The sequence below is a fragment of the Triticum urartu genome, chromosome 2 (assembly GCF_003073215.2).
Source record: "Triticum urartu cultivar G1812 chromosome 2, Tu2.1, whole genome shotgun sequence".
Classification (NCBI taxonomy): domain Eukaryota; kingdom Viridiplantae; phylum Streptophyta; class Magnoliopsida; order Poales; family Poaceae; genus Triticum; species Triticum urartu.
In genome coordinates, this window is record NC_053023.1 from 579,009,316 (window position 1) to 579,081,404 (window position 72,089).

At 45.6% G+C, this 72,089-nt stretch overlaps 3 protein-coding genes across 3 annotated transcripts; 1 reads left to right on the forward strand and 2 right to left on the reverse strand.

The window, feature by feature from the left end:
* Positions 1-17,664: 17,664 nt before the first annotated feature.
* On the reverse strand, positions 17,665-38,741 carry LOC125537352. The gene is made up of 11 exons (XM_048700660.1): positions 37,898-38,741; positions 37,331-37,408; positions 37,161-37,285; positions 36,759-37,058; positions 35,583-36,411; positions 35,117-35,405; positions 34,214-34,386; positions 18,731-18,850; positions 18,553-18,643; positions 18,026-18,263; positions 17,665-17,921 (listed from the first exon to the last, which is right to left on the reverse strand). The coding sequence occupies exons 1-11, from the start codon at positions 38,739-38,741 to the stop codon at positions 17,706-17,708; spliced, it is 3,303 nt and encodes a 1,100-aa protein (XP_048556617.1). The 3' UTR covers positions 17,665-17,705.
* A 3,756-nt stretch (positions 38,742-42,497) lies between these two features.
* On the forward strand, positions 42,498-46,122 carry LOC125538902 (2,3-dimethylmalate lyase-like). Its single transcript, XM_048702224.1, has 8 exons — positions 42,498-42,891; positions 43,334-43,545; positions 44,069-44,350; positions 44,447-44,569; positions 44,961-45,111; positions 45,183-45,394; positions 45,585-45,621; positions 45,754-46,122. Exons 1-8 carry the CDS (start codon positions 42,570-42,572, stop codon positions 45,882-45,884), a joined length of 1,470 nt encoding a protein of 489 aa, XP_048558181.1. The 5' UTR covers positions 42,498-42,569; the 3' UTR covers positions 45,885-46,122.
* A 5,010-nt stretch (positions 46,123-51,132) lies between these two features.
* LOC125538903 (polyadenylate-binding protein 2-like) lies at positions 51,133-56,215 on the reverse strand. The gene is made up of 9 exons (XM_048702225.1): positions 55,694-56,215; positions 54,706-54,824; positions 53,955-54,611; positions 53,799-53,876; positions 53,631-53,720; positions 53,049-53,183; positions 52,278-52,457; positions 51,786-51,995; positions 51,133-51,629 (listed from the first exon to the last, which is right to left on the reverse strand). The coding sequence occupies exons 1-9, from the start codon at positions 55,974-55,976 to the stop codon at positions 51,384-51,386; spliced, it is 1,998 nt and encodes a 665-aa protein (XP_048558182.1). The 5' UTR covers positions 55,977-56,215; the 3' UTR covers positions 51,133-51,383.
* Between the last annotated feature and the right edge of the window lie 15,874 nt (positions 56,216-72,089).

Here is a 72,089-nt window from a genome sequence, read left to right on the forward strand (position 1 = left end):
CTAGCACAAAGATCGTGTAGTTCGTATGCTAAAGCTTTTCTAATGTCAAGTATCATTTAACTTAAGCCTTGCAAGCAATGCAACTAATGAGTTAGTTGCGAGATGATGTATTACAGAACGAGTAAAGAGACTTGCCGGTAACGAGATTGAACTAGGTATTGGATACCGACGATCGAATCTCGGGCAAGTAACATACCGATGACAAAGGGAACAAGGTATGTTGTTATGCGGTCTGACCGATAAAGATCTTCGTAGAATATGTAGGAGCCAATATGAGCATCCAGGTTCCGCTATTGGTTATTGACCGGAGACGTGTCTCGGTCATGTCTACATTGTTCTCGAACCCGTAGGGTCCGCACGCTTAAGGTTTCGATGACAGTTATATTATGAGTTTACACGTTTTGATGTACCGAAGGTTGTTCGGAGTCCCAGATGTGATCACAGACATGACGAGGAGTCTCTAAATGGTCAAGACATAAAGATTGATATATTGGACAGCTATATTCGGACACCAGAAGTGTTCTGGGTGATTCGGAGAAAACCGGAAAGCCAGAGGGTTACCGGAACCCCCCGGGAGAAGTAATGGGCCATGTGGGCCTTAGTGGACAGAGAGAGGGGCAGCCAAAGGTGGGCCGCGCGCCTCCTCCCCCTGGTCCGAATTGGACTAGGAGAGGGGGGGCGGCGCCCCCCTTTCCTTCTCCCTGCCCCCTCCTAGTAGGAGTCACTCCTTGGCGCGCCATAGGGGCCGCCCGGCCTCCTCCTCTCTTGAACCTTTATATACGGAGGCAGGGGCACCCCAGAAACCACAAGTTGATCCACGTGATCATATTCTTAGCCGTGTGCGGCGCCCCCTGCCACCATAGTCCTCGATAATATTGTAGCGGTGCTTAGGCGAAGCCCTGCGACAGTAGTACATCAAGATCGTCACCACGCCGTCGTGCTGACGGAACTCTTCCCCGACACTTTGCTGGATCGGAGTCGGGGATCGTCATCAGAGCTGAACGTGTGCTAAAACTCGGAGGTGCCGTAGTTTCGGTGCTTGATCGGTCGGGCCGTGAAGACGTACGACTACATCAACCGCGTTGTGCTAACGCTTCCGCTGTCGGTCTACAAGGGTACGTAGATCACACTCTCCCCTCTCGTTGCTATGCATCACCATGATCTTGCGTGTGCGTAGGAAAATTTTGAAATTACTACGTTCCCCAACAGTGGCATCCGAGCCTAGGTTTTATGTTGATGTTATATGCACGAGTAGAACACAAGTGAGTTGTGGGCGATATAAGTCATACTGCTTACCAGCATGTCATACTTTGGTTCGGCGGTATTGTTGGACGAAGCGGCCCGGACCGACATTACGCGTACGCTTACGCGAGACCGGTTCTCCCGACGTGCTTTGCACATAGGTGGCTTGCGGGTGACAGTTTCTCCAAACTTTAGTTGAACCGAGTGTGGCTACGCCCGGTCCTTGCGAAGGTTAAAACAGCACCAACTTGACAAACTATCGTTGTGGTTTTGATGCGTAGGTAAGATTGGTTCTTGCTTAAGCCCGTAGCAGCCACGTAAAACTTGCAACAACAAAGTAGAGGACGTCTAACTTGTTTTTGCAGGGCATGTTGTGATGTGATATGGTCAAGACATGATGCTGATTTTATTGTATGAGATGATCATGTTTTGTACCGAGTTATCAGCAACTGGCAGGAGCCATATGGTTGTCGCTTTATTGTATGCAATGCAATCACGCTGTAATGCTTTACTTTATCACTAAACGGTAGCGATAGTCGTGGAAGCATAAGATTGGCGAGACGACAACGATGCTACGATGGAGATCAAGGTGTCGCGCCGGTGACGATGGTGATCATGACGGTGCTTCGGAGATGGAGATCACAGGCACAAGATGATGATGGCCATATCATATCACTTATATTGATTGCATGTGATGTTTATCTTTTATGCATCTTATCTTGCTTTGATTGACGGTAGCATTATAAGATGATCTCTCACTAAAATTATCAAGAAGTGTTCTCCCTGAGTATGCACCGTTGCGAAAGTTCTTCGTGCTGAGACACCACGTGATGATCGGGTGTGATAGGCTCTACGTTCAAATACAACGGGTGCAAAACAGTTGCACACGCGGAATACTCAGGTTATACTTGACGAGCCAAGCATATACAGATATGGCCTCGGAACACGGAGACCGAAAGGTCGAGCGTGAATCATATAGTAGATATGATCAACATAGTGATGTTCACCATTGAAACTACTCCATCTCACGTGATGATCGGACATGGTTTAGTTGATTTGGATCACGTGATCACTTAGGATTAGAGGGATGTCTATCTAAGTGGGAGTTTAAGTAATATGATTAATTGAACTTAAATTTATCATGAACTTAGTACCTGATAGTATCTTGCTTGTTTATGTTTGATTGTAGATAGATGGCCCGTGCTGTTGTTCCGTTGAATTTTAATGCGTTCCTTGAGAAAGCAAAGTTGAAAGATGATGGTAGCAATTACACGGACTGGGTCCGTAACTTGAGGATTATCCTCATTGCTGCACAGAAGAATTACGTCCTGGAAGCACCGCTGGGTGCCAGGCCTGCTGCTGGAGCAACACCAGATGTTATGAACGTCTGGCAGAGCAAAGCTGATGACTACTCGATAGTTCAGTGTGCCATGCTTTACGGCTTAGAATCGGGACATCAACGACGTTTTGAACGTCATGGAGCATATGAGATGTTCCAGGAGTTGAAGTTAATATTTCAAGCAAATGCCCGGATTGAGAGATATGAAGTCTCCAATAAGTTCTATAGCTGCAAGATGGAGGAGAACAGTTCTGTCAGTGAGCATATACTCAAAATGTCTGGGTATAATAATCACTTGATTCAGATGGGAGTTAATCTTCCAGATGATTGCGTCATTGACAGAATTCTCCAATCACTGCCACCAAGCTACAAGAGCTTCGTGATGAACTATAATATGCAAGGGATGAACAAGACTATTCCCGAGCTCTTCGCAATGCTGAAAGCTGCGGAGGTAGAAATCAAGAAGGAGCATCAAGTGTTGATGGTCAACAAGACCACTAGTTTCAAGAAAAAGGGCAAAGGGAAGAAGAAGGGGAACTTCAAGAAAAACGCAAGTTGCTGCTCAAGAGAAGAAACCCAAGTCTGGACCTAAGCCTGAAACTGAGTGCTTCTACTGCAAGCAGACTGGTCACTGGAAGCGGAACTGCCCCAAGTATTTGGCGGATAAGAAGGATGGAAAGGTGAACAAAGGTATATGTGATATACATGTTATTGATGTGTACCTTACTAATGCTCGCAGTAGCACCTGGGTATTTGATACTGGTTCTGTTGCTAATATTTGCAACGAAACGGGACTTACGGATTAAGCGAAGATTGGCTAAGGACGAGGTGACGATGCGCGTGGGAAACGGTTCCAAAGTCGATGTGATCGCGGTCGGCACGCTACTCTACATCTACCTTCGGGATAGTATTAGAACCTAAATAATTGTTATTTGGTGCCAAGCGTTGAGCATGAACATTTAATCTGGATCTTGTTTATGAGACGGTTATTCATTTAAATCAGAGAATAATGGTTTTTCTATTTATATGAGTAATATCTTTTATGGTCATGCACCCTTGAAGAGTGGTCTATTCTTATTGAATCTCGATAGTAGTGATACACATATTCATTAATGTTGAAGCCAAAAGAATGCAGAGTTATAATGAGGTGCAACTTATTTGTGGCATTGCCGTTTAGGTCATATCGGTGTAAAGCGCATGAAGAAACTCCAATACTGATGGACTTTTGGAACCACTTGATTATGATCCCTTGTACTTGGCGAACCGTGCCTCATGGGCAAGATGACTAAAACACGTTCCTCCGGTAAATGGAGAGAGCAACAGATTTTGAAATCATACATATCAGAATGTGTGTCCAATGAATATTTGAGGCTCGTGGCGGATATCGTTATTTTTCTCACCTTCACAGATGACTTTAAGCAGATATGGGTATATCTACTTAATGAAACACAAGTCTGAAACATTTGACATTTGAAAAGTTCAAAGAATTTCAAAGTGAAGTTGAAAATCATTGTAACAAGAAAATAAAGTTTCTACGATCTGATCGTACGTGGAGGAGAATATTTGAGTTACGAGTTTGGTGTACATTTGAAACAATGCGGAATAGTTTCGCAACTCACGCCACCCGGAACACCACAGCGTAATGGTGTGTCCGAACATCGTAATCGTACTTTACTTGATATGGTGCGATCTATGATGCCTCTTACTGATTTACCGCTATCATTTTGGGGTTATGCTTTAGAGACGGCTGCATTCACGTTAAATAGGGCACCATCGAAATCCGTTGAGACGACGCCTTATGAACTATGGTTTGGCAAGAAACCAAAGTTGTCGTATCTTAAAGTTTGGGGCTGCGATGCTTATGTGAAAAAGCTTCAACCTGAAAAGCTCGAACCCAAATCGGAGAAATGTTTCTTCATAGGATATCCAAACGAAACTATTGGATACACCTTCTATCACAAATCCGAAGGCAAGACTTTTGTTGCTAAATTCGGAAACTTTCTGGAGAAGGAGTTTCTCTCGAAAGATGTGAGTGGGAGGAAAGTAGAACTTGTTGGGGAACGTAGCATAAATTCAAAAATTTCCTACGTGTCACCAGATCAATCTATGGAGAGACTAGCAACGAGGGGAAGGAGAGTGCATCTACATACCTTTGTAGATCGCTAAGCGGAAGTGTTCAAGAGAACGGGGTTGATGGAGTCGTACTCGTCGTGATTCAAATCACCGATGATCAAGTGCCGAACGCACGGCACCTCCGCGTTCAACACACGTACAGCCCGGTGGCGTCTCCCATGCCTTGATCCAGAAAGGAGAGAGGGAGAGGTTGATGGAGATCCAACAGCACGACGGCGTGCTGGAAGTAGCGGGATTCCAACAGGGCTTCGCTAAGCGCTGCGGGAGGAGGTAGATGTGTCACGGGAGGGAGAGGGAGGCGCCAGGCCTTAGATTGGTTTGCTCCTCCTTTTCCCCACTATATATAGGGCCAAGGGAGAGGGGGAGGCGCAGCCCTTGCCCCTTCCTCCAAGGAAGGGTGCGGCCAAGGGTGGGAAGGAGTCCATCCTCCCCAAGGCACCTCGGAGGTGCCTTCCCCCTTTAGGACTCTCCCCTTTTTCCTATCTCTTGGCGCATGGGCCTCTTGGGGCTGGTGCCCTTGGCCCATATAGGCCAAGGCACCCCCTACAGCCCATGTGGCCCCCCGGGGCAGGTGGCCCCACCCGGTGGACCCCGGGACCCTTCCGGTGGTCCCGGTACAATACCGGTGACCCTGAAACTTGTCCCGATGGCCGAAATAGCACTTCCTATATATAATTCTTTACCTCCGGACCATTCCGGAACTCCTCGTGACGTCCGGGATCTCATCCGGGACTCCGCACAACATTCGGTAACCACATACAAGCTTCCTTTATAACCCTAGCGTCATCGAACCTTAAGTGTGTAGACCCTACGGGTTCGGGAGACATGCAGACATGACCGAGACGTTCTCCGGTCAATAACCAACAGCGGGATCTGATACCCATGTTGGCTCCCACATGTTCCACGATGATCTCATCGGATGAACCACGATGTCAAGGACTTAATCAATCCCGTATACAATTCCCTTTGTCTATCGGTATGTTACTTGCCCGAGATTCGATCGTCGGTATCCAATACCTAGTTCAATCTCGTTACCGGCAAGTCTCTTTACTCGTTCCGTAACACATCATCCCGTGATCAACTCCTTGATCACATTGTGCACATTATGATGATGTCCTACCGAGTGGGCCCAGAGATACCTCTCCGTTTACACGGAGTGACAAATCCCAGTCTCGATTCGTGCCAACCCAACAGACACTTTCAGAGATACCTGTAGTGCACCTTTATAGTCACCCAGTTACGTTGTGACGTTTGGTACACCCAAAGCATTCCTACGGTATCCGGGAGTTGCACAATCTCATGGTCTAAGGAAATGATACTTGACATTAGAAAAGCTTTAGCATACGAACTACACGATCTTTGTGCTAGGCTTAGGATTGGGTCTTGTCCATCACATCATTCTCCTAATGACGTGATCCCGTTATCAATGACATCCAATGTCCATGGTCAGGAAACCGTAACCATCTATTGATCAACGAGCTAGTCAACTAGAGGCTTACTAGGGACATGGTGTTGTCTATGTATCCACACATGTATCTGAGTTTCCTATCAATACAATTATAGCATGGATAATAAACGATTATCATGAACAAGGAAATATAATAATAACTAATTTATTATTGCCTCTAGGGCATATTTCCAACAGTCTCCCACTTGCACTAGGGTCAATAATCTAGTTCACATTGCCATGTGATTAACACTCACAGGTCACATCGCCATGTGACTAACACCCAAAGAGTTTACTAGTGTCACTAAACTAGTTCACATCATCATGTGATTAAGACTCAATGAGTTCTGGGTTTGATCATGTTTTGCTTGTGAGAGAGGTTTTAGTCAACGGGTCTGCAACATTCAGATCCGTATGTACTTCGCAAATTTCTATGTCATCTTGTAGATGCAACTACTACGCTACATTTGGAGCTATTCCAAATAACTGTTCTACTTGGAGCTACTCTAAATTGTTGCTCCATTATACATATCCGGCATCTCTACTCAGAGCTATCCGGATAGGTGTTAAGCTTGCATCGACGTAACTCTTTACGTCGAACTCTTTATCACCTCCACAATCGAGAAAATTCCTTAGTCCACTAGTTACTAAGGATAACTTTGACCGCTGTCTTGTGATCCATTCTTGGATCACTCTTGTACCCCTTGACTGACTCATGGCAAGGCACACTTCAGGTGCGGTACACAGCATAGCATACTGTAGAGCCTACGTCTTAAGCATAGGGGACGACCTTTGTCCTTTCTCTCTATTCTACCGTGGTCGAGCTTTAAGTATTAACTTCATACCTTACAACTCAGGCAAGAACTCCTTCTTTGACTGATCCATCTTGAACACCTTCAAGATCACGTCAAGGTATGTGCTCATTTGAAAGTACCATTAAGCATTTTGATCTATCCTTATAGATCTTGATGCTCAATGCTCAAGTAGCTTCATCCAGGCTTTCCATTGAAAAACACTTTCCAAACAACCCTACATGCTTTCCAGAAATTCTACATCATTTCTGATCAACAATATGTCAACAACATATACTCATCAGAAATTCTATAGTGCTCCCACTCATTTCTTTGGAAATACAAGTTTCTCATAAACTTTGTATACACCCAAAATCTTTGATCATCTCATCAAAGCATACATTCCAACTCCGAGATGCTTACTCCAGTCTTTAGAAGGATAGCTAGAGCTTTGCATACTTATTAGCATCTTTCAGGATTGAAAAAACCTTCTGGTTGTATCACATACAACCTTTCCTCAAGAAAATCGTCGAGGAAACAATGTTTTGACATCCTATCTACAAGATTTCATAAATAATGCAATAATCGCTAATATAATTCCAACAGACTCTTAGCATCGCTACGAGTGAGAAAGTCAACTCCTTGAACTTGTCGAAAAACATCTTAACGACAAGTCGAGCTTTCTTAATGGTGACATTTACCATCATTGTCCGTCTTCCTTAAAAATCCATATGTACCTAACAGCCTTACGACCATCAAGTAGTTCTTCCAAAGTCTACACTTTGTTTTCATACATGGATCCTCTCTCGGATTTTATGGCCTTGAGCCATTTATCGGAATCCAGGCCCACCATCGCTTCTCCATAGCTCGTAGGTTCATTGTTGTCTAGCAACATGACTTCCAAGACAGGATTACGTACCACTCTGAAGTAGTACACATCCTTGTCATCCTACGAGGTTTGGTAGTGACTTGATCTGAAGTTTCATGATCACTATCATAAGCTTCCACTTCAATTGGTGTAGGTGCCACAGGAACAACTCTTTGTGCCCTGCTATACACTGGTTGAAGTGACGGTTCAATAACCTCATCAAGTCTCCACCATCCTCCCACTCAATTCCTTCGAGAGAAACTTTTCCTCGAGAAAGGACCCGATTCTAGAAACAATCCCTTATTGCTTTCGGATCTGAGACAGGAGGTATACCCAACTGTTTTGGGTGTCCTATGAAGATGCATTTATCCGCTTTGGGTTCGAGCTTATCAGCCTGAAACTTTTTCACATAAGCGTCGTAGCCCCAAACTTTTAAGAAATGACAGCTTAGGTTTCTCTAAACCATACGATGTCATCTCATCGGAATTACGTGGTGCCCTATTTAAAGTGAATGTGGTTGTCTCTAATGCCTAACCCATAAATTATTGTGGTAATTCGATAAGAGACATCATGGTATGCATCATATCCAATAGGGTGCAGTTATGATGTTCGGACACACCATCACACTATGGTGTTCTAGGCTGTATCAGTTGTGAAACAATTTCCACAATGTCTTAATTCTGTGCCAAACTCGTAATTCAGATATTCATCTCTATGATCATATCATAGACATTTTATCCTCTTGTCACGATGATCTTTCAACTTCACCCTGAAATTACTTGAACCTTTCAATAATTCAGACTCGTGATTCATCAAGTAAATATACTCAACATTTACTCAAATCATCTGTGAAGTAAGAACATAACGATATCCACTACATGCCTCAGCACTCATTGGACTGCACACATCAAAATGTATTACTTCCAACAAGTTGCTTTCCAGTTCCATTTTACTGAAACCGAGGCTTTCAGTCATCTTGCCCATGTGGTATGATTTGCATGTCTCAAGTGATTCAAAATCAAGTGAGTCCAAATGGTCCATTCGCATGGAGTTTCTTCATGCATATCTACCAACAAACATGGTTCGCATGTCTCAATCCTTTCAAAAATGAGTGAGTCCAAAGATCCATCAACATGGAGCTTCTTCATGCGTTTTATACCGATATGACTTACGTGGCAGTGCCACAAGTAGGTGGTACTATCATTACTATCTTTTGGCATGAACATGTGTATCACTACGATCGAGATTTAATAAACCATTCATTTTAGGTGTAAGACCATTGAAGGTATTATTCAAATGAACAGAGTAACTATTATTCCCTTTAAATGAATAACCGTATTGCGATAGACATAATCCAATCATGTCTATGCTCAACGCAAACACCAATCTCGATGGTCGAGGGAGCGTGCGATGCTTGATCATATCAACATTGAAAACACTTCCAACACATATCGTCAGCTCACCTTTAGCTAGTCTCCGTTTATTCCGTAGCTTTTATTTCGAGTTACTAACACTTAGCAACCGAACCGGTATCTAATACCCTGGTGCTACTAGGAGTACTAGTAAAGTACACATCAACACAATGTATATCTAATATACTTCTATCGACCTTGCCAGCCTTCTAATCTACCAAGTATCTAGGGTAATTCTGCTCCAGTGGCTGTTCCCCTTATTACAGAAGCACTCAGTCTCGGGTTTGGGTTCAACCTTGGGTTTCTTCACTAGAGCAGCAGCTGAATTGCCGTTTCATGAAGTGTCCCTTTTGCCCTTGCCCTCCTTGAAACTAGTGGTTTCACAAACCATCAACAATTGATGCTCCTTCTTGATTTCTACTTTTGTGGTGTCAAACATCGCGAATATCTCAAGGATCATCATATATGTCCCTGATATATTATAGTTCATCACGAAGCTCTAGCAGCTTGGTGGTAATGACTTCGGAGAAACATCACTATCTCATCTGGAAGATCAACTCCCACTCGATTCAAATGATTGTTGTACTCAGACAATCTGAGCACAAGCTCAACAATTGAGCTATTCTCCTTAGTTTGCAGGCTAAGAAAATCGTCGGAGGTCTTATACCTCTTGACGTGGGCACGAGCCTGAAATCCCAATTTCAGCCCTCAAAACATCTCATATGTTTCGCGACGTTTCAAAACCGTCTTCGGTGCCTCAACTCTAAACCGTACAACTGAACTATCATGTAGTTATCAAAACGTGTATGTCAGATGTTCGCAACATCCACAGACAACGTTCGAGGTTCAGCACACTGAGCGGTGCATTAAGGACATAAGCCTTCTAAGAAGCAATGAGGACAATCCTCAGTTTACGGACCTAGTCCGCATAATTGCTACTATCAACTTTCAACTAATTTTTCTCTAGGAACATATCTAAAACGTAGAACTGAAGCGTGAGCTACGACATAATTTGCAAAATCCTTTTGACTATGTTCAGGATAAACAAGTTCATCTTATGAACTCCCACTCAGATAGACATCCCTCTAGTCATCTAAGTGATTACATGATCCGAGTCAACTAGGCCGTGTCCGATCATCACGTGAGACGGACTAGTCAACGTCGGTGAACATCTTCATGTTGATCGTATCTTCTATACGACTCATGCTCGACCTTTCGGTCTTCTGTGTTCCGAGGCCATGTCTGTACATGCTAGGCTCGTCAAGTTAACCCTAAGTGTTTTGCATGTGTAAAACTGTCTTACACCCGTTGTATGTGAACGTAAGGATCTATCACACCCGATCATCACGGCGTGCTTCGAAACGACGAACTTTAGCAACGGTGCACAGTTAGGGGAGAACACTTCTTGAAATTGTTATGAGGGATCATCTTATTTACTACCGTCGTTCTAAGCAGATAAGATGTATAAACATGATAAACATCACATGCAATCAAATAATAGTGACATGATATGGCCAATATCATATAGCTCCTTTGATCTCCATCTTGGGGCTCCATGATCATCTATTACAAGAACATGATCAATCTCATACATCACATATATCATTCATCACATCCTTTTGGCCATATCACATCACATAGCATACCCTGCAAAAACAAGTTAGACGTCCTCTAATTGTTGTTTGCATGTTTTACGTGGCTGCTATGGGTTTCTAGCAAGAACGTTTCTTACCTACGCAAAACCACAACGTGATATGCCAATTGCTATTTACCCTTCATAAGGACCCTTTTCATCGAATCCGATCCGACTAAAGTAGGAGAGACAGACACCCGCTAGCCACCTTATGCAACTAGTGCATGTCAGTCGGTGGAACCTGTCTCACGTAAGAGTACGTGTAAGGTCGGTCCGGTCCGCTTCATCCCACGATGCCGCCGAATCAAGATAAGACTAGTAACGGCAAGCATATTGAACAAAATCAACGCCCACCAACTACTTTGTGTTCTACTCGTGCATAGAAACTACGCATAGACCTAGCTCATGATGCCACTGTTGGGGAACGTAGCATAAATTCAAAATTTTCCTACGTCTCACCAAGATCTATCTATGGAGTCATCTAGCAACGAGGGAGGAGTGGATCTACATACCCTTGTAGATCGCGCGCGGAAGCGTTCAAGAGAACGGGGTTGATGGAGTCGTACTCGTCGTGATCCAAATCACCAATGATCCTAGCGCCGAACGGACGGCACCTCCGCGTTCAACACACGTACGGAGCGGAGACGTCTCCCACGCCTTGATCCAGCAAGGAGGAGGGAGAGGTTGATGGAGATCCAATAGCACGACGGCGTGGTGGAAGTAGCGGGATTTCAACAGGGCTTCGCTAAGCGCTGCGGGAGGAGGGAGATGTGTCACGGGAGGGAGAGGGAGGCGCCAGGCCTTAGGTATGGTTGCTCCTCCTTTTCCCCACTATATATAGGGCCAAGGGAGAGGGGGGAGGCGCAGCCCTTGCCCCTTCCTCCAAGGAAGGGTGCGGCCAAGGGGGGGAGGAGTCCATCCTCCCCAAGGCACCTCGGAGGTGCCTTCCCCTTTTAGGACTCTCCCCTTTTTTTCTTCTCTTGGCGCATGGGCCTCTTGGGGCTGGTGCCCTTGGCCCATGTAGGCCAAGGCGCACCCCCTACAGCCCATGTGGCCCCCCGGGGCAGGTGGCCCCACCCGGTGGACCCCCGGGACCCTTCCGGTGGTCTCGGTACAATACCGGTGACCCCGAAACTTGTCCCGATGGCCGAAATAGCACTTCCTATATATAATTCATTACCTCCGGACCATTCCGGAACTCCTCGTGACGTCTGAGATCTCATACGGGACTCTGAACAACTTTTGGGTTACCGCATACTAATATCTCTATAACCCTAGCGTCATCGAACCTTAAGTGTGTAGACCCTACGGGTTCGGGAGACATGCAGACATGACCGAGACGATCTCCGGTCAATAACCAACAGCGGGATCTGGATACCCATGTTGGCTCCCACATGTTCCACGATGATCTTATCGGATGAACCACGATGTCAAGGACTTAATCAATCTCGTATACAATTCCCTTTGTCTAGCGGTACGATACTTGCCCGAGATTCGATCGTCGGTATCCCGATACCTTGTTCAATCTCGTTACCGACAAGTCTCTTTACTCGTTCTGTAACACATCATCCCGTGATCAACTCCTTGATCACATTGTGCACATTATGATGATGTCCTACCGAGTGGGCCCAGAGATACCTCTCCGTTTACATGGAGTGACAAATCCCAGTCTCGATTCGTGCCAACCCAAAAGACACTTTCAGAGATACCTGTAGTGCACCTTTATAGTCACCCAGTTACGTTGTGACGTTTGGTACACCCAAAGCATTCCTACGGTATCCGGGAGTTGCACAATCTCATGGTCTAAGGAAATGATACTTGACATTAGAAAAGCTTTAGCATACGAACTACACGATCTTTATGCTAGGCTTAGGATTGGGTCTTGTCCATCACATCATTCTCCCAATGATGTGATCCCGTTATCAATGACATCCAATGTCCATGGTCAGGAAACCGTAACCATCTATTGATCAACGAGCTAGTCAACTAGAGTCTTACTAGGGACATGGTGTTGTCTATGTATCCACACATGTATCTGAGTTTCCTATCAATACAATTATAACATGGATAATAAACGATTATCATGAACAAGGAAATATAATAATAATAATCAATTTATTATTGCCTCTAGGGCATATTTCCAACAGTTTTTAGTAGTGTCAGCAAATGTGATGTGACTCTTCTCAGATGGACGTAAGGTTGAGTCCATGAGAAGACTTTGATCACCAGTCATATGATTAGTGCATCCATTATCAATAATCCATTCTGAAGCAGCTGGTGTCATACCCTACAGAACAGTTAGGGGGATAGGCTTCACGAAGAGTATTGTGAAGCATAAGCATTTGACGAGCAAGTGAATTATGAAAGCTCAGACCCAGGTTAGAACTGATAGGATGCATGTTAAGCGACTCAGTAATGAAATACATAATAAGATCATTTGGGCATTTTATCTTGTGCCCCACAAGATGTTTTAGGTCCCCAGCAATAGCTTCAGACGCATTTGATTTTCGGCTGGAGACCTTTCCCTGCAAAAGAGAGTTAAGCTTTCTTAGCCACCCACATCTTCAGGGGTGGTTTCGAAGCAATGAGTGTAAGTGCAGCATCTGAGAATTTTGGCTTTGGAGCCCTAGCAAATAGTCTTGCAGGAGGTGAATAATACTCATAAGAATAAGCAGAGTAGTTCTTGGTCTTATGAACATGGCGGTTTGATGAAACACGCTCATATTCATAGGCCTGAGTATGGTTTCCCTGCAAAACATTTGTGTTAGTGCGACTCTGGTGAGTCCTCTGTCTGTATGAAGCCTTTGGACCATATGAAGCCCGTGGTCTGGGGTTTGTCTTCTTCCCTTGTGGTGTCATGACGACATTCACAGGAAGATTCTCCAGACACCTTTTGGGCACCTAGACTTTCTTCATAGTCAGCCCATTCCTGCAGTTAGTACCAATATACCTGGCAAACACTTCACCATTCTGATTCTTAAACAGTTTATAGTTTGCATCAAAGGATTCATCAATGATAATAGGGTTAGCACAAGTGAAGCCAGATAGGGTGGATGGATCTACTGAAGGTTCCTTTGCAGCAACCCATGTGGTTTTGGGGTATTGCTCAGGCTTCCAGTAAGAGCCGTCGGCATTCATTTTCCTTTCGAACCCAACACCCTCTTTCCTAGGGTTTCGGTTCAGAATATGCCTTTTGAGGACATCACATAGTGTCTGATGCCCTTTGAGACTTTTGTACATCCCTGTTTCAAGCAATGTCTTCAACCTAGCATTTTCATCAGCAATAGAAGTGGCATCCTCAACAGAGGGGTTAGTTACCACATCAACAGTTGAAGATGTTGCAACAGTAGCAGCAGTAGAACATTCAGCAACAGAAGTAGCGTTATCATGCTCAAGGCATTTTAGACATGGTGGTTCAAATCCTTCCTGAGCGGGACTGATCTGTTGAGCACAAAGTGACTCGTTTTCCTTTTGAAGATCTTCATGAATTTCTCTCAATTTTACAAGTTCTTGCTTCCTTTGAAGATAATCATAGGAAAGTTTTTCATGAGTTGTTGAGAGCATTTCATGACGACTTTCAAGTTCCTCATACTTAACATGAAGAATTTTGATGTCTTCAATTAAGGACTGAGATTGAGTCATTTCCGCGTCCAACAGGTCATCGCTTTTGTCTAACAATTTTTGAATGTGTTCCATAGCTTTCTGTTGTTTAGTTGCAATTTTAGCAAGTGTTTTGTAGCTGGGTTTGGAATCACAATCAGAGTCATCTTCACTGGATGTTTGATAGTGAGCATTGCGTGAGTTTACCTTGGCACCACGTGCCATGAAGCAGTAGGTGGTAGAGGATGGCTCGGGTTCGGGAGACATTGTTTTAAGTGACTCCTTGAAGTTGAGGAACCAGGGATCCTGATGTGTCCCATGACCTTCATAAACATCAGAGATCCGATCCCATATAAGCTTTGCATTGCAGAGATGCATGATGCGCCTGAACTCATCTCTGGACAGAAAGGAGCATATAATGTCCTTCGCCTTGACATCCAGCAGAGTGAACTTCTGAATGTCGTCGGCATCCGCCATCTTGCATAAGTCGGTGAGGCCAATCTCCATGACCGTCCAAAGCTCACTGTCCATTGCAAGGAGTCGCTTCCTCATCATATTCTTCCATTTGGGATAATCAGTGCCATCGAAGATAGGGCACGCAACGGAGACTTTGATTATCCCTGCAACCGACATAGCTAAAACTCCAGGTGGTTAAACCGAATCACACAGAACAAGGGAGTACCTTGCTCTGATACCAATTGAAAGTGCTAGTTATCGACTAGAGGGGGGGTGAATAGGCGATTTTTATGAAAGTCTTCAAAACATGGAAGTTTCGAAGACAAACGATAGAAATGAACCTATTAACATGCAGCGGAAGGTAGACTACACTAGACAAGCCATAGTCAAGTATTCAATGAAGTGAAAGCACAAAGACTAATAGCAGCTAGGCAGTATGGATCAGGATGGAAGATAGTATGAAGCCAATCAGAACAAACAGTCACACAGTGAAGACAAACATATAATGCAAGTAGGCAATGACTTCACAAGGACCAATTGTAAGTAAAGAGAAGGAAAGGATAGAACCAGTTGCTTGGTGAAGACAAGGGATTTGTTGGACCAGTTGCTGTGACAACTGTACATCTGGTTAGGAAGGCTGAGATTTAACTCAGAAGACCGTGTCATCACCTTATTCCCCTTGAGCTAAGGACACATAGTCCTCGCCCAATCACTCAGGTAAGTCTTCAAGGTATACTTCCAAACCTTCACAGACTTTGTTCACCGGCGATCCACAATGACTCTTGGATGCTCAGAACGCGACGCCTAACCGGCTGGAGGATTCACAGTCCTCAAGTGTAACAAGTCTTTAGATCACACAGACAGGAAGACTTCAGTGATGCCTAACACTCCTTGGCTCTGGGTGTTTAGGGCTTTGTCCTCGCAAGGATTTCTCTCTCAAAGGCTTCGGAGGTGGGTTGCTCTCAAACGACAAAAGCCGTGCACTAACTCTGAGCAGCCACTAATTTATGGTGTAGGGGCGGGCTATTTATAGCCACTAGGCAACCTGACCTGATTTATCCGAAATGACCCTGAGTCACTAAGGAACTGACACATGTTCCAACGGTCAGTTTTCAAACACACGCGGCAGCTTGACTTGGGCTACAAGTAAAGCGGACTTATCCAGCTTTGGATAAGATTTACTCTCATTGTCTTCGCTCGAAGACTTAGGATTTGGTTGAGCATCACTTTAGTCATTCTGACTATGTTCACTTGGACCCCACTGAACAGTACGGTGGTTCCTATGACTCAACAAAGAAGAAGATGAAACTACGAAACAACTATGTCTTCGCGCCCCAAAGTCTTCATGCGATGTCTTCTCATGTCATAGTCTTCAGTGTGAATATCTTCACATATCACCATTGTCTTCAATGTCTTCACACATTTTTAGGGGGTCATCTCCGGTAGGTAAACCGAATCAATGAGGGACTACTACATGTGTTATCCTGCAATTCTCACAAACACATTAGTCCCTCAACCAGGTTTGTCATCAATACTCCAAAACCAACTAGGGGTGGCACTAAATGCACTTACAGGCATGCTGTTTTTTCTGCGGGCAGCGACCTCAAAGTTTGTGACATCGACGGTTGGGGGCGCACCCCTCCTCGTCATTCTCCATCGCAAGCCCTCCACTCTTCCCTGTGCGGTGCAGACCAACACCCGTCCGGCGAGGAGAAGGCAAGGTGTCACCGACAGGAGCACACCACGTAGCACCACTGCATTCCACCGCCGGCCGCCGCGAGGGCGCCTCTGCTGGTCGCTCTTGCGACCACTTCCAGGTGGCCATACACATGCACTCCTTTTGTCCAAGTGGTGTCCATGGGATCCAGGTGGCTATACACATGCACGTCCGACGTGCGATGGTGTCCACTTTTTGTTAAGGGGTCCAAAATAAAGCGTCCCAGTCCATTTCGGGTTGAGAGTAATAAAACAAGTCGAGATGTAAAAGGCTTGTTTTTAAGTGTTAGGTTTGTGTTGCGTCGAGTCATGGTTATAAGTTGGTTAGGCTGCAGCTCAAGGACAAGCTGCATGTCCAGGTGAGGTGTAGTGTTAGAGTACGTAATGGACCTAATGGGCCTGGACTGGCAGTATAGCCCGTTAGTCCTAGGGTTAATTAGAGATAAGGGTCGTTTGCTTAGGGGTCAAGTAAGTCTTGCTTGGGATTCAAGTAAACCTCTATATAAAGAAAGGAGATGTATCAATCTAATCAAGCAAGATAAGAATGAAATCTATTCCATCTTGCCCGGCCGTGGGCAAAAGGCCCCCGGCCGGCCCTCTCACGTCCTCCTTCTAGCAGCACCATAACAGAGGACAAATGGGGTTTGCCCTTAGAGATGCCCTGCACACTCCCAGAGATATCTCCTGGTGCATTATCATAGGAGGGTACCTATCAGCCAGTCTGAATTAGGCATTTAGCTTAAATGACATGGCATTAAATAAAGAAAAGACACTCCTGACATCGTATCATGATACCGTAACGTATTATCAAAGAAAACATTAATTTGATTTAGCTCATCCATTCACCATCTAGGAATTTACATCTAAGTAAATGGGATCATATGGCCCGATAAAACGTTTCATGGCACAAGTCACAGTAAGTACGGCTAACAAAGCTGTACTTTACTCTGATACAGAGGCATCGTCCTTCCTAGCTGCGGGATGAAGATCGAATTTGTTGCTGCTATTACCTTTTACAGGCGAAGAATCCTCCAAAAGCTTCTCGGGACAAGAAGGTTCAGCAGGAGATCAGCTTGCCACTGCTTGTTTCATGCCTTGGCCTGCAGTCTCTAGGTCGATTCCAGTACTACTCTGTGTCTCGATTGTTGCTGCTGTAGACATAGAATTACTTGGTCCAGCAATTTGTAAGGTCGAAGATGCATCTTTTGGTGCAGCATAGACAACGTTATGCGTACCACTTGCCTCCGAGGTTGGGGTAAGTAATGCTTGCGCCAGGTCTTTAAGCTGAATCCAAGAAATTCAAACTATAAGTTCTTCATACAGTACTGCTGTATTAGTAGGTTCACAAGGCAAACCGCTAGGTAACATGAAGGAACTGACTTATTTAACTTGTTCTCTAGTGCAGTGAATATATTATTAAGCACATCTATCTCATTGTTCAGCGACAACTCTTCTGAGCCAACTTCAGCAGCAGGTGCATTCTCACCTTTAACAGCCAACAAATCTTCAAGAGCCTTTCTCAGCTTCCGCACACGTGACTTGTACAATGACAGAACCTTTACAGCATATGGGAGCGCGTCTCCAATCTTCGATGCCGACGTGAAAGCCAGGAATATGTGGAAGTTTCTAGGGCTAAACTAAGGAAATTAACAAAGAACAACCAAAATCTATAGCAGCATTATCTAACTGAATTCTTCTTCAGCAATAAAAGTTCATCTACACAAATACACTAGCATGTGCTTTATCCAAATAAAGATAACTTATTGAAATCAACTGACTAAAATGTACCCCTAAAACCTGAAGACACGCCTAGAAGGCGCAGCCACTCTAGCACTTGGGGGTTGCTAATATGATGCTTCAAACTATACTACTATAACACACACAGTAGATACTGTTATTACCACAGGTAGGATACAGTACGACAATCCGACAATGGTCAGGCTCAACCAAATGCTCCAAGATGGCTAAAGCTTTGAACCGAGCACGGAGTGAGTAGTCTATGTCTTCTGCGATTAAAATATGGGCCGTGAGTATCAAGACCATCCAGCGATTAAATGCAGGAGTAACTAAGATAAATGAAAGTATGAAACTACCTCTTTCCATGGAAACTTTAGCAAGAGCACAATATGTATCAACTTTAGCCATAGGCATCCAAGGACAATTTTCACTTATTGCCCTCACAATATGTAACATTTTCCAGGCCAGATCCAAATCTGAACAAAATCAGAATCATGTTTGCCCTGAGTTTTTCTTTAGTAAGTGGTTACACTGGTATTTACTGTGACATGAAGAATTGCACATGGAACAAGGTCATTAGTTATCATAGTGTTATGTAGGAGCAACAGTACATGAGGCAGGACCACTCTTAGGTGCAGACAACACCAGCGACAGGGAGGACCACCCTGAATATTAAGACTCCTTTCATTTCTAAAGTTCGAGGGTTGTATTTCCTTATTTGAGGGTGTCCTCTTCAATATAACGAGAAGACAACTACATGCATATAAATTATAAAATATGTAAATGATCAAACTAAAAATATGATAAGTTGTTCATCAATGTTTCCTCATTCATCAATACGTTGGTGCATTTAAAAAAATACAAGAATTCGAGCAAAATGTAAGACCACAATTTTAAACATTTTTCTTTGGAATTCAATCAACAACCAATTAGTCACATTCTTGCACAATATTTATATCACACTTGCACAAAAGCTAGTTCATTCAAATGCATTGGATAGATAGCCAAATGCAGAATTGAATGAAGCCAATGGTTTCATGCCTGGGAGGTCGACCATGGAAGCGATTTTCTTGGTACGACAACTTATGGAGAGATACAAGGAGCAAAAGGACCTGCATATGGTGTTCATTGACTTGGAAAAGGCCTACGATAAGATACCGCGAAATGTCATGTAGTGGGCCTTGGAGAAACACAAAGTCCCAACAAAGTACATTACCCTCATCAAGGACATGTATGATAATGTTGTGACAAGTGTTCGAACAAGTGATAGTGACACTGATGACTTCCCGATTAAAATAGGACTGCACCAAGGGTCAGCTTTGAGCCCTTATCTTTTTGCTTTGGTGATGGATGAGGTCACAAGGGATATACAATGACTTATCCATGGTGTATGTTCTTTGCGGATGATGTGGTTCTAGTTGATGATAATCGGATGGGGGTTAATAGAAAGTTAGAGCTATGGAGACAAATGTAATGTCCTCGATGCGGCTATAACTCCCACGTGTCGAAGCACGACTTAGACGCATAACCGCATTGAAAGCAATGTCGCAAGTGAGGTAATCTTCACACAACCCATGTAATACATAAGGGAAAGAGATACATAGTTGGCTTACAATCGCCACTTCACACAATACATGAATTAAAGCATTACATCAACCAGATACAATCAAGGTCCGACTACGGAACCAAAATAAAAGAAGACTACCCCAAATGCTACACAGATCCCCGATCGACCCCAACTGGGCTCCACTACTGAACAACTAGAACGAATCAACACAAAGGACAAGATCTTCATCGGGCTCCTCTTTGAGATTGGTTGCGTCGCCTGCACAGTTTCATCGGCACCTGCAAACTGGTTTTGGAAGTATCTGTGAGTCACAAGGACTCAGCAATCTCACACCCTCGCGATCAAGACTATTTAAGCTTATAGGAAGGGTAAAAGGTATGAGGTGGAGTTGCAGCAAGCGACTAGCATGTATGGTGGCTAATATACGCAAAAGAGAGCGAGAAGAGAAGGCAAAAGCACGGTCAAGAAACTATGATCAAGAAGTGATCCTAGAATAACCTACGTCAAGCATAACTCCAACACCGTGTTCACTTCCCGGACTCCGCCGGAAAGAGACCATCACGGTTACACACGCGGTTGATGTATTTTAATTAAGGTCAACTTCAGGTTTTCTACAACCGGACATTAAAAAATTCCCATCTGCCCATAACCGCGGGCACGGCTTTCGAAAGTTCAAATCCCTGCAGGGGTGTCCCAACTTAGCCCATCACAAGCTCTCATGGTCAACGAAGCATATTCCTTCTAGCGGGAAGACCCGATCAGACTCGGAATCCCGGTTACAAGACATCCTCGACAATGGTAGACCAAGTCCAGCAACACCGCCTGAATGTGCCGACAAATCCCTATAGGAGCTGCACATATCTCGTTCTCAGGGCACAGTCAGATGAGACTAGCTACGAGTAAAACCAACCCTCAAGTTTCCCCGAGGTGGCCCCGCAGGCAGCTCAGTTTGGACCAACACTCAGAGGAGCACTGGCTCGGGGGGTTAAAATAAAGATGACCCTTGGGCAGGCCTACCCAAGGGAAAGAAAAGGCTAGGTGGCGAATGGTAAAACCAATGTTGGGCATTGCTGAAGGAGTTTTATTCAAGGCAAACTGTCAAGGGGTTCCCATTATAACCCAACCGCGTAAGGAACACAAAATCCAGGAACATAACACCGATATGACGGAAACTAGGGCAGCAAGAGTGGAACAAAACACCAGGCATAAGGCCGAGCCTTCCACCCTTTACCAAGTATATAGATGCATTAATTAAATAAGATATATTGTGATATCCCAACAAGTAAACATGTTCCAACAAGGAACAACATCTCCATGTTCCAACAAGGAACAAACTTCAATCTTCACCTGCAACTAACAACGCTATAAGAGGGGCTGAGCAAAGCGGTAACATAGCCAAACAACGGTTTGCTAGGACAAGGTGGGTTAGAGGCTTGGTTCAACAATATGGGAGGCATGACAAGCAAGTGGTAGGTATCGCAGCATAGGCATAGCAAAAGAGCGAGCAACTAGCAAGCAAAGATAGAAGTGATTTCGAGGGTATGGTCATCTTGCCTGAAATCCCGCAAGGAAGAGTAACGAGTCCATGAAGAAGACAAACGGACGTAGTCGAACGGGTCCTCACAAACGCGACGTTACCGGAACCAATCCAAAGAAGCACACTACATAGTAAACAAACCACACACGAACATGGTATGATATGCGGGATGCGGTATGTGATACATATGCATGATGTGCAAAGGAATGATTGAACCTGGCCTCAACTTGGAAAACCAAGAGTGCCACAGGAAAGGTGAGGTGATTTCGGTTGAAATCGATATAAAGATCACCGGAATCGGATGCACGGTTTGGAAATGGCAAGCAAAACCAATATGGCACCGGTCTGCGATAAACAGCAAGTAGCCTCCTAAATGCATCAAGATAAATATGCTACATCACTCAAACATGGCAACAAAATACATGGCAGGGATCCACTCATGATGCTTGACAAAAGATGAACACTGAGCTACGGCTAATTCACTCATTAACAGGTTCAAACAAGCATGGCAAAAGTGCAAATGATAACAGATTTCAGACTTAGTGAAATAACATGTCAGGAATTTTTCCTCGGGAAGCAATGTTTAGAGCATGATAACTATATGCTATAGAAACATATCATTGCAAAGTAAGACATGGCATGAAGCTACTCAAAGCACTTAACAAAAGTCCCTTAGTGACCTTGAGCCAAAAGGGATCAGAAAATACAAATGCAAGCATGTGAACATGGCAAAAACATAAACAGATTTCAGACTTCGTGAAAAACTGGAGCATGCAAATCAGTTAACGAGTAAGCATGTTTACGAGCTCGATGCACTCATTACAGAGCATGGCCTAACAAACTAAGCATACATCCATCAAGAAGACATGGCATAGGAGCTAGACATGGCAAGAACAACAAAATATCATGCACGGATCAATAGCAACATCCTCGGCAAAATCGCTAACAAGTCAACAATCTGCCAGGATTCACGATATAGCAAAAGTAGAGCTCGATTGACTCAAGCTAGGGTGCTCCATAAATGCAAACAAAGACATTGATGGATAGAGCACCACAATGTTAACAAAACATCCTTACTGATCATCCTCAAAAGAGGCACGGATCACTAGGAAACAACATGAACATATGGCATACCGACAAAAACAGGACAAGGACTTGGTGAAATTCTAAGTCCCTGAAATCAGCATTACCGATTACGCTAATTTGCAAGTTTGTGATAGTCACCACAAATATCACAAAAATACATGGCAAGCACCCATGTAAAGATGGCATGGCATATAACAAAACACATGTAGAGCTCAGGATCATATCATGCACACAATAATCATGGCAAAAATGACAAAATGCCATTTGCTGAAACAGATCTGACAAAATACTCACATAGCCCTCTTCCAACAACATTTCGGGCATCAAGATGAGCTCAAATGAAAATGATGCAATGAGATGAAATGATGTACTCGTTGAGACGAACATTTTGATATGCTACACGCACAAATTGGAGCTACAGATATAGAGTTATGACATGATGAACATGGGCATATGAATCTGGAAATCTCGGGGACTTTGTGAAATTTTACCTCCGTGAAAAGTCAACAGGACGGACGGATCCGGGACGACGAGATCCGGATCGGGCGAGGGTGTGTTTGGTTCAGGGGAATGGTGGATCTCGTCCACCTTCTTCTCCGGATCCGGCCGGCGAGGGACGAACTCCGGCGAGGTCGAAGACGGGGCGGCGCACGCCGGCGCGGCTGCCGAAGCTTGCAGCGGCGAGAAGAGGCGGCAGGGAGGCTCGGTCGCCGAGGCACGGAGGAGGAGGTCCACGGCGCGGCGGCGGAAGCAAGATCCAGCGGCGAACCTCGCCGGCGGGAGGTCTTGCGGCTGGGTACAGGGAGCTCGGGCCCCGGCGACGACGTGCTCGCCATGGTGGCTCGTCGGCGCAGGGAGGATACGAGGCGGCGCGGCGATGTTGCCTGGCGGCGGCGAAGCACGCCGGGCGGTGCGGCCGGGGCAGGCACCGGCGGCAGCGATGCGCGTCGGAGGAGGCGCCGTCCCGGCGGCGTGTGGGCGCCAGCGAAGGAGGAGAAGCTCGGGCGGCGGCGTGCGCGAACGAGCGCAGGCGGCGGAGATGCGCGGGCCGGGCGGGCCAGCCTCGGGCCGGGCGGGCCGCGGCGGCTGGTGGAAGGACAGCGGGACAGGTGGCGGCGTCCGATAGGAGGAGAGCGGCGGCGGCGCGACGTGTCCGTCGGTGCGAGGAGGTGGGATCTAGGGTTTCGGGGAAAAAGATCCGAAAAAAGAGGGAGAGGGACCTATATATAGAGGTAGAGGGAGCTAGGAAGCTCCAAATGAGGTGCGGTTTTCGGCCACGCGGTCGTGATCGAACGACCGAGATGATGGAGAGGTCTTAGGTGGGTTTTGGGCCACTTTGGAGGGGTGTTGGGCTGCAACACACACGAGGCCTTTTCGGTCCCTCGGTTAACCGTTGGAGTATCAAATGAAGGCCAAATGGCACGAAACTTGATAGGCGGTCTACCGGTAGTAAACCAAGGCCGCATGACAAGTCTCGGTCCAATCTGAGAACGTTTAACACCCGCACACGAAAAGACGTCGAAAGGGACACCGGGTGACATAGGAGCGCCGGATTGCAAAACGGACAACGGGGAAAATGCTCGGATGCATGAGACGAACATGTATGCAAATGAAATGCACATGATGACATGATATGGAATGCATGACACGCAAGCAAATGACAAGGCAACAGCAGCGAATAACTGGAAGTCACCTGGCACATCGGTCTCGGGGCATTACAACATTCCACCACTACGAGAGGATCTCGTCCCGAGATCTAGAATGGCACCGGGGAAAAACGGAAGAGAAAGAGAAAAGGTAAAACTAAGTTGCTTCTTTGACGAATGAGTGAAACCAAGGAACCTTGAAAAGGTTAAGCCATTTCGAGAAAAAAAATACAACGGAGATAAATGAAGTTGAAAGCACTGCGTTAGCAAAGAGGAACAAGGAATAACAACTTTGGGCAGCACTCCGGTTGAGAAGGGATGCAAGACTTGATAAGGCGAAAAGAACTTGAGCAGCGGGCACACACTCCGGTTAAATGGATAAGCACAAAAAGAACACAATCCAAGATGATGAGAGAAAAGAGCAACATCACAATGGCTCCGGAAGAAAAGAATAGAAGATGGATAATTGAAATAGGAGAGTGGAGAAGAAAATGCCAACTTCTGCCACAAAAGAGCTTGAAAAGGCATCTTTAGAAGAAGGGTCGAACGGAGTTGTTGGAAAACCAACAACGAAAAGAATAAGCTTGATATGGTCTTATGGAATACATCTCAAAATTATGAGGTGACAACCTGCCACTCACGGGAAAAGGAATTGGATTGATAAGAACAAGGAGACGAGAACTTATCTTACTGGAAGGATAAATGAAGAACTTGGGTCATTTATAAGCACCATAATTAGCAACAATCCTTAGGGAAGGCTTTAGGTGAAATATAACCCAAGGTAACTCTAATGATGAGATTGATGGATTTAAAATATCTCATTCTTAACAACATGTGATTCATGAAACATGAACTCAAATTATCAAGAATGACATAATACCACCTCGAATGATACGGTTGAAAGAATTGCACTTTAAAATGCAAGATAAAGAATACTTGAGCTCCTTTGAAAAGAATCTCGATGAACACTTCGAGAAAGAATTAAGTCCTTGATGAACCATCTTGTAGAGCCTTCATGAGAACTCCGGTAATAAAAGAAATCATCAATTGAAATGGAGGATGAAAAGAATAAGGTTGAAGCCTTGTAATGATTTGATGGATCTTTGAAATGATAATTGAAATAACTTTGAGCTCCGGAAAAGAAAGATGGACAACTTGAATCGAGAATTTGATGAACCTCCGAAATAAGGAATTAATCACTTGGGTGAGTCAAGAATAAGAATTATGTTATGCTCATCCTCCACCAATTAAATTGATGACAATCAATGGCTTCGGCATACTACTTATTCTCATAGAAAGGATTAAGATAGATATAGAGTCAACTTGGAAAGGTCTTCAACAAACCACCAGTAGGATTGAAAACAACGAATAAATTGATATGATAACGAATGACGAGAACTCTTGAACGAACCACCGTAAGAATTAAAAATGAATGAGGAAAAGATAAGAAACACCGGGAAGAATTATAAAATGAACGAAGATGCTTGAGAGGATTTAGATACATGAGAACGAAGAGATCATGAGCTGATTAGAGATCACTTGAACGAAGCACCGGTAAGATTGGATAATGATAACTGAAAGCTGAGAATGAATAAACCTGAATTGATGGACTCCAGATAGGTGAGAGGAATTCTCACAATCAAAACAATTATGAGAGGATGGCCTTGAACTAGAACCACGAATCTCTGAGAGAACGGATAAGATATGGATGTAAAACTCTTCTTCGGTCTTCAAATGATGAGAAAGACGACGAGAAACACCACCGTGAATTGTTGAGACACTCTGGAATAAAGAAGAATAGAAAAGTTGAACCAATGATGAAAAGAAATTGAGAGATCTTGGAGAAAGCAATTGACTGATGATACATCATTCTTACGTCAAACTTTAGAAAAGAATTTTGGATAGCTCCGGGAAAATAAGAAGAGTCAGGTAAGATCCTGGGAAAAGACCTGTGGGTTAGGGCCCACTCAAAAGAAACACCGTAGAACGATTACTAGAAAGGGAGATTACACCCGGTTGATTTAAAATGGCTTGAAAGAGATAACAACATCAAAATAAGTTGAACGGATCTTGAATGACAAGACAAGCCTTGAGATATCTTTAGCACTCCGGAACAAATGAATAGCGAGAAATGGATGATTAAGAATTGCACCGGCATGAGAAAGCATTTGAAACGAGGAAAAGATATGATCAACAAAGCTTGAATTGAATCCACCGGAGAAGAAAGAGAACGAAGAATGATGAACTTGAAGCTCCGTTAGTATCTTCCTGAGAATCATTGGATAAGAACATTGAAGGAAAAGAATGGAGAGACTTCCATCAATAAAATGATACTTGATTGAGAAATCTGAGTCCTTGAAGAAAAAGGATGGATGGGTGGAAAAACAAAGGCAGCTTGGAACGAATGAAACAAACACCGTTGATAAGAACTGATACTTGATCTTGCGGATGTTGAAATGATCGGATCCACTTGAAGAGAAACACACCGGTTGAACAGGATTTACATGACAATCTCGATTATCAAGAAGGATTAGTATTCACATCGGAGTATGAGAACACCGCTTAGGAACAGGTATGGAATCAACATTTGACTTCGAAGCAACTCGAATACCACAACTCAAAACTAAACAAAGAATTGGCTTGCAAAATAAGCCGGAACAAACATATGATAGAGATTTCATCCGAAGTTTTCGTGGTGGGGCCTACACGGGCTCGATCGTACAGCACCATCATGTACAAGGCAGTGCACATGACATACGAAGCGTCCCCAAGTCGGCATAGCCAAGGACTCTTTAAGACACAACGAGACCACTGTAAAACCAACTGTGGATAGGAGGACCACTAGACGTCGAACCCCAATTTCAAATCATACATCTGTCGGAAAGAAATCCTAGGAGCTAGTTGAATTCCCACTTATAAACTCCCGAAATTTTCCAGTTATGCAATCAGGTGTTGGGGATATAGGGGAAGCATAATATCTCACCCAAAACTAGCAAATCCTACATCCAGCTGTATCCATCCTTCAACACATAACCAAGAAACCTTCGAAAATCGTCTACCCCAACCTTTGAAAAGCATCCTGGCAATACTCCCGAACTCCCGCCCCGGTACTGGGTGGCGTCGAGGTTATCTCACCAACAACTGCATAAAAGAGATTTTCGATATCGGCGAAACTAATCTCAGGTTTTCCAGAACTGCAACGATAAAATTGTGATGACAACACCTCGAAGCTCAACTCCCCGGGACACTGCCACAACCCCTAAATGACAGGAGGCACCAAGAACAATGTTCTTGTCACAAAACCATCGGAACGATTCCAAGATACCCGCGTGATCCTAAAAAAAATTAGTGAAATTTGAGAAGAGAAGAGTCAAAACTCTACATCAGGATGCCTTACCAGAGCGATGAAGGGACTGAGGAGTAAAAAAAATTCCTAACTCTCCGATATGTATAATCCTAAAAGACTCAAAGCATTTTTCTAGACTCAACAACGCCAGCTATTCGATCAAGCAGGGGGCTCCTAAGGTCGGGGAAGGCTTTGATACCAACTTGTAACGCCCACGATGCGGCTATAACTCCCACGTGTCGAAGCATGACTTAGAGGCATAACCGCATTGAAAGCAATGTCGCAAGTGAGGTAATCTTCACACAATCCATGTAATACATAAGGGAAAGAGATACATAGTTGGCTTACAATCGCCACTTCACACAATACATGAATTAAAACATTACATCAACCAGATACAATCAAGGTCCGACTACGGAACCAAAATAAAAGAAGACTACCCCAAATGCTACACAGATCCCCGATCGACCCCAACTGGGCTCCACTACTGATCAACTAGAACGAATCAACACAAAGGACAAGATCTTCATCGGGCTCCTCTTTGAGCTTGGTTGCGTCGCCTGCATGGTTTCATCGGCACCTGCAAACTGGTTTTGGAAGTATCTGTGAGTCACAAGGACTCAGCAATCTCACACCCTCGCGATCAAGACTATTTAAGCTTATAGGAAGGGTAAAAGGTATGAGGTGGAGCTGCAGCAAGCAACAAGCATGTATGGTGGCTAACATACGCAAAAGAGAGCGAGAAGAGAAGGCAAAAGCACGGTCGACAAACTATGATCAAGAAGTGATCCTAGAATAACCTACGTCAAGCATAACTCCAACACCGTGTTCACTTCCTGGACTCCGCCGGAAAGAGACCATCACGGTTACACACGCGGTTGATGTATTTTAATTAAGGTCAACTTCAGGTTTTCTACAACCGGACATTAACAAATTCCCATCTGCCGATAACCACGGGCACGGCTTTCGAAAGTTCAAATCCCTGCAGGGGTGTCCCAACTTAGCCCATCACAAGCTCTCATGGTCAACGAAGCATATTCCTTCTAGCGGGAAGACCCGATCAGACTCGGAATCCCGGTTACAAGACATCCTCGATAATGGTAGCCAAGTCCAGCAACACCGCCTGAATGTGCCGACAAATCCCGATAGGAGCTGCACATATCTCGTTCTCAGGGCACAGTCAGATGAGACTAGCTACGAGTAAAACCAACCCTCAAGTTTCCCCGAGGTGGCCCCGCAGGCAGCTCAGTTCGGACCAACACTCAGAGGAGCACTAGCCCGGGGGGTTAAAATAAAGATGACCCTTGGGCAGGCCTACCCAAGGGAAAGAAAAGGCTAGGTGGCGAATGGTAAAACCAATGTTGGGCATTGCTGAAGGAGTTCTATTCAAGGCAAACTGTCAAGGGGTTCCCATTATAACCCAACCGCGTAAGGAACACAAAATCCAGGAACATAACACTGATATGACGGAAACTAGGGCGGCAAGAGTGGAACAAAACACCAGGCATAAGGCCGAGCCTTCCACCCTTTACCAAGTATATAGATGCATTAATTAAATAAGATATATTGTGATATCCCAACAAGTAAACATGTTCCAACAAGGAACAACATCTCCATGTTCCAACAAGGAACAAACTTCAATCTTCGCCTGCAACTAACAACGCTATAAGAGGGGCTGAGCAAAGCGGTAACATAGCCAAACAACGGTTTGCTAGGACAAGGTGGGTTAGAGGCTTGGTTCAACAATATGGGAGGCATGATAAGCAAGTGGTAGGTATCGCAGCATAGGAATAGCAAAAGAGCGAGCAACTAGCAAGCAAAGATAGAAGTGATTTCGAGGGTATGATCATCTTGCCTGAAATCCCGCAAGGAAGAGTAACGAGTCCATGAAGAAGACAAACGGACGTAGTCGAACGGGTCCTCACAAACGTGACGTTACCGGAACCAACCCGAAGAAGCAACACCGGAAAAAAGCACACAACATAGTAAACAAACCACACACGAACATGCTATGATATGCGGGATGCGGTATGTGATACATATGCATGATGTGCAAAGGAATGATTGAACCTGGCCTCAACTTGGAAAACCAAGAGTGCCACTGGAAAGGTGAGGTGATTTCAGTTGAAATCGGTATAAAGATCACCGGAATCGGATGCACGGTTTGGAAATGGCAAGCAAAACCAATATGGCACCGGTCTGCGATAAACAGCAAGTAGCCTCCTAAATGCATCAAGATAAATATGCTACATCACTCAAACATGGCAACAAAATACATAGCAGGGATCCACTCATGATGCTTGACAAAAGATGAACACTGAGCTACGGCTAATTCACTCATTAACAGGTTCAAACAAGCATGGCAAAAGTCCAAATGATAACAGATTTCAGACTTAGTGAAATAACAACATGTCAGGAATTTATCCTCAGGAAGCAATGTTTAGAGCATGATAACTATATGCTACAGAAACATATCATTGCAAAGCAAGGCATGGCATGAAGCTACTCAAAGCACTTAACAAAAGTCCCTTAGTGACCTTGAGCCAAAAAGGATCAGAAAATACAAATGCAAGCATGTGAACATGGCAAAAACATAAACAGATTTCAGACTTAGTGAAAAACTGGAGCATGCAAATCAGTTAACGAGTAAGCATGTTTACGAGCTCGATGCACTCATTACAGAGCATGGCCTAACAAACTAAGCATACATCCATCAAGAAGACATGGCATAGGAGCTAGACATGGCAAGAACAACAACATAGCATGCACGGATCAATAGCAACATCCTCGGCAAAATCGCTAACAAGTCAACAATCTGCCAGGATTCACGATATAGCAAAAGTAGAGCTCGATTGACTCAAGCTAGGGTGCTCCATAAATGCAAAAAAAGACATGGATGGATAGAGCACCACAATGTTAACAAAACATCCTTACTGATCATCCTCAAAAGAGGCACGGATCACTAGGAAACAACATGAACATATGGCATACCGACAAAAACAGGACAAGGACTTAGTGAAATTCTAAGTCCCTGAAATCAGCATTACTGATTACGCTACTTTGCAAGCTTGTGCTAGTCACCACAAATATCACAAAAATACATGGCAAGCACCCATGTAAAGATGGCATGGCATATAACAAAACACATGTAGAGCTCAGGATCATATCATGCACACAATAATCATGGCAAAAATGACAAAATGCCATTTGCTGAAACAGATCTGACAAAATACTCACATAGCCCTCTTCTAACAACATTTCGGGCATCAAGATGAGCTCAAATGAAAATGATGCAATGAGATGAAATGATGTACTCGTCGAGACGAACATTTTGATATGCTACACGCACAAATTGGAGCTACAGATATAGAGTTATGACATGATGAACATGGGCATATGAATCTGGAAATCTCGGGGACTTGTGAAATTTTACCTCCGCGAAAAGTCAACAGGACGGACGGATCCGGGACGACGAGATCCGGATCGGGCGAGGGTGCGTTTGGTTCAGGGGAGTGGTGGATCTCGTCCACCTTCTTCTCCAGATCCGGCCGGCGAGGGACGAACTCCGGCGAGGTCGAAGACGGGGCGGCGCACGCCAGCGCGGCTGCTGAAGCTTGCAGCGGCGAGAAGAGGCGGCAGGGAGGCTCGGTCGCCGAGGCACGGAGGAGGAGGTCCGCGGCGCGGCGGCGGAAGCAAGATCCCGCGGCGAACCTCGCTGACGGGAGGTCTTGCGGCGGGGTACAGGGAGCTCGGGCCCCGGCGACGACGTGCTCGCCGTGGTGGCTCGCCGGCGCGGGGAGGATACGAGGCGGCGCGGCGACGTTGCTTGGCGGCGACGGAGCATGCCGGGCGGCGCGGCCAGGGCAGGCGCCGGCGGCGGCGATGCGCGGCAGAGGAGGCGCCGTCTGGGCGGCGTGCGGGCGCCGGCGAAAGAGGAGAAGCTCGGGCGGCGGCGTGCGCGAATGGGCGCAGACGGCGGAGATGCGCGGGCCGGGCGGGCCGGCCTCTGGCCGGGCGGGCCGCGGCGGCTGGTGGAAGGACGGCGGGACAGGTGGCGGCGTCCGATAGGAGGAGAGCGGCGGCGGCGCGACGTGTCCGTCGGTGCGAGGAGGTGGGATCTAGGGTTTCGGGGAAAAAGATCCGGAAAAAGAGGGAGAGGGACCTATATATAGAGGTAGAGGGAGCTAGGAAGCTTCAAATGAGGTGCGGTTTTCGGCCACGCGATCATGATCGAACGACCGAGATGATGGAGAGGTCTTAGGTGGGTTTTGAGCCACTTTGGAGGGGTGTTGGGATGCAACACACACGAGGCCTTTTCGGTCCCTCGGTTAACCGTTGGAGTATCAAATGAAGTCCAAATGGCACGAAACTTGACAGGCGGTCTACCGGTAATAAACCAAGGCTGCATGACAAGTCTTGGTCCAATCTGAGAACGTTTAACACCCGCACACGAAAAGAGGTAGAAAGGGACACCGGGTGACATAGCAGCGCCGGATTGCAAAACGGACAACGGGGAAAATGCTCGGATGCATGAGACGAACATGTATGCAAATGAAATGCACATGATGACATGATATGGAATGCATGACACGCATGCAAATGATAAGGCAACAGCAGCGAATAACTGGAAGACACCTGGCACATCGGTCTCGGGACGTTACAACAAACCTTTGAATCGAAAAGTTTTAGGCTTAGTAGAACTAAAACCGATAACATGAGGTGCGGTTTCAGTACTACTAGGCATGAAGAGGAGGGGGTTAGCCTTGGTGGGAAGGTGGTACCTCAGAAGGACACCTTTCGATATCTGGGGTCAATGTTGCAGAAGGATGGTGATATCGATGAAGACGTGAGCCATCGAATCAAAGCCGGATGGATGAAGTGGCGACAAGCTTCTGGCGTTCTCTATGACAAGAGAGTGCCACAAAAGTTAAAAGGCAGGTTCTATAGGATGACGATTCTACCCGCAATGTAGTGTGGCGCTGAGTGTTGGCCGACTAAAAGATGACATGTACAACAGTTAGGTGTAGCGGAGATGCGCATGTTGAGATGGATGTGTGGGCACACAAGGAAGGATCAGGTCCGGAATGATGATATACGGGATAGAGTTGGGATAGCACCGTTGAATAGAAGTTTGTCCAACATCGTCTGAGATTGTTTGGGCATATTCAGCGCAGGCCTCCAGAAGCTCTAGTGCATAGCGGACGGCTAAAGCGTGCTGATAATGTCAAGAGAGGTCGGGGTAGGCCAAATTTGACATAGGAGAAGCCCGTAAAGAGAGATCTGAAGGGTTGGAATATCACAAATGAACTAGCCATGGACAAGGGTGCGTGGAAGCTAGCTATCCATGTGCTAGAACCATGAGTTAGTTGCAAGATCTTATGGGTTTCAGCTCTAGCCTACCCTAACTTGTTTGGGACTAAAGGCTTCGTTGGTGTTATTGTTGCGCAAAAGCTAGTTCGTTCAAATACATTGGATATAGATAGCCAATTGCAGAACTGCATGAAGCCAATGGTTCATAGACCGACATCTGTTTAATAGAGTATTGAATGAAACATTGCAATTCAAAGTGTACAAGTAACCAAGCATTGCAAAAAAGAAAGGCTAATAACAGAAATATGGTATAGCAAATATACTAATATCGCACCCATTAAAAAAACATGTGGCCAACCATGAACAGACTTTTGTATGAGAATACTGGATAAAAAGGATTTTGGGTATAGTTGTCCTTGTGAGTTGTGACGGCCCAGGGTGCGGCGGTACTTGTGATATTTCTCTTAGGACGCGTTTTATTTGGCAGTTTTCCGGATGTCAAACAACATTGGACAGATTGCTTTTTATTGGCATTGGAAACATATCACATTATGGCAGGCAAAGTTTCACAATTTAATGAATCCTTCACTGATGGGATGGTTAAGAGATTACCTATGGTTAAACTCTTCAGAACTTATCAATGGATATAATCCTTTTGGGATGAACTGGATTTCATTCCACTTTCCTATTTCTGAACAAACTTATGTCATCAATTATTTCGTAGTTTCAAAGTCATTAGTTGTCTATGAGATAAATATTGGCAGTAATTGTGAAGCCCCAATTCTTGACCGAAAGGGACACCAAAAGCCTCTGCCCTCCCTCTCTATCTATCCAAGAGATGGAAGTGCAGAGCTAACAAAAGTATGCTGTACCCGAAATAATCTACTGTCTTTTTTTGCACCAGGAGCCCTGGCTTGCACTAGCACCTGGCAAGTCCAAGGAGTCCAACCACGTGAACTGAGGGGTTGGCGCCTCCTCTTGACCAACCGTCCACTAGACAGTTCCTGAAATCATTTGCATTTACTAATTTATGTATAGTACTTTGGAAACCACTTTGATGAAGCAGTCTACTAAAGAATGATTAGATAATTCCAGACATTACTGACCTTCAAACAAGGCTACTAATTTGCAAATGCAGTACATTATAGAGTGGCCGTTTATTATGTACACTCCATGGCATGTATGAACAGACAAGGACAAAGGATGTAAACCATGACCACAAAAAAGTTAATCAACTACGTATACATAATGATGATGACCATAATAACGATAATAATAATTATTATTATTATTATTGTATATCTTGCGTATATGATTGTACGGAATACAGGAGTAGTGGCATTATACCTTTTCTAGTATCACCTTTCTTCACATTGCTACAAGATGCCTTTGAGCTTCCAGTATCATCTCTGCTGGTTGTACCCTTCACTAAGTCTTCTCGAACTTTGTACAGCAAAGCACGTCCATATTTGTAATACGTGCTAATACACATTGGAGAAAGTCTCCCATAAAATAGCACCCTGGGTGACAACAAAGGCGTATTTTACTAAATTTATAAGTGCATCACTGTCAAGAGTATAAATAACATAAGGCCATGGAAAGTAATGTAATCTATGATACAGCATCAATCAAAACTACGCTCATCAGAAAGGCGCTAACTATATCCTCTGTTTGTCTCCTTTTGTAACAAGCACCAATTGTGTTCAAGTGCAATTTTGAAGTAGCATATAAATAAACTGCACTGCGATGAAGTATTTAGAATAAAATGCACTTTCGACCAGTTAGCCTTACCACAGCCTGTCCAAAGTGTCACTTAGTTTAAGAATTTCTGATCCAAATCACTGAGTCTTTTGCAAAGTGCAAATGCGGTAAGGATAGTTGGCCTAAGTTATATTGCTCAAATATTGAAAACAGCTCACACTTCAGAAATACACGTGCATTTCTCAAAATGGGTAAACACCAAACCCTGAAGCAAATACAGATTGATGTGGCACTCGTCACAATTCACATGGCATAACAACAGAAGGTTAGGTCCCAGCTACTGCTGCCTAACCAGTTAGAACCTCCTAAACCAAACTAAGCTCATCATAAAGACTATGCAAGTCAAAAGCGAAACGCAACTAAGCACGTATAAAATACCAATACAGATAACAGGACTAATTGGAAGTTGAATACAATAATCCATCTGTATGCAAGCTACAGCCAGGCCATGGAGTAAGAGCAGCATGTCGAAGGGAGAGAAACTCTAACCTACTCTCAAGGACATCGTCGAAACAGTGAATCGCGTGAACGAATTGTTCCTCCTCGATCGCCTTGGACCCCTTGGCAAACAGCTCATTTGCAGCTTTCTCCCTATCCCATCCCCACTCCTCTTCCTCGGCCTCCTCCTCCCATCCGTTCTCCTCCAAGTCAAAATCGTCCTCGCCCTTCTCTACACATTTCTCCCTCTCATCACCCACATGGTGCTCGTCTTGGGTCGTCTCAACATTCTCTGAGGAGGACGCCATGGTTGATGGAGGTGTTATGCCCCCAGCTAGGTCTGAAAATATAAATTATATATGACACTGCTATCTCCAATTTCACAAAGTCATTTTTGTGCACCATCACCTAAACTTCATGTAGCTAACAGAAATATTACTTAGTTCATATTAAATAATTCACAAGTCATGGGAAAGCAAACGTAAACGAGCTTGTACAGGTTTGGCGATGGTAGTACCTGGAGTGTAGAACCTCGTGTAGGGAATGACTTCACTGCTACTGGATACCTTCTTAACTCGGCCAGAATTAAGCTCAACTGTGAAAGTGCCAAGATCTGTCCGCACAAAAAAGACACGAAATCCATCGGTGCAGCTAATCACATATCTGGGGGTCGAGGGTAGCAAGTTCTGGAGTTCGACGACTCTGCGTGTTGCCCATTTCACAGCTCCGTCTGCGTCAGCCTCCATCGAGCATAGTTCGAGCCTGGACTCCTGCAGATTGGCACAGCCCAGCATATCGTTCTCCATTCGCATAAGGATATAGCTGCACTTCCACTTGTGCATGGCTGGCCAGTGAATCATCGATAGCTCCTGGCTGAACAAGTCATATCGCAGGACTACCGTTTCCTGAGTGCACAAGAAATAGACTGCATCTCCCACAAGGGCATTGGGCCAAGAGAGCCTGACGTGCAGGGGCAATTCAGGGTGCTCACAAGACGTCACGGGGCTCCAGGCACAGGACTCTGAAGAGTAGACGCAAGCTTGCGCGACGCCATCGTCATCGGTGCCCACATAGACCACACGGAAGGGGTAGCCAGGGCAATTGAGGTGGTCGCAGCCATCGGCGGCGCAGAGCACCGCGGCGGCGCAGTCTGGAAAGGTTGGCCAGTCCACGAAATCCGGCAAGGGCAACCGCCACTGGCGGTGGCCGACGAGGTCCCACACGATGAGGCAGAGGGGTTCGCCGCTCGGGCCGATGGTATTTGAGAGGACGAGGCCATGGCGCGAGTCGAGCACGAAGAGACTGCACTTGCCGGGGTGGACCGGGAAGAAGGGGGAGGTGGGGGACTGTTAGATAAAACTAGCGTTTGGAACAATGCTCGATACCCTCACTGGGTACGGCTGTCATGTATATATAAGAGAGAACGTACAGGTACATGTATTGTGTTACAACACGTATATCTACAATATACCTAGTCTAACACCCTCGCTCAATCTTAACTATGTCCTGAAACACTCAGGAGGTTAAGATTGCGTCGACATCCTTCAAAAGAAGGTAAGGACAAGGGTTTAGTGAAAATGTCAGCAAGCTGATCCTTAGAAGAAACAAACTTGATCTGAAGTAGCTTCTGTGCAACACGTTCTCTCACAAAATGATAGTCAACTTCGATGTGTTTCGTTCGGGCATGAAATACCGGATTGGATGAAAGATATGTAGCACCGATGTTATCACACCAAAGAACAGGCGGCTGGGCTTGAGAGACCTTCAACTCTCGAAGCAATGACTGAACCCATATGATCTCAGCTGTGGCATTAGCAACTGCTTTGTACTCAGCTTCAGTGCTACTCCGAGACACGGTAGCTTGCTTTCGAGCTTGCCAGGCGATCAAGTTAGGACCAAAAAACACAGCATGTCCTCCCGTGGATCGCCTATCATCGGGACTACCAGCCCAATTAGCATCAGAGAAGGCTGAGATCAAACCAGAAGCCGCGGGCTGCAAATGGAGACCATACGAAGCGGTGTGTCGAACATAGCGCAGAATGCGCTTAACCGCCGTCCAATGAGGATCACGCGGTGCATGAAGGTACTGACACACACGGTTAACTGCAAATGAAATATCTGGCCGAGTGACGAGCAAGTATTGCAGTCCACCAACGATGCTGCGGTACTCAGTGGCATCCTCAGAAGAGAGCAAGTCCCCATCAAAAGCTGATAATTTGTCTGTTGAGGACATAGGAGTGGTAGCAGGTTTACACTGCATCATACCTGCACGTCGCAACAGATCCTGAGAGTACTTCTGCTGAGTGAGAGTCAAGCCACTGTCAGAATGAAGAACCTCCAAACCTAAAAAATAGTGCAGTCTCCCAAGATCCTTAACAGCAAAAACAGCCCCTAGAGAAACCACAAGCCGATCTGCAGCAGTGACTGACGAACTGACAAGTATGATGTCATCAACATAGACCAGAATGTACATAGTCACCTCAGGTCGCTGAAGAATGAACAGAGACGTGTCTGCTGTAGACGGTACAAACCCATGTGCACGAAGAGCAGCACCAAGACGTGCATGCCACGCACGAGGAGCCTGCTTCAGACCATAAAGAGGCTTGTCGAGGCGACACAGATGATGTGGCCGAGCAGGGTCAACAAAACCTGGGGGCTGACGCATATAAACCTCTTCTTCCAGAACTCCATGAAGAAAGGCATTCTGGACATCGAGCTAACGAAGTGACCATCATCAAGTAACAGCCAGCGAAAGAAGAACACGAATAGTCGTGGGCTTGATAACATGACTAAACGTATCTTCATAATCAAGGCCATACCTTTGTTTAAAACCTTTGGCCACCAGTCGTGCCTTGTACCTCTCAATGGACCCGTCAGCATGTTTCTTCACCTTGAACACCCATTTGAAATCAATAACATTGACAGTGGAAGTAGGAGGAACCAGACGCCAAGTACTATTCTTCCGAAGGGCATGGATCTCCTGTTCCATAGCAGCGCGCCAGTGTGGAATGCCAAGCGCTGCCTGGAAATGCCGCGGTTCCACCATAGGATCGGCCTCAGCACGAGCAACACAGGCCGCAAGCCATGCGACCGTACCATCCGTGCGCTGGAGAGGCTTGACAATGCCACTCTTGCTGCGCGTATGAGGGCGCAATACGACAGGTGGCGAAGGTGTTGGAGAAGCCACAGCAGCAGGCGAGTCCACAAACTCTGCCGAAGGAGATCCCATAGGCTTTACATGCTCTGGAGAGACCGGCGAAGACGGGCACGACAATGTTGGGCCCGGAGTGGCCGGTGAAGGCAGACCAGGCGAGGACGTCCCACGTGGGGCAGAGGCCGTGGAGGTTGCCGGCTCGGGCGGCCGAACTGTAGTGGCAGCCAGCTCGGGTTGCCGAACTGGAGTGGCAGGGCTAGCAGCCGAGCTAGGTGAGGTGGCCGCACCACCTGATCCACGTGCATGGGGCATGCACATGCGATCGGCGTCGCGGTCGTCATCAAGCGCCACGTCGAGCGACCCATCCGGCGTCACAACTGCAGTTGGTGCCATAGCAACCATGTCGTCATGAAGAAGCTCAAGGCGAGCACCCCGTTCAGTTCCTGCACCATGGTTAGGCAACAACAGAGGAGAATATGCAGCATCTACAAATTGGTCAGGCAAAACTGGAAAGGAGTGCATCTCGGTAGCAGTAGTATCGGTGGAAGGTGAGAGTGTGGAAAAAGGAAAAACAGTCTCATCGAATACAACATCACGAGAAATGTAAACGCGATTTGTCGGAATGTGGAGACACTTATAACCTTTGTGAAGAGGACTGTATCCGAGAAACACACACTTCTTAGATCGATACTCGAGTTTATGCTTATTGTACGGCCGAAGATGTGGCCAGCACGCACAACCAAACACTTTGAGAAGAGAGTAATCTGGAGTCTCATGAAGTAAAGCCTCTAGGGGAGATTTCATGTGAAGGAGTCGTGTGGGTAGCCTGTTGATCAAAAAACAAGCAGTAACAAAAGCATCACTCCGGAACCGGAATGGAACAGAGGCATGTGCGAGCAGTGTTAAGCCAGTTTCAACTATGTGACGGTGCTTGCGCTCAGCTGCACCGTTCTGCTGATGTGTATGAGGACAAGACACATGATGCGAGATGCCAAGTTTCGTGAAGAAGGTATTAAGGTTGCGATATTCGCCCCCCCCCCCCCAATCAGACTGAACATGGATAATTTTGCACTTAAGCAACCTCTCAACATGGGCTTGAAATTGCATAAAAACATGAAACACATCAGATTTGCACTTAATAAGATAAATCCAAGTAAAGCGACTAAAAGCATCAATGAAACTGACATAATAGTTGTGACCACTAACAGAAGTTTGGGCATAGCCCCACACATCCGAAAACACAAGTTCAAGAGGAGCCTTGACAACACGACTCGATACAGAGAAAGGTAGCTGATGACTCTTGCCCTGTTAACAGGCATCACACACTAGAAACTCCTTATTGCTGGACTCAACAGGAAGACTATGGCGATGAAGCAAATGTCGCACAATGGGAGTGGCAGGATGACCGAGGCGAGAATGCCACTATGACGACGACACCCGAGCACCACTGAAAACTTCAGAAATAGGCGGCACATCAAGAGCATATATGCCATGGCGAGCTCGACCACTAAGAAGAACGTCCCTCATGTCCCGGTCCTTAACAAAAAAATGGAAAGGGTGAAACTCAACAAACACATTGTTGTCACGAGTTAATCTAGGAACCGAGAGCAAACTACGTGTGACTGAAGGGACACGAAGAACATCAAGGAGACGCAAGGTTTTAGTGGTACGTGAAAGAAGAGATGCCTGACCAACATGTGAGATGGGCATACCTGATCCACTGGCAGTACGGACCTGGTCATGACCAGTGTAGGGCTGGCGAGTAGCCAGCTTGTCGAGCTGACTCGTCAGATGATCTGTGGCACCGGTGTCCATGTACCAGGACGGATCCACAGAATAAGAAGGAGTAAACCCAGGCTCCTGTGTAGCGAGAGCAGCTTGTTTCTCATTGCCTTTCCCGTTGTTCCCAATGCCAAGGAAGTCACGTTTGAAGCGGCGATGGCAGCGAGATGCCAAGTGCCCCTCGATGTCGCAGAGTTGACACTCAATGTCACCACCGCATGACTCGCAGCGCAGCCGCTTGCGACCAGCCGTCGAAGGAGGTGGAGCCGACGAACGGGGCTGATTGCCCGCGGACGGCGACGCCTTCTGCTTGGCACCACGGGCACCCCCGCGAAGTGCAGCATTCGCAGAAGGGCCCTCCGTGTAGACGCCGACGGAGCGGCGAGCAGCTAGGCGTTGTTCGGTGTTGAGGAGGCGCGCGTAGAGGTCGCGAGGCGGCATCGGCGTGTCACGTCCATTGATATTTTCAACAAGAGAGTCATAGTCCTCATCAAGTCCATTGAGAATGAACGAAGTAAACTCCTCGTCACGGAGAGGCTTCCCAATAGACGACAGTGTATCAGCCAAACTTTTGACCTTGTTGAAGAAGGCCGTGACGGAGAGATCATTTTTCTTGACCTCACCCAGTTGGTTACGAATGGCAGAGGAACGGGCCAGCGACTGCGAGGAAAAGCTGGAGTCGAGCGTGGCCCATGCATCCCTCGACGTCATGGCAAAGACCACCATGCCAGCCACGGAGGGAGTAAGCGAAGACTGAATGGCACCCAGAATAGCTTGATCCTGAGCGATCCACCGACGATGAGCAGGGTTGGACACCATGACGGAGCCACCAGCAGCCGAGGGCACCGGAACCATGGCCGGGGGACACGGCAGTGTACCGTCGACATACCCCTCAAGGTAGTGACTACGCAGCAGCGGCAACACCTGAGTACGCCACAGGAGGTAGTTGTCGGCAGAGAGCTTCACCGTCACCAGATGAGCAAAGTGGAACGGTCCTGGTTCAGCCACCGGCACGGAGAGCTGCGAGTCGTAGGTAGGCGGAGCACTATATGGAATCAGCGCACTGGCCGACGGAGGCGTACGGTAGTGTTGGTGATGACCGTGAGGCGCTGTAGGAGGTGCGCCGTAGAGCTGCGGCGACGCACCGTACGGAGCCTCGTAGGGCACCGCGGAGGACGAATCATACGGCACCGGCGCGACGTACTGCGACGGCGACGGCGCGACGTACGGTGCTGGATACGGGCCACCGTAGGGCACCTGGACGGGGGCACCATGGGGACCGGAGGCGGGCACCACAGCATGCAACTGAGGCCCGGCGTAGAGCGACGTTGCATGGTTTGACGGAGGCGCCGCAGCATGCAGCTGAGTCCCAGCGTAGCCAGATGCATCGAGGGGAAGCGGATTCCCGGCGTAGAGCGCCCGCGCAGGAGCGCCAGATGGATCGCCAGGGAGCTGCGCATCGCGGGCCGATGGAATCTCGCCCGATCGGGGCGTGGGCGATCGAGACGCAGGCAGGTGCTGCAATCCCGGACGGGCCCAGGCGAGTGGTGTGGACGCCATGAAAGGCGAGTCCATCGCCAGGGTTGACGGAGGCGGCACGGCGGCGGAGGCCGACGCGACGGCGGCAGAGGAGGCGGAAGCACGGCACGGATCGAACGCGTCGTCTGATACCATGTTAGATAAAACTAGGGTTTGGAACAATGCTCGATACCCTCACTGGGTACGGCTGTCATGTATATATAAGAGAGAACGTACAGGTACATGTATTGTGTTACAACACGTATATCTACAATATACCTAGTCTAACAGGGACAAGGGAGAAAACCAGCACAGTACCGTCTCGTCGTTCTCGAAGAATCCCAGCAAGGGAGGCGTCCGGTGGAACTCGCGGTAGAGGCAGGAGAAGGCGGGGCCGGTGAGGTGGCTGCGCCAGGGCTTGCAGACGAGGGAGGCACGGAAGAGGCACCCAGGGTCGTCCGGCGGGAGGAGGAGGAGGATCTCCTCGAGGAGCTCGTCCGGCAGCGTCGCCGGCGGCGGCGGCATGGCCGGTGGAGGCGTGGGTTGTGGCCGGAAGGGAAGGGGCAACTGCTGGGCCTGCGTTCGTGGGTCATTTCACAGGTTGAGGCCTCCTTTGGTTTGGAGAAATTTCATAGGAATTCTAGAAAATAGGTTCTTATAGGATTTTTTTTCCTTTAGAGCCTTTGGTTTATAGGAATAGATTCTTATTCCTACATAGGATTGGTTTCTATCCTTCACATTTCATAGGAAAATAAAAATGAGCCTAGACTCAATGGAAAAATTCTTTTGGTGTCAACCAAATGACATCTCGTTTCTTATTTCTACTCATAAGATTTAAGATACATGTCATCTCATTTCCTACAAAATTTCTATTTCTACGATAATCGTATCATATGAATCAAAAGAGGCCTGAGAGGGTTGGGCTCAACCAGCTCGGCGCGTGTGTGGGGGCGTGGATTTCTGCCAAAGTGGGACCGGGGAGGCAGCGAAACTGGGACCGGTGCGTCGTGGAGGAGCTGATTTCTCCAAGTGGGCAGTGGCAAACTGGCAATGGCGTGCTACGCCGCTCTCCTGCACCAGCCGCCCGCCTCGCCGTCCCCGTGCACCTCAGGCCGCGCCGGCTCCTGCCGCGTCCGGCCACCTCCGCTCCTCCAGCGCCGAGCCCCTCCCCTGTCCGCGCGCGCTTGGATCTCCCCGCGCTGCTCCTACGCCGCAGCCGGAGGGAGCGCCGGAGCGGGCGCCGGGGAGCAGCCCGCGGCGGCGCTCCGGAGAGTGCTGGAGACGCCGGGCGCCCACCAGGCGCCCGCTTGCTACGATGCGCTCAGCGCCCGCCTAGTCGAGCGCGCCGGGTTCAGGGCCTGCTTCACGAGCGGTACGTGTTCGCTCTTTTGCCTCTGCAGGACTCTCTCTCACACACACTCCCATCATAGTGGCATAGTGTACCATACTTCCAATTCCTGAACATGGCAACGGGTGCTTGCTGTGTCACCATGTTTCTGTCATTCTGTAGATTGTGAGTGTTATACTTATACTACCTCGTATACTCCATATGTCATAAAGATGATGAAACCTTATACTGAAGTGAGAATTTGCTCTTGTGCGGGTCTATATTGGCTATGCTTCTGTTGAGGGCGCTTTGATCAAGTGGCATTGCACATATCAGATCACCACAAGTTTGTTGTCACGGTCGCTCGGTCAGAACTTGAAAATGGAACCAGGGCGTAGTAGTTGCTTAGGGAACTAGCCCAGTCCTATGTAAAAGGAGATCTACAAGATTTCAATCTTGAAAAAATTAACAGTATTTTGTCTTTCAGGCTTCTCAATATCTGCTGCAAGGCTTGGATTGCCAGATGTTGGTCTGATCTCCTATGGCGAAATGATAGATCAAGGGCGTTTAATCACTGAAGCAGTGTCGATACCTGTAATTGGTGATGCTGATAATGGTTATGGAAACTGTATGAATGTCAAGAGGACAGTGAAAGGATTTATCAATGCTGGTTTTGCTGGAATTATTCTTGAAGATCAGGTATTTTGATACTCTTCCAATGTTGTGCTGTTTACTAAATTATCCAGCTGTTTTGCTTCTATAACCTATTTTATATACACAAACTATTGCATCACTGAACTAGAGTGCTTCACCTTCATAAGAACCTAAATGTCATTTTACACATATTTTATGTTTGTATGTAGTTTATGTTTTACGAGAGTTTGTATATAGTTTTAAACATCCTGGCTGTGCATTTAGTTTCATGTTAACTGTAATTTTGGACAACAACCCCTGCTACTGACCTAATAAGTCTCTGCTCTGGACCCTGGCTGACATCTCATATCCGTAGTATAGTATAATCCATATTCTAGCAATCAAGGATCATTTATCCTGATTTTGATCGATGTATTTAAAATATGTAAACATTCTATTTCCATTGCACTTTGCAGATATGATTTTGTTTTATATTAAAAAATGACTGGCGTTATTTTTATGATAAATCTTCTTATTCCCTTTTGATAACTTCCTTCTTTAGTGATATGATGTATATAGTATTATGAAGGTGTCACCAAAAGCATGTGGACATACACAAGGAAGGAAAGTTGTCTCGAGAGAGGAAGCGATTATGCACATAAAAGCTGCTGTAGATGCCAGGAAGGAGAGTGGCTCTGACATTGTTATTGTGGCAAGGACAGATTCTCGTCAAGCTTTGTCTCTTGATGAAGCGTTATGGAGAGCACGAGCTTTTGCTGATGCTGGAGCAGATGTTCTATTCATTGATGCCCTTGCCTCAAGGGAAGAGATGATGGCGTTTTGTGCAGTTTCACCTGGAGTTCCAAAAATGGTTAGATCTACTCTAATGCAGTAGTGTTTTTCCGAACTATTTCTGACCACCATGGAAGATTTATGTCCTCAGCATACTCCATGCTTCTTTCTGCAGGCCAACATGTTAGAAGGTGGTGGTAAAACTCCTATACTGAGCCCTCTTGAACTTGAAGAAATTGGTTACAAAATCATAGCCTACCCATTATCTCTAATTGGGGTATCAATGCGTGCAATGGAGGTTAGTTTTTTATACTTTGTACATGCTTCAAGTACTTGTGTTGTATTTGCACACCAACTTAAGAGAGATAAAATGCCTGAAAACCAACTCACATGTTATTTATTGTATCACTAACAGGAGTAGTTGTGTCCTAAGGGATCATGCACATGGATTCCCGGTAGAAGTTTTTGCCAAAGAAAAATAAAATTGCGCACACTCACATATAGGCGTATAGAGTCATGTATGTACCATCTTCTATGTCTTTGAACTGGCAGTTATTGTATGCTTCTTCCATTTGATGACATATCATTTGGGTACAAAATCTTCTGTGTATTCATGTTCAATTTGGTACCACGCATATGATACATGACCGCTGTCAATCATTAACTGTATAAGACACCCTGATGTGCAGGATGCTCTTGTTGCTATAAAAGGTGGCCGCATACCTCCTCCAAGTAGCTTGCCATCATTTGAGGAGATCAAGGATACACTAGGGTTTAACCGCTATTATGAAGAGGAAAAGCGATACGTTGCGTCACCAGCTCAATCATCCTTTGGGAGTGGTGAGCATATTCTCTCGTAAACTATGTTGAATATGAATGGTTTTTCTTATCCTGCTAAAACACAATTATAGGTAATTATGATTATACAACTGAAGCAAGCAGTTCAGGAGACACCAAGTCGAGGACTGAGAAATCACAAGAACCTATTATTGACATACTGCCACAGCTCTATGATCCTGGTTCCGCTGGAGGCAGAGGTCCTTCAAGTGGGATGTGGTCCCGCACACTTCGATTAAAGATTACTGGAAGAGATGGGGTCCAGAAAATTGATGCCAGGATACCTGTAAGAACCCATTTACAGTCTATTTTTGATTCAATAATCAATATGTAGTACTAGTTGACTCAGAAGTTCTGAAATTGACACTCAAGTGATTTTTCGCTTTTAGTAGTATCTGTGCAAATGTTCTATAATTGAGTAATTCTCATACTGATTAAAAGGTTGTTTCCTTCTGTTCCTGCTTTCTCTGCAACAGGCTGGATTCTTAGAAGGGATGACAAAAGTTATACCAGGTTGGTGCTTCTATTCTTGTTATTAGGAGGAACATGAATCTGTAACTACATTTGTATTTTCGAGATAGAAAGAAAAGAATCTTTGGTGTGTGTATGTTTCGTTCATAGATCATCTCCCTTGGCAATCTGCAGGCCTGGCTGGAACTAATATCATGGAAAGGCTTCGGAACGCGCCTATGGATTCGGACAACCCCCAGAACGGGCAGATACTGCTTGATTTTGAGGACGGCATGGGAGATAGGATCCAGGTGTTCATCGCGTGAGCGTGTTGTTCGTTTTTGTCGTCCCAGCATCCGATACTCAGACAAGCATCTTGTTTCAGTTTAGTAGTAGAAGCAAATGGTTGCTACTCTACTTGGTAGTTGGTAGTAGGCCCTTGCTGCCTACATCCAGTTATGTAAACTCTGCATCATACTGCATGCGTCCAGAACTAGTCTTCCTGTAACCTTCCTTGTCTCATGGATTCAGAAGTTAAATTCAAATAAAACAAGTTATGGAAAAGGTATTCCTCTATGCTACACAAGGATACAAGTACGACACTGAGCGCTAGAAAATATACACTCTAGGCTTAACTTACGTTGCCATGCTGGGAGGGACCCCATGGGGAGGGCTAGGGGAGCGAAGAGTGCCGATCGGATGACAGGGACAGCAGTGGCTGAGAGGAGGAGGAGAAGGATGAACTTGGGGAAGAAGAAGAGAAATGGAGGACAGAATAGCTTCTCGCTAGACTTCCGCCCGGACCACGGTGGTGACAGCGGCTGGGACCTGGGCGACAGCCGGGGCGGCGTCCTCCTCCCACCACGCGGCGCTGCAGCGGGATCATCGGCTACCCTTCCTGGCTCCGGGGATCCCCATCACTGCCATTGCCGGCGGCATGCAGTTCGCGCACCAGTTCCTCACCACTGCGCGCGCTCTCCCAACGCAGGCGGTTTACTTGTCCTCGGTAGATGAGGCTCTAGCGAACGTCGTGTCATTGAGATCGGCAATAACGCTGAGCAGCCGACGGGGACCTTCTTGCCGTAGGAGCCATGGCGTACGTAGGGGTGCAGCACCACGTCGTACTCGCTTGCCCCTCTTCCTCGCGACGCGGCGCGTGACTGGCGGATGCATCCTTACAGCAGCACGTTGGCCTTGTTTAATTGTATTTTTCGCATATTCTTATTGCACAAATGGGGATTGTTCTGGTTGATGTAGTGCCGTTTCTTTCTCTTGTTCTTCATCCAAACAGGATGGAGATTCAGGTTCACGTTTGGCATCGGCTGTAAGTATGGACGAGCTACTACTATACGATTATGCCAAGATGTTTTTTCCTGACATGCTCATATTAATGTTACATAATTAGCATCCTTGCGTTTCTGTTGGGTAGGAAAATTGCACATCATTCACCTATTACAGGAGTGTCAAGGCATACCCAAGATGAACTGGGTGTTTTTTTTTATGTAGTCCTGTTTTACATTGTATTGGTATATGTTATTATTTCCTTGAAATTGCCATTTTACCTATATGGATAATCTTTCTTACAACACCGGTGATGTATTTTCCCTTTCTTGTCTATATAGGCCATGTGACTTCCCAAAGTTTCCTGTCTCTTACAAGTGCAAACTATACAAGCCACGCTTTTCAAAATGTATTTGTCTCTTGGCAAGGTATACTTTTTAGACACTAAATTAAGGCTTGTTAGAATAGGAAAGATCAATCCCCTGAATATGTGATTGCAACAGAGAAGTCCAAGAAACTCAAAGACTGTCACTGAGGCTGAGAAGAATGGGCTTTGTCTCATACCAGCACTTGTCAGAGGGATGCTTGACAAAGCCATGTTTTTGTTTGGGTTCATCAATTTGCTTGGTGACATCGAGGCAAAGCAAGTTGATGAATCAAATGCATTCCAGCATTGATGGGTGAAATTTGTCTGCAGCAACTCGTGAATTTTCTTCTTTACCATCAGAAGTTCTTCATCATTAGCTTTTATGTTTTCTTCTTGCAAAGTAGTAAGCTCTCCCCTTAAATATAGTCTCTCTATTCTGACAAGAGCGCACCACCGGTTACTTACTTGTGAATGTTGTTTTATGTTGCAGGTTGTTTGAAAATATCTCAAATAGGGAGTTTTATAACCTTATTTACTAATATTCTGAATGGTGTTTTATGTTGGAAGTGATAGATGGCAAGCGAGCTATGGCCTCCTTCACCATGCTCGTCTCGTGGACCATTTGGAATGAAAGAAATGCATGGATGTTCTGTCACAAGAGTGCGCCACCGACCATCCTACTTGCCGCCATCGTCGAGGAGGCCAAGCTTTGGATGGCCGCGGGAGCAAAGAAATTAAAGAATATTTTTCAGGGCGAGTAATTGTCATGCCGAAATTGTGTGGATATGTTGTAAACCTCTAAACTCTATTCTCTTCTTATTTAATAGATGAGGCAAATCTTATGCCTCCGTTTTGAAAAAAAAATAGATGGCAAGCGATGCTAAATCATTCGTCTCATAGGTTTCTACACTGCCATGCTCATGTGTGCATAAAGATGGAGCTGCAGGCTCGTCTCCATGACCTGGCCATGTGGAAGGAGGCAAGGGCCTTCCTAGCTGGTCCTAACATGTATTTCATTTATCGCGTAAATTGTACAACCAAGTGATGGATCTTAATTTCTGCTTCCTTTTCAGCACTTATTTGTCGTTTTTCTCACAGGTTTGCAATGTTATTGAGTACTCCCTTTGTACTATTATAGTGTCAAAGAAACGTCTTATATTATGTTACAGAGGTAAAACAAGATCTTAAGTTTTACTATATTTTTGTATTTTTGTCCTCATGATATGTCATTTAGGTTGGGATGGTAGTAGAAAGACACTAACTTGTCCTAACGGCATGAGGGTGAAGGAGATGTCCCATGGGGAGGAAGAGTGGGTGCTTGGTCATTGTGGAAAGGGGGAAAAGGATAAGGGCCATCAATATTCAGGGCGAGTAAACCAGATGCATGCATTGCTTGACATCTAGGTTCATAAAAAGAACTATCATTTCACACTAATGTCTCTAGCATCTTTATATTGTCCCGTGGCAAAGCATGGGCATTCAACTAGTTTATATAAAAGAAGGAAGACCGAAAGATATCGGGTTCGAGTTCTACGCCTTCGCACACTGTTCTTACTCTTTTATTTGCTTTTTATTTCATGAACTGACAGGTGGGACCAACAGGACAGGGAGAGTGTTGCCACTAACCAGCCTTCACTATGTGCCATGCAGACTTTTTTGTTCATCGACGCATGCAGACTATTTGACCAGTCAACGAAGTGCATGCAAATAGAATACCAAAATTCGCATTCAATGACCTTATTGAGCGAATTCTAAAGTCCAATGACTATAGTGTGCTTCAGCCTTAGCTTCAGTGACCATCAGTTTATTTATCTCGCGAATTAATAACAAAAAGACACGTTTTTTAATGACTGTGAACGAGGTATGATGCGTCTGCCCATGCAACTGTAGAGCACACAGCAGGGAATCGAGCACGGCGCACTTGCATATATGCACGCAGCTCGATCCAGAAGAGTCTCGATCGACATGACTGCATGTATAAGCAAAGCGCCCGCACGAGCGAGCGGAGCAAAGTGAAGTTTGAAGTTAACCCATGTGAGCCGCCCCCGATAGGGATGCCCGAGGGTGGGGGGCACGTTTTTTAATGACTGTGAACGAGGTATGATGCGTCTGCCCATGCAACTGTAGAGCACACAGCAGGGAATCGGGCACGGCGCACTTGCATAGCCCCCCCCCCCCCCCCCCCCCCTTTTTTTCTCATTATTAGGCACCTTTGTCTTATTCCGTTTCTACTTGGTGTTCCTCCTCATGAAGTACAGAAGTCGTGTGAAAACAGCTATTGTGCTAATGTGTAGAAGCTGCGTCTACATCCGTGACCATAGCTTCGTTCAACTACACAACTTTCGGTACGTACGTACATCCAGTACGTACTTTGTCTAGATGTCGTGTGAAAATATTGCTCCCAAAGCTGTGAAGACATGTCTGTGCCATAGAAAAACTAGATTTCGCTCGTCCATATTATTTACCGACACGACGGAGAGCAAGAGGATAATAGTCCGCAATGGACAATGGTATTACCGACGTGATGCTGGTGGCTGTGCACCTGCACGGTTTCGTCCTGCAACGTTTTCTAGGGCAGGCTCTTTTCTTGCTATAAAAGTAGTATTACCAACGTGATGCTGGTGGCTGTGCACCTGCACGGTTTCATCCTGCAACATTTTCTAGGGCAGGCTCTTTTCTTGCTATAAAAGTAGTATTACCGACGTGATGCTGGTGGCTGTGCACCTGCACGGTTTCGTCCTGCAACGTTTTCTAGGGCAGGCTCTTTTCTTGCTATAAAAGTAGTATTACCAACGTGATGCTGGTGGCTGTGCACCTGCACGGTTTCATCCTGCAACATTTTCTAGGGCAGGCTCTTTTCTTGCTATAAAAGTAGTATTACCGACGTGATGCTGGTGGCTGTGCACCTGCACGGTTTCGTCCTGCAACGTTTTCTAGGGCAGGCTCTTTTCTTGCTATAAAAGTAGTATTACCGACGTGATGCTGATGGTTGTGCACCTGCACGGTTTCATCCTGCAACGTTTTCTAGAGCAGGTTTTTTCTTGCTATAAAAGTAGTATGGACTGATTGTATGGACTGCAGTGGAGTATCGATGCTCTTTTTCCCATGCAAGGCAGATTGTGGGGAGTATGTACAAGCACCTTTTTTTTTTTGCTTCAATCAAAGGTATTTGAGTTGGAGTTCATGTCACCAAAGCACCTTGAATCAAAGATATCTGCAGACTACAAAAAAACATGTTGCATGTAGCATCTCTCATACAACCCCACATGCAACATACCAAACAAAATTTGAGCTTAGCCTGCCTCATATCATGCAGTCCACCAAACACACTTCTCTACTCCTTGCATCAGCTCAACCAGACCAACATCAACCAAGCTCCTTCATGCGATGCAAGCTAGAGCTCCCCAAGGAACCAAACAGAATTTGCAACATCATTCTCAATGCAGTCTTGAACACTAATTCAGATTGGTAACCTGATTGGATTTCATGATGTGAAGCGCCCATATGCCAACTTCCCATTGTTGTTTTGGGTTGATTTTGCTGATGGTTTTTTAGTGCTAACTACGAATGCTTACATACATTGATGAAATAACTGAAAATGGTTTAGAGAAGTACTCCCTCTGTAAACTAATATAAGAGTGTTTAGATCACTACTTTAGTGTTCTAAATGCTCTAACATTAGTTTAGGGAGTACTCCTACAAAGTGTGGCGGACGATTCTCTTTTTAAAGTAACAAGCAAGATTGAAAAAATTAGACAAATAACTCTTAAGCATACTTATGGTCAGCAGAGCACGCCATACCATCTAGCATATCTTATGAAACTAATATTTGAAGAACGGTACGTAATAACAAGGAAACAACTTCAGCCATTGGTCAGTACCCCCGCAGATGATGGTATCCCATACAAAGCAACTGAAGCAAGTAATGTCGGACAGCAATGTCACTCTTCACTCATATTTAATAGCAAAACTTTCGGCAAGTCATAACCGCATAAGAGGTATGTAACCAAGCCCTCAATAGTAGCCAAACACGGGAAAAGGTGCCTGCCAATCATTGGCAAAGAGACCAGGCAGATAGAGCCTAACAACCAGTGCAAAAACGCAACTCACCAAAGTTCAACCATGGAGGACAAAACAATCTATAGCATCATGAGACTGCTTGCAAACTGACTCTAATCTAAGAGATAATGACGTCGCTCAAGGTTAGACCGGCGAGCTGGCTGGTAGGGGCGTTGGGGTTCTGCTGCTGGGCCACGTTGCGGAGAACATCCATCGCCTCAGCAACCTTGGACTTGAGAGCCTCTGGAGACTCAAGCAGATGCAGCACCTCCGTCTGGTCCATCTCCAGAAGCATGCCGGTCACCTTGGCAGCTTGTTGGTGTTCAAGCTTCTCAACAAGTGGATAGAGGCTTTCACCAAGTATCTGGATGGAAGAGATTATTTACAATATCAAAAAACTGACAGTACAAATGGACACAGAACAGCATGGGCATATTATATCCAAACAATCATACTAGCATGGAGTAACGGATAGATTTAAACAACAGATACAGTTAGAAGATGATTCATTCAGACATACCGTTCTTTGTTGCTCTGGAGTAGCATTTGCAAGGGCAGATGTGAGTGTTCCAATTGGAGGAGCAGGTGACACGCCAGCATCTCGCACAGGGAAGCTTCCCATATCATATGGCTGAACCATACCTCCAACACCAACCCCAGGCATCTGTTGAACCTCAGGCATGTGACGAGGTCCAGGTGGGTACCGGTAGACACGTCCCCTTGGAACCATCTGTTAAAACAACAGTGATAAGATATGCGATAAGCCACTGTAATTTCACTACTCTATGGCAAAAATCACTTAGCCACACAATGCCAGCACAACAAGGAATTCAACAATAAGAACAGTGGCACATTATACTTATTAGCAAAGAAGTGAAACACTGGCACATTATACTTCTTAGCAAAGAGGAAAAGGCCGATTTACTTTTGCCATCAAAAATATCACCCTAACAACAGCCTCCAATAATTGATAGCAAGAAATGTAAAGACACGAGAATGCATTGTAGCAAACCTGTTGCTGAAATGGCTGAGGAGTTTGCTGTCCCTGAGCAGACCCAGGACCATTGCGCCTGATACCTGGGCGCAGACCCTGCTGACCTGGTTGGACAACTGGCACAAAGTAATTTGGCATATGGGCACCACCCCCAGGCCTCATTCCTGGAACAAGCTGTTGCTGGAAACCGTACCCAGGCTACAAAAAAGTAAAGGTAGGAATATTGTAAGTATAAAGCTGTTACATTTCCAATTTCCATTTAAGTTCACCTAGGCAAATAATAAAAATTAAAATGCCAGCAGGAAGCATGCAGTATATATTAACATAATTCACAAAAATGACTACAATTTCAAGCAAAATGCCAAAACGAACGAGGCATGACAACAAAAGTGTTCACTGTGAGCATGCCGTAACTACGGAATAAATAATCCAATGGTGTTGACAAGTGAACAACCCATATTTACTTACACACCGCATAGCTACATTTACTTTAACTCAAGAGTATGTTCCCAACCAAACACACAAACATCAAAAACAAATTGGATATTGAACACTGATGTTGATTCACCCCTATAAATTTGGTAGACCATTACGCTAGAAGAACATTTCCACTGACCCCTTGCAATGCCCCCTATGAAATAGGGTGCAAACTAAAACTTAAGACAGCACAAGCTACTTGTACCTTAACTTGAAAAAAATGGGAAAATGTTGCTTCTCCAGTTTTACATCAGGAAAACCTGAATGTAACACAAAGTTTGAAATGAAACTAACACAGCTTACAACAAGTACCTGAGGGGGTATCATAGCAGGTGGAGCTTGCCCATAGAAGAGTTGCTGCCCAAGAGTAGGCATAGGAGGGTACATTGGGAGTCGAGGAGTCATAGAAGGGGTCATTGGTACAGGGCGCATCTGAGAGAATTGAGCCTGAATAATATGGAATTTGTTACCATCAGCATATTTACAATCGAGAAATAAATCAACAGTAATAACTTGCTCTTTCAAGAAAATACAGAAGCAGTGTTCAATCAAGTTAAATAAGAAAAAATGTCAAGAGCATAATTTAAATTTACGGTGCAGACTATGAAAGTCCCATTTTTCATGCACATCCTCAAGTATTGAGCCTCAAATGTGAAAATAACATGAAACTTAAAAAGTGAATGAAGGTGGTTCAAGTTGAACATCTTATCTAGATATACAGATGACCTGTCTTCTCTATCATAGCATCCAAAATCCAATTTATTCCATGTGATAAAAAGCAGCAATAACCATGGCATCAGTGTACTGTTATTTGTCTATATACAGTGGTCACTATCAATAAGTACTATTTTGACATTACTATGAAAGAAACTCTAGGTTATTCGAGAACTGTACCTGTAACATTGCTTTTCTATCTTCTTTACGCTGTGCAAATGCAACATATAATGGCTTTCCAGATATCATTTTGCCATTCATTTCAGTGAGCTGCGTAAACAAAGAACAAGTCAAGCCATTTTGTGAATCAGAACAACTGATACAGCAATATTTGGGAAACAAACTTACAGCCTGAGATGCTTCCTCGCGGGTAGAAAATGAAACAAAGCCAGAGCCCTTGCTAACACCATTTTGATCACGCATTATCTATTAAAAAATTGGTCAGCAATGATCATACATCATTTAGACAACGAGAAGAAGTATGATCGCAAAACATGAAATTACCTTGCAAGAGGTAATTTTGCCAAAGTTAGAGAACAGCTCACGTAGCTGATCATCTGTAATGCCATCATCCAAATTCTTCAAGTACAAGTTCTGTCCTTGATATTTATCAGCTGCATCTTTCATGCTTTGCTCAAACCTTCTCTTCAAGTCCATCTCCCTTTCAGACTTCTTCTGAGCTCTACCAACATACCACTCTTTGTCATTGATTTTCTTTCCATTAAGTTCCTCAACAGCACGAGCAGCAGCATCTGGGCTCTCAAAATTGACAAAGCCGAAGCACCTTGATTTACCATCCATGCCAATCATTACAACAGCACTTGTAATAGTTCCATACTCACTGAATACTTTGACTAGATCATCTTTTGTAGTAGACTCAGATAAATTCTTCACAAAGACATTGTTAAATTTTGCCTTGTCAAAAGAATTATCTCTCTCTTGCTTGCGGAGAAAAGGTCCAACATAGACAGGCTTATCGTTGATAAGCATGCCATTTAGGCTTTTCATTGCAGACTGTGCAGACTCTTCTTTCTCATACTGAACAAATCCAAAGCCTTTGGATTGGCCAATATCATCCATGGCAACCTTACATGATAGAATTGCACCAAATGCAGAGAAGGTGTCATGAAGAGTTTTGTTGTCAATTGTCTTGTCAAGGTTCTGGAAAAAGTTCAAAATGCTCACATCAGAGATAAGTCCAGAGAAAAACTGATTATGTTAGAGTGGCTATGCAAATTAAAAGATGAGACAGCACCTTGATAAAGATATTTGCAGATCCGCTTCTGCGGCTGCTTGGGTCACGGTTCGAGTACATAACTCGAATGGGCTTGTTGTTCAGTGGAGCAAAGTTCAGCGCTTCCATTGCTCTTGCAGCTGTCGAATGGAACTAATTAGTCAAGCAGCATGATATACTCCAGATGTTAACTACAATAATACTAGCACAGTAACAAAGCAGCAATTGAATAACAACAATGCTGACAGATGATGTAGTTTGATGAGGCTTAAAGCATTGTTTTTTATCAAAAACATGTATTTCCATATTTAATTGCCAGTTATCTACAGCATGCACCATATGCAGTACCTAACATATTGTTACACCCCATAACATCATCGTGGATACAGAAAAATGTGCACACAGAATTTACCGTGCTAGTGAATGAATGCCGCTCAGTGTCTCTACTCTATCTATGTAACAGCTAGTCCAAATAATAATTTAGTAGCAGCTAAAGGCCAGCTAATACCACAACTCCTAATCAATTAGGGAGACGCATCAATCCTTGCCATATAGGCAGCACAGAGATGACCCCAAAACCTACATACCTAAAATACAGCAAAGGAACAACCTGGCAATTAAATTATAAATGAGACCCAATTATCAACAAAAGTAATGGCTTTGCATCATTCTCTTGCATTCGTCCTGTAACACGATACATTCAAGGGGCGCTGACATCCCTCCCATCACCAAGAACACAACAAATCCAAGTTACATTGCAAGAAACAGATTTGCATCAATCAATTGTAAAGAAATAATTTTCCCTGGCATAATCGCTTCAATTACCTACTCAATTGCGGACAAAACCAATCCATATCCGACCAATTCAACCACAGATGTTTGATAGACGAGATTGGATCTATCTATTTGACCCCAAAAACCTCCGGCCGTCCGACCACACCGCAATTCAACAACATCGAAACAAATCGCGCAGAGATGGATACGAGAGGGGGGGAGGGGATCGCCGTACCATCCATGGGGCTGCTGTAGTTGACGTAGGCGTAGCCGAGGGAGCGGCGCGAGGTGACGTCCCTGCAGACGCGGACGGAGAGGACCTGGCCGGCCTGGCTGAAGAGCTCGTAGAGCTGCGAGTCGGTGACGTTGGCCTCGAGGTCGCCGACGTAGAGCGACGTGGTCGGGAGCGGCTGCGTGACCCCTCCGGCCGCCGCGGCCACGGGCGCGGGGACCACGGCCGCCGCCGGCACCGCCGGAGCCGCGCCGCCGCCGTTCGCCACCGCCACCTGCGCTGCCATCGCGATTCCTCCTCCTTTTTTTTCGATTTTCCCCCCCGGCGAATCGGCGCTAAACCCTATCTCCTCGATCGGTATATAGCGGGGAGGAGGAGCAGATCCCGCCGGGCCTCGGGGGATTTTTTTGGTTTTGCGAATTTTTTTGGGGTAGTTTTTGGTTGCGGGATACAAAGAGAGAGGAGGGGCCGTAGGCGGAGAACACGCGGGGGCACGCACGACTCTCTCAACCGGGGGGGCGACGCCGACGCGGGGGAAGGTGGTTATATGGGCGCTGCGGCGCGTGCTCCTTCTTAGGGTTTGTTCGGGGCGGGCTGGCGTGGGCGCGGCGTTGGTGCGCCAGCGGGGGCGGGGTGCTCCTGGACTGGGTCTACTGCGCGGGTCGACGTGGGGGGGCTCTGGACAGTTGTCCGCGTACGGACGGATTCGCCAGCCGTCTGGGTTGTTGTGCTGGGGTGGGCTGGATGGGACTGAGGGGGCTGGCTCGCGGGCCTTGGGTGGAGCCCGCCCGGTGCGCCGCGTTTGATGGGGTCTCGACCGGCCTTCACCGCTCGACTTGGGTTGGGCTGACCGGATCGTCAGCCGGGTTCGTGTCCCCCTTACGTGACGGCACAGGAACCGCTCAAAATAAAAACGTGACGGTACAGGTTTTATCACGTGGATTGGGACCTTCCCCTACAAAAACGTGGATTGCAACCCTCATCATCAATCAAAATAAAAAAACAATTACATGGGTCGGAGGAAAATTAGCTGTGGTCTAATTGTGATGTCAAAGAATAACTGTGGTTTAGTTGTGAATTGTAGCTATTTAATTCAATCAATCTCAGTTGCAAACTCAGCAACCATGGCATCTCAGCCGATGTTTGCTGTAATGTAACGATGCCCAACGCATTGCCACTGATTTTTTTTTTATAATTGTATCAGTGGGTGCTAGAAAATTAACTACTTCCTCCAACGGGATTAAAACTAATACAAAAACAATTAGGGCGGTACTCTGCGCCGGTGCACCGGCCGAAAGTTTCGACCGATTTGGCCAGATTCGTTCGATCTACATGTTCTGCCGTTAGATCTCTCCCACATCCTCTCCCGCACCCATCGTCAACCTCCCGCACAAGGGAAAAGAAGAGGAAGGAGAGCGCCGCCCCCGCACCCGACAGCGAGCCGCGCACCGAACTTCCCGTGTTGCGCTTGCAACCTCTCGTCGTCGCCGTTCCCATCCCTCATCGTCGTCCGTCGTGTTCTTTGCAGCTTCCCGCCATGGCGGGTCGCCGCTCCGACATCACGCCTATATAGCACCGGCCGACAGCAGTAGCACCTCGCCGCCCCTCATGGTTGCAACACTAGGTGTGCGCCCGACCGCCCTCGCCGACCCTCACTGTCGGGTGCATGCCGCTCGCATCGCCGCCGTTTCCCTGGTCGCCACTTCCATCTGTCGCCATCGAAGCAAAAAAACTCACCGGTGGAAGCTTTGCAGGTTGCCGGTTGCAACAAAATCAGTGCTACGGTGGGCGGTTGAAGCAAAATCGAAAAACGTTTCTAGCAAATGTGAGCGCCCGTTCCAGCTTTTGTTTGGTCGGTTGCAACAATTTACGGCGTCACCGGTGAGGGGGTCAAGAGCTCCGGTGGGCGGTTCAAGCAAAATCGAAAAACGTTTCCAGCAAATGTGAACGCCCGTTCCAGCTTTTGTTTGGTCGGTTGCAACAATTTACGGCGTCACCGGTGAGGGGGTCAAGAGCTCCGGTGGGCGGTTCAAGCAAAATCGAAAAACGTTTCCAGCAAATGTGAACGCCCGTTCCAGCTTTTGTTTGGTCGGTTGCAACAATTTACGGCGTCACCGGTGAGGGGGTCAAGAGCTCCGGTGGGCGGTTCAAGCAAAATCGAAAAACGTTTCCAGCAAATGTGAACGCCCGTTCCAGCTTTTGTTTGGTCGGTTGCAACAATTTACGGCGTCACCGGTGAGGGGGTCAAGAGCTCCGGTGGGCGGTTCAAGCAAAATCGAAAAACGTTTCCAGCAAATGTGAACGCCGTTCCAGCTTTTGTTTGGTCGGTTGCAACAATTTACAGCGTCGCCGGCAAGGGGGTCAAGAGCTCCGGTGGGTAGTTGAAGCAATATTGAAAAACGCTTCTAGCAAATGTGAACGCCCGTTCCAGCTTTTGTTTGGTCGGTTGCAACAATTTACGGCGTCGCCGGCGAGGGGGTCAAGAGCTCCGGTGGGCGGTTGAAGCAAAATCAAAAAATGCTTCCAGCAAATGTGAAGGCATGTTCCAGCTTTTGTTTTCGTTGGTTGCAACAATTCACGGCGTCGTCAGCTCAATTTGGGTTGGGCTGACCGGATCGTCAGCCAGGTTCGTGTCCCCTACGTGACGGCATAGGAACCACTCAAAATAAAAACGTGACGGTACAGGTTTCATCACGTGGATTGGAACCTTCCCTTACAAAAATGTGGACTGGAACCCTCATCCAATTATGTGGGTTGGAGGAAAATTAGTTGTGGTTTTTTTTTGCGAGGCAAAATTAGCTGTGGTTTAATTGTGATGTCAACAAAAAAACTTTGGTTTAATTGTGCATTGTAGCGATTAATTCAATCAATCTCAGTTGCAACTCAGCAACCATGGCATCTCAGTCGATGTTTACTACTCCCTCCGTAAACTAATGTAAGAGTGTTTAAAACACTATTTTAGTGATCTAAACACTCTTATATTAGTTTACAGAGGGGCTATAATGTAATGATGCCCCATGCATTGTCGCTATTTTTTTAATTTTTTGTATCAATGGGTGCTAGAAAATCAACTACTTCCTCCAGCGGGATTAAAACTAATACAAAAACAGTTATTAGAGTGTTCTTGATTCAACAGCCGTCTGGGTTGTTGCGCTAGGTGGGCTGGATGGGTCTGAGGGACTGGCTCGCGGGCTTTGGATGGAGCCCGCCCGCTTGGGAGAGAGAATGGCGCCGCGTTTGATGGGGTCTCGACCGACCTTGACCGCTCGATTTGGGTTGGGCTGAATGGATCATCAGCCGGGTTTGTGACGGTACAGGAACTGCCCAAAAAAGTGACGGTACATGAACCGCTCAAAAAAATCGTGACGGTACAGGTTCCATCATGTGGATTGGAACCCTTCCCTACAAAAACGTGGATTGGAACCCTCATCATCAATCAAAATAAACATACAATTACATGGGTTGGAGGAAAATTGGTTGTGGTTTAATTGTGATGTCAAAATAAAATGAGTTAATACTACTATTAGTACATAAACTTGTAGTCGTGGGAACAAAATCATACGAAAACTTACAAACCCCATAAAAGTAGGGAAAAGCTTACCTTCAGCCGGACGACCACGTGCGAGTGTCTGTCGTCTTCGTGTCCGTGAGATTGACTCTTGATCAGATGGCCGAGATCAACCTCTTGTTGGGGAACGTAGCATGCAATTTCAAAAAAAATCCTACGATCATGCAAGATCTATCTAGGAGATGCATAGCAACGAGAGGGGGAGAGTGTGTCCACGTACCCTCGTAGACCGAAAGCGGAAGCGTTAGGTTAACGCGGTTGATGTAGTCGAACATCTTCACGATCCAACCGAACTAGTACCGAACGTACGACACCCCCGAGTTCAGCACACGTTCAGCTCGATGACGTCCCTCGAACTCTTGATCCAGCAGAGGCTCGAGGGAGAGTTTCCTCAACACGACGGCGTGGTGACGGTGATGGTGATGTGATCCATGCAGGGCTTCGCCTAAGCACTACGATGCTATGACTGGAGGAGTAAACTATGGAGGGGGGCACCGCACACGGCTAAGAGAACAACTGTTGTGCTTTGGGGTGCCCCCTGTCCTCGTATATAAAGGAGGGGGGAGGCGACCGGCCTAGAGGGGCGCGCCATGGGGGGAGTCCTACTAGGACTCCTAGTCCTAGTAGGATTCCCCTTTCCTTTTCCAGAGTGGGAAAGGGGGAAAGGGAGAGGGAGTAGGAGAGGGAAAGGGGGGCGCCGCCCCCTCCCCTAGTCTAATTCGGACTCCCATGGGGGGGCACCCCTTGTGGGCTGTCCCCCCCTCTCTCCCGTGGCCCATGAGGCCCATGAATTCCCTCGGGGGGTTCCGGTAACCCCTTGGTACTCCGGAAAAATACCCGAACCACTCGAAACCATTCCGGTGTCCGAATCTTTCAATATATCAATCTTTACCTCTCGACCATTTCGAGACTCCTCGTCATGTCTGTGATCTCATCCGGGACTCCGAACAAACTTCGGTCACCAAAAAACATGTGGCACCCCGGCTCAGAGCGACCGATTTACCTTGCATTACCAACCTAGAGATCATGTCTTCTGGCAACGCACAACATCTTGGTACAGAAATCACCGCTTTATTGAACTAGCGGAAGCAAAGTGTGACATTACATCAAGTTACGAGGCCTAGCGGCACACTCGGTGTGGCTGAACAATATGTACATTATTTAGTGAACATAGACGGGCCTCGAGCACGACATCTACACGACAGCGGAACAACGACGTAGCGGGACTCCATAGCACAGGGACACCAATGTGGACACGGTCTAGACACGGCAGCACTCCGATCTAGTTAGACTTTCCTGAAATCTGGCATAACACGCCAGGTCAGTACATTGAATGTACTTGCAAGCTCATAGCAAACATAACCATAATGACAAACAATATCATGACATTTAATCAAGTTAAATGCAAACAACATCATGTTACTCATGCAGTGAAAACCAAACTTGTGCATCGAGTCACTCGGACTCTCTTACCAACAGGTCGCCTCACAACCGAACAGTGCTCAAGACGAAGCACGAACAGAACCATACTTGGTCCAACTGGTTATCTCGTAACCAAACCGTGATCCCTTCCGGATCACAAGTGATTCCACAACTGTCGGTCTTACTGACAACATCATGATCCAACCAGTGCAATGCAATTAAATTAGTGTGCAAGATTTATTATTAACATTTGATCCATGGTGTGACTTACTTATGAACTGGGCCCTTATCCGCGGGCGCAACTATCGATGGATTAATACACTCTGCAGAGGTAGCGCATTTTACCGACACCACGGAACCCATGGCCTCGCACTCCCATTCAGGTGGACCAATGACATTCCGACAGAACTCTCCCATTGCCATGACACTCTTACGGCCACTCCGACCAACTCCCCACTGGGCTTAGTCCTGGGTGACCCAGCCTACCAAAGGCAAAACTACCACCGTCGTGGCAAATAAATAGTCCCAAACGGGGACACGGTACCATAACAACAACGGGTCCACAAGATTATGTCTACTTACCGGGCCAGGGTAACGCATGCCCATAACCTTCCCTCGTTGAAGGCACCGACAAAAGGCATGACAACGGACGACTAACGACCTCCCCATAAAGGCAAATGTGGTTGCACTTGGTAGCCCGATTCAGTGGCACCATGACCTGACCAACTTTATGTTCAAGTTCAATTATCATCAGGTTTAACTTGAAATAAAATGCTCGAGTCAATACATGCCATGCTTATGCAACCATATATCATGCATCACATAACATAACAGATCAACTTCATTCAAAGTTCTACTTGCACAAACTTAACTCTCAACATTTCTGGTCCTTTCCTTCTTGTTATTCATGCTCATCACTTTAGTTGACATTAATCAAACAAAAATTATCTTAGCATGTATATAGGAAACATAATACCGATAATCATATCACCATAGTCATAACAAATTTACTTAGATCATCTACTCAAGCTACATCTCACTAGTTCAAGCATTCACTTCTGTTAACAAAGCATTTTGATCATGACAAACTAAATAACACAAGCATTATTTATTGTAATACTATATGCAATGAATAATATATATATATATATATTCAAGTAGAAAATCATGAATACGGCAAAGACACCATGATAATGTTGTTGTGGCTTGCCTTAGTGCAGAGGAGCTTCACACTCCTCCTAGATGCCTTCTAAACAGGCTTCACCTTCTAAAATAATTCAAATGACAAAAAAGAAAAATATCAAGAACATTTCTGAAAATTACCAAAAATTCTAGGCAGCAAGGGAAAATCCCATCTTGGGTGTGCTGCTAGGATTTTCCAGTAAGAACAGAATGCAAAAAGAATCAACTCATTTGGACTTGTAGAATAAGAGTTATAGTTGGTCAAAGTTCTGGCCAAAATTTGAACTAAATTTGAATTAAAAAGAAAAACCAGGGGGTGACGTCGAAGGCGTAAACCGCCTGGGCGCCACCACTCATACCGCTTCGGCCGCGGCCTGAGTGGCTGACAGCGGGCCCCGTTGGTCAAGTCGGAGGGGGAGAGAGAGGGAAACAGAGCACGGTGAGGCTCCGCCGGAGCTGACGCCGGTGAGGAGGGCTCCTTGTCCAGATCCAAAGGGATAGGATGGGAGAGGAGATCGAGACGCACCTGCCCGTACTCGTAGCGTGGCTAGGGGTGGCCGAACGGGGTCAGAACAGAGCTCTCCAGTGGCGGCGGGGGGCGGGGCTCGTTGGAGTTGGCTATTCCGGCGAGGTAGGGCCGGTTCAGGAGCTCCAACGGCACCAGCTCGCACCAGTGAGCCACCACGAACACGCCGGAGTGGTTGGTGGAGCTCGAGTGGCTCTGGAGAGGGAGGGGGAAGAGGAAGGGGATTGCCGGTGAGCTCGGAACGGGGACGATGGCCAGAGGCCTGCCCGGCCGGGCTGTGACTTCCTACGGGGTCGTGGAGATGTGCTGAGTGTGTGAGTGGATAGAAATGAGCTCGGGAGGGGGCTATATATAGGCGAGGCCAAGGCGGGGATGGAGAGCTCGCCGGACCTCTCTGGAGCGTCGCCCGGCGACAAATGGCGTCAGTGAGAGAGGGGGAAGACGCCGGAGATCATGCGAAGGCTGTAGACGAGCGGCGACTAGCACAGGAGCGCGGTACGCGACGAACACAGGGGCACGGGACGCACTATTGCCTTGGCCGTGCCGTGCCCGTGCTCGATGCGGCGAGCTCCGGCGTCGGCGAGCACCAGGGTGTAGTTATGGAGGTTCAAACGAAGATGGTGGCGCAGTTTGGCAAGGTGTGGCAGTCGGGGCAGCGGGTGTGCGCGCGCGCAACAGGGGCGCTGGCGCCACGCAAAGCACGTCGACTGCATGCCAATCCCCTTGGACTCTCGTGGTCACCGCATGAACTTTGGCATCAGGCTGAGCTAAGCTTAAACACGATGTCTGGCAGCTAGTCCTTAGTGGTTTTGGTCGTTTTGCATAGTTGGCTGGGTCACAGGTGCACTGTGAGAGTGGCTCTCTTCTTGGCAAGTTTCTGGATAGAAACTTATGAGCTTTGCTGAGAAAATCTAGTGAGAATTAAGGGTTGTGCTTTGGGGTTTAGTATCTCTTAGGAGGGTAATTAAGCTCAGAAAAAAAATCAGCCCCAAAAGATCAAGCAAAAATATACTTGTTGTATAAAGAGGTCATTCTGTCCAGAACAAAAATGACTTTCTGTAGCAAAAATATTACAAAAAGTTATGCAATATTTTTGCTCAAAAAGGTGCCTGATACGTCTCCAACGTATCTATAATTTTTGATTGCTCCATGCTATATTATCTACTATTTTGGATGTTTATGGGATTTATTATACACTTTTATATCATTTTTTGGGACTAACCTATTAACCCAGAGCCCAGTGCCAGTTTCTGTTTTTACCTTGTTTTAGGGTTTTGAAGAAAAGGAAAATCAAACGGAGTCCAATTGACCTGAAACTTCATGGAACTCATTTTTGGAAGGAAAGAAGCCCAGAAGACTTGAAGTGCATGTAAGGGAAGCCTCGAGGAGGCCACGAGGTAGGGGGCGCGCCCACCCCCCTGGGCGCGCCCTCCACCCTCGTGGGCCCCTTGTGCCCCCCCTGACGTACTTCTTCCGCCTATATATCTCCATATACCCTAAAAACATCGGGGAGCACGATAGATCGGGAGTTCCGCCGCCAGAAGCCTCCATAGCCACCGAAAACCAATCTAGACCCGTTCCGGCACCCTGCCGGAGGGGGAATCCCTCTCCGGTGGCCATCTTCATCATCCCGGTGCTCTCCATGATGAGGAGGGAGTAGTTCTCCCTCGGGGCTGAGGGTATGTACCAGTAGCTATGTGTTTGATCTCTCTCTCTCTCTCGCGCGCGCGTGTTCTTGATTTGGCACGATCTTGATGTATCGCGAGCTTTGCTATTATAGTTGGATCTTATGTTTCTCCTCCCCCTCTACTCTCTTGTAATGGATTGAGTTTCCCCATTGAAGTTATCTTATCGGATTGAGTCTTTAAAGATTTGAGCACACTTGATGTATGTCTTGCTGTGCGTATCTGTGGTGACAATGGGATATCACGTGATTCACTTGATGTATGTTTCGGTGATCAACTTGCGGGTTCCGGCCATGAACCTATGCATAGGGGTTGGCACACGTTTTCGTCGTGATTCTCCGGTAGAAACTTTGGGGCACTCTTTGAGGTTCTATGTGTTGGTTGAATAGATGAATCTGAGATTGTGTGATGCATATCGTATAATCATACCCACGGATACTTGAGGTGACATTAGGGTTTTGGTTGATTTGTGTCTTAAGGTGTTATTATAGTACGAACTCTAGGGCTGTTTGTGACACTTATAGGAATAACCCAACGGATTGATTGGAAAGAATAACTTTGAGGTGGTTTCATACCCTACCATAATCTCTTCGTTTGTTCTCCACTATTAGTGACTTTGGAGTGACTCTTTGTTGCATGTTGAGGGATAGTTATGTGATCCAGTTATGTTAGTATTGTTGAGGGAACTTGCACTAGTGAAAGTATGAACCCTAGGCCTTGTTTCAACGCATTGCAATACCGTTTATGCTCACTTTTATCATTAGTTACCTTGCTGTTTTTTATAATTTCAGATTACAAATACCTTTATCTACCATCCATATACCACTTGTATCACCATCTCTTCGCCGAACTAGTGCACCTATACAATTTACCATTGTATTGGGTGTGTTGGGGACACAAGAGACTCTTTGTTATTTGGTTGCAGGGTTGCTTGAGATAGACCATCTTCATCCTACGCCTCCCACGGATTGATAAACCTTAGGTCATCCACTTGAGGGAAATTTGCTACTGTCCTACAAACCTCTGCACTTGGAGGCCCAACAACGTCTACAAGAAGAAGGTTGTGTAGTAGACATCAAGCTCTTTTCTGGCGCCGTTGCCGGGGAGGTTAGCGCTTGAAGGTATATCTTTAGATCTTGCAATCGAGTCTTTTAGTTTCTTGTTTTATCACTACTTTAGTTTATAAAAGATAACTATAAAAAAATGGAATTGAGTTTGTCTCATACGCTTCACCTTTTTAATATCTTTCGTGAGTATGATGGAAAGGATAATTGTGCTCAAGTGCTAGAAGAAGAAATCTATAAAATGTTTGGCACTAAATATCTAAGTGATGAGCATGATTGCAATGTTGTTAGTACGAATTCTTTGAATATCCATGATACTAATGATGATTGCACTAGTTATGATGAAAATGTCTCCTATAATCATGTCATTTTTTGTGGAGTGCATTGGGTTTGCAAGTACACACCAAATAGGGAAGATAGATATTGTAAGAGGCACAAGTACTTAGAAACTAAATTGTTGCAAGAAAGGCTAGATGTTTGTGCTGAAGATTTAAATTTTCTTGGCCATACTTGTGAGCTTTGTAATGAACATGGTCATTTAACTATCTGATGCAAATTGTTTCATGATCTAATCGTGTCCAAAAATTGTGATGACTTGATTTCCCTTGCACATTATAATGAACTTAGCTTGCTTATGGGTTGCGAAGAAATGAAACATATAACTGGGGATCTTCCAGAATTTGCCCGTTATAAACTTCTTGGCTTTGATCTGGAGGAAATTTATATGTATTGTGCGGTGAATTGCATTGAAAATCCTTATATTGCCAATTACATAAAGAAAACAAAACAAATAGAGGATGAAGAGAATACTAACGGAAGGGAAGAGACTTCCCAATACCCTTCTATTATTTCTTATGATGAATCAGGTAACGAGGAGGAGCCTCCTATTCAACCAATCTCATTAATAAGGAGCTCCAAAAAGAGGATTGAACCCACACATGATGTGGTGAAGAAGAAGAAAAGAAAAAGGAAGAGAGGTAAAAAGATATCTCTCCCAAATAATGCTGCTCATATTACTATTATGCCTCATGAAAATATAATTGTGGAAGATAATGATACTTCTTATGATCTTGAAAATCTTTTTGGCACTTGCTTGGAAGAATATGATAATTGCTATGCTATTGGTGCTATCCATACTATTGATGATGAAAGTGATTATGCTTATGATACGAAAAGGCCCAAGCTTGGGGATGCTATGTTTGATGAGGATGGCATGTTTGAGAATATATTTGGTGAAATTAATGTTTGTCCCAAGCTTGGGGATGCTATGTTTAATGAAGATGATATTTTTAGTCTCCCAAGTTTTGATATGCAAATTTATAATGATGATAGCATGCCTCCTACTTATGATGATTATTCTGATGATACTTATGCTATAAAAAGTAGTGATTATATTTTTAAAACTTGCCATGATTATGGTTACCCCTTTTCTGAACATTACTCTTTTAATGTGGAAACAATTTATAGTATTCGAGTCTCTTATGATACTTCCACTATTCCGAATGAGAAGAATTTTGCTTGTGTGGAGAGTAATAAAATTTCTATGCTTGTAGATCATGAAAAGAATGCTTTAGGTGCTGGTTATATTGTTGAATTCATTCATGATACTACTGAAAATTATTATGAGGGAGGAATATATGCTTGTAGGAATTGCAATAATATCAAGTTTCCTCCCTATGTGCTTAAAGTTTTGAAGTTATGCTTGTTTTACTTCCTATGCAAGTTGATTCTTGTTCCCATAAGTTGTTTGCTCACAAAATCCCTATGCATAGGAAGTATGTTAGACTTAAATGTCCTAATCATATTCTTCATGATGCTCTCTTTATGTTACAATTCTTATCTTTTATGTGAGCATCGTTGAAATCATCATGCCTAGCTAGGGGCGTTAAACGATAGCGCTTGTTGGGAGGCAACTGAAGGAAATATGCCCTAGAGGCAATAATAAAGTTATTATTTTATTTCCTTATATCATTATAAATGTTTATTATTCATGCTAGAATTGTATTAACCGGAAACATAATACTTATGTGAATACATAGACAAACTAAACGTCACTAGTATGCCTCTACTTGACTAGCTCGTTAATCGAAGATGGTTATGTTTCCTAACCATAGACATGTGTTGTCATTTGATTAACGGGATCACATCATTAGGAGAATGATGTGATTGACATGACCCATTCCATTAGCTTAGCACCCGATCGTTTAGTATGTTGCTATCCCTCTTCAAGAATTCATCTGATTAACCAGTTAACTTGCCGATTAATCCCTACTCGTAGGGTCACCGAGTAGCTGATAAACTCAAAAATCGTCCGATTAATTGATTAAATGGCCGATTAACTTGCCGATTAGTCGATTAATCCCCTACTCACCAGCCAACCGAGCAGCTACCAGTTAACGATTTCCTCAACAATGGTTGCTATTGCTTTCTTCATGACTTATACATGTTCATATGACTATGAGATTATGCAACTCCCGTTTGCCGGAGGAACACTTTGTGTGCTACCAAACGTCACAACATAATTGGGTGATTATAAAGGAGCTCTACAGGTGTCTCCAAAGGTACATGTTGGGTTGGCGTATTTCAAGATTAGGATTTGTCACTCCGATTGTCGGAGAGGTATCTCTGGGCCCTCTCGGTAATGCACATCACATAAGCCTTGCAAGCATTGCAACTAATGAGTTAGTTGCGAGATGATGTATTACGAAACGAGTAAAGAGACTTGCCGGTAACGAGATTGAACTAGGTATTGAGATACCGACGATCGAATCTCGGGCAAGTAACATACCGATGACAAAGGGAACAACGTATGTTGTTATGCGGTCTGACCGGTAAAGATCTTCGTAGAATATGTAGGAGCCAATATGATCATCCAGGTTCCGCTATTGGTTATTGACTGGAGACGTGTCTCGGTCATGTCTACATTGTTCTCGAACCCATAGGGTCCGCACGCTTAACGTTACGATGACAGTTTCATTATGAGTTTATATATTTTGATGTACCGAAGATTGTTCGGAGTCCCGGATGTGATCACGGACATGACGAGGAGTCTCGAAATGGTCGAGACATAAAGATTGATATATTGGACGGCTATATTCGGACACCGGAAGTGTTCCGGAGAAGTTTCGGATAAAACCGGAGTACCGGGGGGTTACCGGAACCCCCCGGGGGTTAATGGGCCTCATGGGCCCAAAGTGGAGAAGAGGAGGGGCGGCCAGGGCAGGCAGCGCGCCCCCTCCCCCTCTAGTCCGAATTGGACAAGGAGGGGGGCGGCGCCCCCCCTTTCCTTCCTCTCCTCCCTCCCTTCCTTCCCCCTCTCCTAGTTGGACAAGGAAAAAGGAGGGAGTCCTACTCCCGGTAGGAGTAGGACTCCTCCCTGGCGCGCCTCCTCCTGGCCGGCCGCCCCTCCCCCTTGCTCCTTTATATACGGGGGCAGGGGGCACCTCTAGACACACAAGTTGATCTTGGAGATCGTTCTCTTAGCCGTGTGCGGTGCCCCCTCCACCATAATCCTTGATAATATTGTAGCGGTGCTTAGCCGAAGCCCTGTGACGGTAGAACATCAAGATCGTCACCATGCCGTCGTGCTGACGGAACTCTTCCCCGACACTTTGCTGGATCAGAGTCCGGGGATCGTCATCGAGTTGAACGTGTGCTAGAACTCGGAGGTGCCGTAGTTTCGGTGCTTGATCGGTCGGGCCGTGAAGACGTACGACTACATCAACCGCGTTGTCATAATGCTTCCGCTGTCGGTCTACGAGGGTACGTAGACAACACTCTCCCCTCTCGTTGCTATGCATCACCATGATCTTGCGTGTGCGTAGCAATTTTTTTTGAAATTACTACGTTCCCCAACAGTGGCATCCGAGCCTAGGTTTTATGTGTTGATGTTATATGCACGAGTAGAACACAAGTGAGTTGTGGGCGATATAAGTCATACTGCTTACCAGCATGTCATACTTTGGTTCGGCGGTATTGTTGGATGAAGCGGCCTGGACCGACATTACGCGTACGCTTACGCGAGACTGGTTCTACCGACGTGCTTTGCACACAGGTGGCTGGCGGGTGTCAGTTTCTCCAACTTTAGTTGAACCAAGTGTGGCTATGCCCGGTCCTTGCGAAGGTTAAAACAACACCAACTTGACAAACTATCATTGTGGTTTTGATGCGTAGGTAAGATTGGTTCTTGCTTAAGCCCGTAGCAGCCACGTAAACTTGCAACAACAAAGTAGAGGACGTCTAACTTGTTTTTGTAGGGCATGTTGTGATGTGATATGGTCAAGACATGATGCTAAATTTTATTGTATGAGATGATCATGTTTTGTAACCGAGTTATCGTCAACTGGCAGGAGCCATGTGGTTGTCGCTTTTATTGTATGCAATGCAATTGCGCTGTAATGCTTTACTTTATCACTAAGCGGTAGCAATAGTCGTGGAAGCATAAGATTGGCGAGACGACAACGATGCTACGATGGTGATCAAGGTGTCGCGCCGGTGACGATGGTGATCATGATGGTGCTTCAAAGATGGAGATCACAAGCACAAGATGATGATGGCCATATCATATCACTTATATTGATTGCATGTGATGTTTATCTTTTATGCATCTTATCTTGCTTTGATTGACGGTAGCGTTATAAGATGATCCCTCACTAAATTATCATAGTAAAAGTGTTCTCCCTGAGTATGCACCATTGTGAAAGTTCTTCGTGCTAAGACACCACGTGATGATCGGGTGTGATAGGCTCTACGTTCAAATACAACGGGTGCAAAACAGTTGCACACACAGAATACTCAGGTTTAACTTGACGAGCCTAGCATATAACAGATATGGCCTCGGAACACGAAGACCGAAAGGTCGAGCGTGAATCATATAGTAGATATGATCAACATAGTGATGTTCACCAATGAAACTACTCCATCTCACGTGATGATCGGACATGGTTTAGTTGATTTGGATCATGTGATCACTTAGAGGATTAGAGGGATGTCTATCTAAGTGGGAGTTCTTTAGTAATATGATTAATTGAACTTAAATTTATCATGAACTTAGTACCTGATAGTATCTTGCTTGTTTATGTTTGATTGTAGATAGATGGCCCGTGCTGTTGTTCCGTTGAATTTTAATGCGTTCCTTGAGAAAGCAAAGTTGAAAGATGATGGTAGCAATTACACGGACTGGGTCCGTAACTTGAGGATTATCCTCATTTCTGCATAGAAGAATTACGTCCTGGAAGCACCGCTGGGTGCCAGGCCTGCTGCTGATGCAACTGACGACGTTAAGAACATCTGGCAGAGAAAAGCGGATAACTACTCGATAGTTCAATGTGCCATGCTTTACGGCTTAGAATCGGGTCTTCAATGACGTTTTGAACGTCATGGAGCATATGAGATGTTCCAAGAGTTGAAGTTAATATTTCAAGCAAATGCCCGGATTGAGAGATATGAAGTCTCCAATAAGTTCTATAGCTGCAAGATGGAGGAGAACAATTCTGTCAGTGAGCATATACTCAAAATGTCTGGGTATAATAATCACTTGATTCAATTGGGAGTTAATCTTCGAGATGATTGCGTCATTGACAGAATTCTCCAATCACTTCCACCTAGCTACAAGAGCTTCGTGATGAACTATAATATGCAAGGGGTGGATAAGACAATTCCCGAGCTCTTCGCAATGCTGAAAGCTGCGGAGGTAGAAATCAAGAAGGAGCATCAAGTGTTGATGGTCAACAAGACCACTAGTTTCAAGAAAAAGGGCAAAGGGAAGAAGAAGGGGAACTTCAAGAAGAACAGTAAGCAAGTTGCTGCTCAGGAGAAGAAACCCAAATCTGGACCTAAGCCTGAAACTGAGTGCTTCTACTGCAAGCAGACTGGTCACTGGAAGCGGAACTGCCCCAAGTATTTGGCGGATAAGAAGGATGGCAAGGTGAACAAAGGTATATGTGATATACATGTTATTGATGTGTACCTTACTAATGCTCGCAGTAGCACCTGGGTATTTGATACTGGTTCTGTTGCTAATATTTGCAACTCGAAACAGGGACTACGGATTAAGCGAAGATTGGCTAAGGACGAGGTGACGATGCGTGTGGGAAATGGTTCCAAAGTCGATGTGATCGCGGTCGGCACGCTACCTCTACATCTACCTTCGGGATTAGTATTAGACCTAAATAATTGTTATTTGGTGCCAGCGTTGAGCATGAACATTATATCTGGATCTTGTTTGATGCGAGACGGTTATTCATTTAAATCAGAGAATAATGGTTGTTCTATTTATATGAGTAATATCTTTTATGGTCATGCACCCTTGAAGAGTGGTCTATTCTTAAATCTCGATAGTAGTGACACACATATTCATAATGTTGAAGCCAAAAGATGCAGAGTTGATAATGATAGTGCAACTTATTTGTGGCACTACCGTTTGGGTCATATCGGTGTAAAGCGCATGAAGAAACTCCATACTAATGGACTTTTGGAACCGCTTGATTATGAATCACTTGGTACTTGCGAACCGTGCCTTATGGGCAAGATGACCAAAACACCGTTCTCCGGTACTATGGAGAGAGCAACAGATTTGTTGGAAATCATACATACAGATGTATGTGGTCCAATGAATGTTGAGGCTCGTGGCGGATATCGTTATTTTCTCACCTTCACAGATGACTTAAGCAGATATGGGTATATCTACTTAATGAAACATAAGTCTGAAACATTTGAAAAGTTCAAAGAATTTCAGAGTGAAGTTGAAAATCATCGTAACAAGAAAATAAAGTTTCTACGATCTGATCGTGGAGGAGAATATTTGAGTTATGAGTTTGGTGTACATTTGAAACAATGCGGAATAGTTTCGCAACTCACGCCACCCGGAACACCACAGCATAATGGTGTGTCCGAACATCGTAATCGTACTTTACTAGATATGGTGCGATCTATGATGTCTCTTACTGATTTA

What these genes read in the sequence shown, in the direction of transcription:
- LOC125537352 (XM_048700660.1), bottom strand. Translation starts at nt 38,741, where the DNA reads ATGCACTCCTTTCCAGTTTTGCCTGACCAATTTGTAGATGCTGCATAT. An exon ending in CACGAGGTTCTACACTCCAG is followed by an intron (nt 35,406 to 35,582) that starts GTACTACCATCG and finishes TTATATTTTCAG; the next exon opens with ACCTAGCTGGGGGCATAACA. An exon ending in TCACTGCACTAGAGAACAAG is followed by an intron (nt 17,922 to 18,025) that starts TTAAATAAGTCA and finishes TCTTGGATTCAG; the next exon opens with CTTAAAGACCTGGCGCAAGC.
- LOC125538902 (XM_048702224.1), top strand. Translation starts at nt 42,570, where the DNA reads ATGGCGTGCTACGCCGCTCTCCTGCACCAGCCGCCCGCCTCGCCGTCC. An exon ending in CAGGGCCTGCTTCACGAGCG is followed by an intron (nt 42,892 to 43,333) that starts GTACGTGTTCGC and finishes TTTGTCTTTCAG; the next exon opens with GCTTCTCAATATCTGCTGCA. An exon ending in TCAATCATCCTTTGGGAGTG is followed by an intron (nt 45,112 to 45,182) that starts GTGAGCATATTC and finishes ACACAATTATAG; the next exon opens with GTAATTATGATTATACAACT.
- LOC125538903 (XM_048702225.1), bottom strand. Translation starts at nt 55,976, where the DNA reads ATGGCAGCGCAGGTGGCGGTGGCGAACGGCGGCGGCGCGGCTCCGGCG. An exon ending in CTGCTATGATACCCCCTCAG is followed by an intron (nt 52,458 to 53,048) that starts GTACTTGTTGTA and finishes ACTTTTTTGTAG; the next exon opens with CCTGGGTACGGTTTCCAGCA. An exon ending in CTCCAGAGCAACAAAGAACG is followed by an intron (nt 51,630 to 51,785) that starts GTATGTCTGAAT and finishes TCTTCCATCCAG; the next exon opens with ATACTTGGTGAAAGCCTCTA.